We start from the raw sequence: 64,481 nt of genomic DNA, 5'->3' as shown, positions 1-64,481 counted from the left end.
ATTTAGACTGCTCATGTACGTGCATCGAAAAATCTCAGTCGCCAGCCATTTGACAGTCTACTTTGTTTGTGTGAGGAGTGTGTAGAGTTAGGAACCCTCACTCACCTTTCTTGGGGATAACTAAATATTCTTTTTTTCTCTTTTGGCAATTATTTGTTACTTCCAGCTTATTTTTTGCGTACTATGATATGGCAACTATGCTTCGAAAGAGTAGGATTTTTACTGGGAAGAAAGGTGTAAAGCTACTGCCCTTAAGGCTGATGCTGAGCATCCGCAGTTTGAACCCTGAAGAGGCTAATATTAAACTAGGAAGCTGCTATAAAATTGAAACCATACACAAGGCGCTTCTGCTGCCAAGTGTTTTATGAGCTGGGAGAAGTGAAAAGGCAGGTTAATGGATATTGATAATTTGATGGAATATAACTTGCTGTCTTTTATGTGCTGCAGTGTTATGGATGTACTTCTTTACTTTCATTACTGTGAAATTATGATATCATCTCAGAAGTTTCCTATTATTGATATTGTTGCTGATAAATTTGTGACGTCAAAAATTTGATATGTTAGACAAATTACTGTTGAGAAAGACCATAGATTTCTTTTAGATGTTCTCCAGATGAGTTATTGTTTATAAGAAGTTTTGGTATGCAATCTACTGTATTGTTGCAGTTTACAGAAGGTTTAGTGTGACATGAGTTTAGCAGTTTTTTATGACAGTTCCATTTGCACCAAGATGAGAGCTCCAAAAGTGACTGGAAACTATTCAGTTTTTCAGCAGTGTGACTATTGCAATAATACTTTCCCACTAAACTTTTTTTTTTTCTCCAGGAACTCTTGCCTTGTTTTAGTAGAATGGCAAAAGTGCTGATATTATATATTGTTCCAGATTGGATTACTAAATTTGAGTTAAGACTTCCATTTTTGTTCTGCAGGTAGGATTTATTTGGAAAAATGTGAGGAACAGAGCTGGAAAGGGCTGGGGAATGTTTTGTCTTGCAGGACGCTATGAGCTTGCAGCAGAGGTGTATGCCAAGGGCAATTTTTTGCCAGAAGTTGACTGTTTGCTCCAAGGAAAGCTTTTTGATGTTGGATTGCAATAATCCATAGGACAAAACATGCCAGTACAGATGTTGGTATTGTCCAAAGAAGTGAAGAAATAAACACAATTGACAAGACTTCTGGAGAGTGTGCTTTTCATCATCATGAGCTCAAAGATAGCAAATCATGATGAAATTTGTGAAAGCTTTTCATCTTAGTGGATTTAGACGTGAATTTTTGAAGTCGTTGAATTGCTTGATGAACTTCTATTGCGAGGAAGAGTGGGAAACTTCGTGGATGCTGCAAATATTGCAAAAATGAGAGGAGATATTCTTGTGAGTGATTTGCTACAGAAAGCTGGGAATTTCAAAGAAGCATCTGCATTTATACTTTATTACGTGTCCAACTCTTATGGTCACCTGTAGCATGGCTGGCCTTTGAAGCAGTTTGGACAAAAGGAGGGCTTTGGGAAAGGCCAAGTCATGGGCGGAGAATGACTCGAGCCAATTTTCTGAATTGTTCGAAATGAAGCTGACATTTTATCAAATGAGCAGTGCAAACTATGCTGGTCATCATTAAATGCTTCAAGAACATCAGATATAGAGGTGAATATATCTGTCGAAAGATTTTGGATTTCCATCTTCATTTAAGTAGCTCTAAATATGGTTGGGAAGAGAATTAGTTTCTGATGTAGCAATTCAGAAGACATAATTCATAGAAACCAGGTTTCTGTGAGACCCTGTTCTACTACTGGAATTACTGGAAGAATATGATTGTGAAGATACTTGAGTATCTTGAGCATTTGCAAACACAAGATGTTAACACTGCAGAAGTTATGGTGATTCTGCTTGAACTACCTTAGTGTATGGAAGCAAATAGCAATCTTGGTACACAGTATCTTTTGCTGAACCCAGATGCAGACTGGATTAGAAAGGTGGACAAAAGATGTGCTCAAATGAGCGAGAAGTTGGTTTCAATTGATGTCACAAACTTGTCTCTGCTGCTCGGTAGTTATGGAGTTCAGAGTACTTTTTTGTGTATGAAGGTGTTGGAAAATCTATGTGCCTTCCGATGCAGTCATTTAGAATTCATCATCTGTGTTCTGAAAATCAGAATTCTACTTACAGTATGAAGTTTCTAAATCTCTTTGAATTCTAAATATCTGCATCACACAGCATTATGATATAGGCACTACAAATTTTGTTGAACATCAAAGAAGGAATTCTTTGACTTCATATTCCTCCAGACTGGCGAGAATCATGAAAGGGAACTTGATTTTATGAGACAACGAGATTTGTAGGAATATAATAGAAGATTATTTTTCAAACTATTGACTGGAGAAGTCAGTTATTGGCAGATTGGAAGTTGTGTAGTTATGATTTGGGTCTGGTAAGCCGAATAATGAGGTATTTGAGAATGTTGCAAAAAGTTTATGAGAAAACACCCATGGAAGAATTTGAGAGAGCGCCTCTGGATATCGGATATGCAATAACATTGAACTTGTTTGGAAGTTCTTTGGAGCTCGAAACATACTATGATGCCAACTGGCGGAAGGATACATATCACCTTTAATTTTCTGTATCTTATTGAGCGGTTTTTGATTATGTTGTCTAGCATCAGGGCATGGGTATATTAACCACAAGTCATCTTTTGTGGATTGGCTTATTACGACGAGGAGAACACCCACACCAATCAAGCTTAAAGCCTGATGGGCAACATTCCTGAGACATGTACTTGACTTTGTTGTCCACATTGTTTCGCAGTTCCTTTACAAGAGAAGGACACAATGGAATGGATCAGAAACTCTCATACAAGTGTGAAACATTATCATTCATTCGTGTTTTAAGATTGGTTGTAATATGTGTGTTGTTATTGAATTTTGGGAAGTACGGTAATTTGCGCTGTGCAAATTGCTCTTGACTGCTTGGCAGGAACTATATTTTAACAAACCTTGGGAATTTTGTGATTCCCTTCGCAGAAGATGGAGGCCTATTATCAGAATGTTGATGTGATTGCGAAGCATTTAAAGGACAGGAATCCACTTGTAATTGTGAGTTGGGGGGAAATGTTCAAGATCAGGTGTCAAGATGCTGTTTGTGACATGAAAGCCAGCAAAGTAAGGACTATATTGTGTCATGTTTTCGACGTCTGAAGCTCTCAAGGCCATTCGGAGCTAAACCGGAAGCTACTAATTTGCACAAGAATATCTCTTTGTCAGACTGTCGTGGCCAAGAAAGAGTTCAACTCTTCCGTCTTCAAATTCTGCTATCCTTCAGATAAGGATTCAATTACCCAGACATAAATGAGGGAAAACTTCATGGACCCTCAAGTTTTCTCACAGAACACTGGAAGCGTTAGATTTGATAGAAAATGCAGGAGATCAAAAGAGCCTTTGTTGAATGCCCCAAGGGTCAAGGTAATTCCATTTCTTTTTCACACTGGGTTGAATGCAGGGTGAAGTATGATATAAGATGAGCTGGATTTATTTTGTGATTTTAAGTTGGTGGAGAAAAATGTATTCGCCTTTTAACTGCTGCAATGGAATGTGGGAAACGTTCAGAAGAACCCTTTAAAAAGCCAAATGGATGAAGAGTCAGCATGCTTAAAGAATTGAAGCAAATTTATGCTGGTTAGATGAAAGGTCAGTTTATAAATGGTGCTCAGTTTTTACAATATCATCCTAAATTTGGCATCTGCTTTCAAATTGCTGGTTATAACTCAAAGTTGTTGCATGGTTATTGCATTTGTATTTACTTAGATTATGTAGACCTTTTAAACACTGAATAATTAAAAAAAAAAAAAAAATTAATTTCAGTGGTCAGCAAGTAAAGAACAACATTTCAACAATAGAGAAGTTGCAAGAGGTGCAGTCAACAAGGCAAACAGTGGAGCCTCACTTGAATAGCTATTCTGGAGCAGAGTAGGAATGTTAAAGGTAAGGCAATAGAGATAGGCATGGGTCTGGGCGTGGGGTGGGCGTGGGCTGTGGCATCAGAAGGAAAATGTGATGAGGAAAACATTGACGGTAGATGGAGGGTTTGGCAATTCCTATAGCTTCGGTCCACATCCACACAAACCCAAGCCAGTTGTCAGGATCAGAAAATTGAAAACAAGGGAAAAGAAAGCCTAAGAAAAAGAACAAGGGAAAAGGTAAGGGAAACGTTAGTGACCAAATCTATTTCGAAATTGATATATCTTACTACAAGTTGTAGGTGTCATTGAAATGCCCAAGTTGTGAGTTTCTGGTTGTAAGAACAAAATAATTTCGGTTTTAAATTTCATGATAATGCTAGCCTTAGTTCTACATCAAAGGCTTATTTAGGTAAAGATACACATAGACCCTTCGATTCTAAATGGCAATATTATTAAAACAATAAGGTTTAGTCTCATGAGGCAAGGAAACATTAAAAACTTGTTTTATGTTCTTATTTTCTCCTATATCTTGGGGTGTAAAAGAGCTGAGCCAAATGGAGCTTGGGCTGTTCGACGCGGGCTATATCATGTTTGACAAGTTTCAAATAAAACTACAAAACTTACAAACAAATTTTTTATAAAAAAGACTCAAAACAAAAATCAATTACCATCATTTTCTTGTTAGCTCCAAAAACCTTCATCTCGACAAAGGGGTCTCAAAAACCCTCCACCTCAATATTCTTCGGTGAAAGTGCTATACTTTGCAAATTGTCTTTAGCCTCGGCATTTTCTCAAGCAAACTATATATCATTCCCTTACAAAAGTAAGGCCTGAAATCACTAGGACTCCTTTCTCAATTCTTCATAGCTCTTCAAAGCCTCTACAATTCTTTGCAAGAACTGAATTGCGCATTATAACCTCACATCTCTAGCTTCTTTCACTTTGTTTTCTCAGCCAAATCCAAAGCCTCTGCATCTTTAATAACGGCTTCTCCTTCTCCACATCGGTCCATTAACAAAGCGTTCTCGAACAACGCTCAAACGACAAGGGTTCTCACAGAATTTCTTCGAACACATTGCGGGCTTCTTGAGTCGACCCATCACCTAACAATCTTGCCATCAAGAATTTCCAATCACTCACTTCAGGCTGGCCGCCACTAAGCGTTGAAGATGGTGAGAGATTCTGGTCTTGGCCGTTTCAAGCTTTTGTTGCAGAAGGGATTTGAGAGATTCAATGCCTTGTTCAAAGGTATCTTCTTCTAATGTAAAGTTTTCAGTGAGAGTGACGGGAGGAGATTGAGCTTTGGCCGGGAAATTGGAGGTGATTGAGGAGAGTGTGCCCACTAATATGAGGGTTTTGGCGAAGGACTTGAGGGTATTGGTAATGGGGTGTGGTTAGTGAGCGAAAGTGATACAGATGATGATGATGGGTTTAAAGAGGGAGTTTTGTTGTTGTTGTTGAGATTGGGAACAGAGATGTTGAAGAAGATGAAGTTAAAAGTGAGGAAGACATGGTTGAAATAGAGAAGAGAGGTTTAGGGTTTTGTACAACAACAAAATGAAATGGATAGGTTTATGCCAAGTTTTTTATCACAACTTTTTTATAATCTTAATTGTTACGAGACTAGGTGCTTGAGGAGCCAATTGGGATTGAGCAAACAACTGTTTCCACCCAAAGATTGGCAAAATTCCAGTTTCCTCCCTGTTTCATTTATTGAGATTCCCACCCTTAAATTAACGGAAAAATTTGATCAAATGTTCAAAGAGTAAAATGATAATTTGAACTGCATTAAATCTTAAATAAAATAAAAAATTGAAAAACTTTTTACATCTCAAATTTCTTTCCAAGCACCTCTCCCTTGCACAGTCATAAAAATTAGATCTGGTCGGATTGTTGCTGTTGGACATCACCACACCACTAGCTTCCCCACTCATCTCCGAAAAAACCCATCCACCCTAGCCTCGTTCGCTCCATTTTGGCAAATCTGAGTCTTTTCTCGCAATTTTGTCCTTCTCATTAGTGTCGGAAAAACTAGATCTGGCCAGATCCGGTTTGACATCATCGCCACCACTACTAGCTTCCCCCATGCATCCCGATAGAACGAACCATCCCCAACCCTGTCTGCCTCCATTTTGGCTGGATCTGAGCCTTTTCTCTACGATTTTCCTTCCCTGGCTACCGAAAAAATAGATCCAGCTAGATCTGGCGTCGTTTGACATCATCATCACCACCACTAGCTTCCCCCACTCATCCGCAACAAATATCTATCGCCCAACCTCGTCGCCCTCATTTTGGGGATCTGAGCCTTTTATTCGCGATTTTCCTTCCCTCGGGCTATCAAAAAATCAAGATCTAACTGGATTCCGACGTGTTTGACATCACTGTCACCCCACTCACCTCCACTAGCCACAAAACCCATCCCATTCCAGCCTCTCCTCCCTCCATCTCTTGGTGGATCTGAGCATTTTCTCCCATTCCCCTCCCTTGCGACTATCGGAGAAATCCAAATCTATTTGGATTAAAATAATTTATATAATTATTTGTAAGGGTATTTTGGTAAAACACTCCATATTGTTTAGAACCTAAAACACTAACAATATTAATTAAGAATGAGAATATGGGATAGATGAAACTAGGGGTGGATCTTGGATTTTCGTAATCTTTGGTGGGAACATGTCATTACTCTTTGGATCTCAACAAACCTTCAAGAAATTGAATGAAGTTGAGCTGAGGGTGATAATGTTATCATTATGATATGATATATTGCATTTACCTTTACTTGCCATTGACCATGACAGATATAAATCTTGTTATATAAGTTATATCTGAATTATCTTATAGGTTCTTTAGTCTGTATTATTTTACTTTTAGATCTGTTCTTTTAGGAAAAATCTTGTTATTCTTCGTTAGATATAAATCTTTAGGGTCGTTTGGGAGTTTTATGGTAGCAATTATGAGGGTAAACCACCGTAGTGGTTTTGAGGGTAAACTACTGAACAGTTTTGAAAAGTTTTTAATAACAGTTTTTAAATTCCTAACTTGCGCTTAAAAGTTATTTTCCATCGGTTCTAACAGTTTAAAAATGATAAATTTATATAATGTCCATAAAAATACCCCAACGTTACCTTACATATAGGAAGGGTAATGTGGGTGTTTGTACCTCGAGGATTAGGTGGGCTTGACTAGCAATTATGGCCAAATACCTCGTTACCCCAAAAAAAAAAAAAAAAAAATACAGGAAACAGAGTAAACTATGCAAAAATGACAATCGAATCTAGCTTTACTCTGCCTGCAACAGGACAATGTTTTATAAGCACTAATTAGTCCTACAATCTACACTAATATAAATCTAGCTTTGCTCTCTCTAGTCTTTACCATCTCTTCATTTTATGGTCACCGCAGTTGTGGCTTGATTAGATTTGCTTCTATTTAGGTTAGTAGGATCCTGTACTCGAGGAAAGAAGGTTATATACATATAGTGGATATGTATGCATGTCTGCATGTGTGTGTGGGTGTGTGTGTGTGTGTGTGGGTGTGTGTGTGTGTGTGTGTGTGAGGGTAATGTTGTAATATAATACATTATCAGTTGGGTTTAAATTTATTTTTGAAATTAAAACATTAGGGGAGTCAATTGATTTTTCTTAGTAACTAATACAAGACTTGGAAAGTGGTAAGAAACTTGGATCAAGTCAACAAGAAGATGATATCCACACTTTTAGTGTAGGTCGAGTCTGAACAACCTTTTCTTTCCTTCTTTTCTTCTTTTTTAATAAATCAAAACTTGTTTCATATTTGTCTGAACAATATTTGAAAACATGAAAAATAAAAATACGTGTGACATTTTTATCTAAATATAAGATTAAATCTGAGAGTATCACTTATTTTTTTGATCTTGTCTTAATAACTCAATAGTTGTTTTCTAATTATAATTTCTCCCAGCATTTCATTGTTCTCAAAATAAAGTTGCCTATCATATACGAATGTGAATTTCACGTTTTTCTAGGCTAAAAAAACAAATAGACCCTTAGATATTTTCGCTACGCGTACTATAATGACAGTTGTTTGAGAAGGGGAGTACATAATATTTTATATGAAGAGCCATGCATAAAGCAAAGACTGTTTTTCTTGAGAGACCAAACGAGTGAATGGAAATCGATTAAATGAACATGTCATTAGGATGTTAGCCAAAATCAAGTTTTTGCTTGATTTTGGCCATTGCTCAAACGGCTTGAATCAAGCAAAGCTTGATTCCAATTACTTCATGATGCTTTAGATGATTCTAACATAAATTGAAAAGTATAAATAGAGACGCTTCATTGAAAATACATACTTGAATATACAATTTCATGCTTGCCTTTCTTTCTAGAATTCTTTGCCTTTCTCTCTAGAATTCTAACATGGTATGAAAGCTAGGTTTAGGCAATTAGTGTTATTTCTAGGTTATATGTATGTCTAGGAAAATCTATCACCAAGGTGATAATAGTCTAAGGAGTGTGGATTAAGATGACCATTTGTACCCCTCTAGTATCCTAGGAATTTTCCTAGTGCATATTAAATCATATGGATAACGTTACTACTATCTTGGGTTACTATTTACGCCATCTAGGCACTCTGCCTTTGCCATTACGGTCCTTGTCTTTGCCACACCTCACACACGTCTGTACACGACTTGCCTTGTCAGTTTTGCCATGTCATACATTGACTGGCCACGCCATTGTTGTCTTTTCCACGTCATCGTGACTTGCACACCATTGCTACAACTTTGTCTAGCTATTTGACTTCACTCATCATTTGACTTTTCGCATCAACGATTTGTGCCGAAATCAACTATTTTGTCTTATTCCAGCTACTTACATCAACTCATCATCTAGGACGATTCACTAAGTTAGTTTCCAATCTCAAGCTGGGTTCACTTACCCCGTTGAGCTTTGTTTTTTTTTTTTTTTTGGGGGGGGGGGGGGGGGGGGGGGTTGTGTCTGTGTCAAACGCCTTGAATCAAGCAAACTTGATTTCAGTCATACTTGAATCAAGTTTTCTTCTTTCCTTAACCATTATCATGATAGCATAAATTAAATGTATAATAGAGAGTCTTGTACATTGAAAATACACACTTGAATATAGTCAGAGTTTGAAGTGGAAGGCAAGAGAAGCAGATCAATGTGCCAAAGTATGCCTGAGAGAAGAAATGCAGAAATACTTTCTGTTTGTATTCAATTGTGTTTACAATGTTTGTACAATGTATGTTTATACAAGAAATGTATTGTAAAAATAGTAACACCATAATGTAATTATAGAAATCATGGGTGATTGATTGCTAGGATTGTAGTTGATTTTGTGAAGAAGATTGTTGTAATCAAGCCGTTATTCTAGGACATTCCTATTTCATCACTCCCATTCAAGCTTATGGTTTGTATTGTCATAGACCCCAAGTTTGTGAAGCAAATATGTGTGTGTGCGGATATAGGTTGTGAAGGTGTCGTCCGGTTGTTTGTAGTGGAATGTGCATGGTCTTGATTATCCTCTCTGGATTTTCTTCTAATGAAATGGTAGTCATATCTATGGTTTATTCTTTCCTGAATAGAATTTGCCACAATGTCTTGTAGCTTTGTTGTCAAAAATAATGAACCAACTTTCTTACTTATATCTCTAGATCTCTAATAGCCCATAAATCCAGGTGATTTCACATGTAGTTTTGGCCATGGCTATATACTAAGCTTTTGTTGATGATAGTGACACTATTCATTGTTTCTTTGTTTTAGGATATAAGGGCTCCCTAAGTTTGATGCAAACCAGTAAGAGATTTCCTTTCATGTGACATGTAGCCCAAACCGAGTCATAGTATGTGTGATGTGGATGCTCATCCGAGGCAAGGGGGATCCTAGGCCAAGACAACCTTTAAATACTAATCACTTTCATTGCTGCATTTATCTGAGATTATTGCTTTGTCTGCGTATGAATTGGCTAAGATGTGCACTGCAAACAATGTCAAGATGTGTCATGGTGAGAGATAAGGCAACCCACTAGCCTTGGATAATGAAGGATTTTCCAATGGTGGATTTATCTTTGAGGTGGCATCTCACTATCATATTTCTGATGAGTGAGTTTATTGTTTTGCTTGAAAGGATGGCATTTGGTCTGCATGTAACAACCCAAAACTATATATGAGTTCAAGAACATACTTTTGTTGGCTAAGAGATATTCGGTTGGAGATCTTGCAATTTCAATTCCCAAGTCTTTTATGCAAGGCTTGTTGAGGTGTTCCTTTAAACTTACTGTAAACCTTTTCTCATTTCTGTGATTAATATTATCGACATAAAGATGAGTACAAACAAAGTGTTACCTTTCGCCAGGAAAATGTGCTAATCATGTTTAGATTGGCAAAAGCCTAGCTATGAGTGCTTATGTGAATTTTGTTCCATGTAGAGATGCTGTTTTAGATTAGAAAGGGACTTTGGTAGATGACATACTGAGTTCTCCTCTGTCGGCAAAGTCTGGGAAAGATCCATATAAATTTCTTTGTGGAGTCACATGAAAAGACGTCCATTAATGTAAGGACCAATCATGAACAATAGTATAGAAATGCTGTACGATAACATGCTTGGCAATAGGAGAAAAAGTTTTTGGTAGTCAAGTCATTCGCGTTGAGTGAACCTTTGGCGACCAATCGGCTTTATATCGTTTGATTGATTTGTCTGAATGATGTTTGATTTTGTACACCCATTTGCATCCAATGGGTTTCCGATGAGGATGTCATGCATTAGTTCCCATGTACTATTTTGAGTTAGGCAGTGAGTCATTAGCTACGCTGACACCATGAGCATGTTGGACATGTCGGAATAACATGTAGGCTCTCAGTCACAAAAATCTGATTGACACTATTCTGTGGGCAGGAGAGAAATGTCATAAGTAACATAATTAATGTGGGCTAAGGTGTACCCAAATAGTTTGATATGGTGGAATAGACATAATCAACTGTCTAGATAAGAGGACGAGTTTTCGGTTAGATCGTCGTTGGTGGTGCAAGCGTAAGAGATTTGGAGGAGATGAAGTGGAGGTGTCTAGCAGTGACTTGGTGAAGAATCATTGGGTCAAGACTAGTGGATAGATCAGCATATATTATCTTCTAAGAAGCGCATAGGAAAGGAACTTGAGACTCATCATTGGTGGTGAATGGAAAAGTGTCTTCATGAAAGACAACATCATTGGAGATAAGAAACCATTTTGCGGCAGGACATATAAACATAACCCTCTGGAGCATGGGATAGCCCATAAAGATACAACGAGCGCCTAGGACCAATTTGTCAGCGGCCCAAAATTATAGAGTAGCAAAGACACAAAAGCATGGAGATGATCAATTGCTAGTGGCTTGCCAAACAAAACTTCATAGGCGTCTTACCATGCAGTACGAGTTGGCATCGATTGATAAGGTGAGTGGCTATGATCTACATTCGCCCCAAATGTACCAAGGATGCGGGCTTAGTGTTTGAGGGCATGGGCTACTTCTAGCAGGTGTTGATGTTTGCATTCAACAACCCTATTTGTTGTGGAGTATATGTGCATGAACTTTCATGAAGAATGCCAAGGGAATAAAAAGAGAAGAACAGTTATGGTTAAAGAAATCTTTGCATTAGAGTTAACACGTCGGACTGAGAGTGAAATTGAGTGTTGACCATGAACAAAAGTTCCTAATGTGGGTAAGGTTGGTCTTTTGAGTGCATAAGAAAAAGCATTCCCATGAGAGAAATCATTGACTACAATGAGGAAAATTGGCCCCCATGATTAGGAGTGTGGTATGGACCCCAGATATCAAGGTGGTAAGGCAAATGGATGAGATGTAGTGGAAGTGCTATTTGGAAAAGTGATGTGGGATTGCTTAGCAAAGGGCATATTGGGCATTTAGGTTGGGGAATGGATGCATTAGGACCTAACATTTGATGAAGAATTAATAAAAAATGTTTTATTAAGTTTGTATTACAACTAGAGATTTTATTATTTGTAATACAAGGAAATGAGCTATGACATTTATTAGAGGACTCACAGCTGCCCAATAATACATACCTCTATTGAGTTTACCCAAGCCCATCGGTTTCCCAGCGAAGGTATTGAAATTCACAGTATTAGACAAGAATTTTAATATGCAATGTTATTGGTGCATATTTTGGACACAGAAATGAGGTTGAATTGAAACGTAGGAACGTATAAAACATTTTAAGAACTAAAGTTTTACTTAGTTGGACAATTCCTATATGAGTGGCTGGGGCAATTTCCGTTTGGCATACACACATAAGGAATGATTTAGTGTAAATTTGGAAAAAAATTTTGGTGTGTAAAAATGTGATCACTAACCCTGAATCAATATTCATATATCAGTTGTGATAAGTTTAGGCAAAAAGATGTACCTACATATAAGTTGTAGGGGCGGCTAGGACGTTGTTCAACATGTGGAGAAGTTATTGTATGTTCTGTGTTGATCATGGTTGTTGTTTGCTGGTTTTAGAAGGAAGGGTGTCAACTTGATACACTGTTGGATTTTCAGATTTTTCTGGGATGCCCAAGTAATTTTAGCGATTATCCCGATTATGATTTACTGTTTGCAATACTCGCAAAATAAACCATCCTTGCTTGATTTTGAATTTCCTGACCTAGTTGACCGGTTTGACCCACTGGTTGACTTGGTTGACCACCTGTTTGACCTGTTGACCAGGTGCGTGATTGTGCATCTTGATGGCCGTTAGATGTGTTGAGAACGGCGATATAACTTCTGTTGTCAAATTGGAGGAAAGATCTGAGCCATTCAATTTCTCATATAATTTGCACCTTTTTTATTCCCTAGTCGTCATTTTCTTCTTGCCCATTCCATTCTTTCTCAACCCCGTAAAGGCACGGCTTCAGCGGCCTGAATCTAGTAGAGATTTTTCCGTTGGCCCTCGTCCTGAATGGCGAGTTGAAAAGTGCGACGAAGGATGGGTGGTGAAGAGTGGCAAAATCAGGGTCCTAAAGGCCAAAAAAGCTTTACTGAGGCTAAGCAAAACTTGGGATAAGCTGTACGATTGCGAATCCATGATACTAAAGGAGATCTGATGACCCATCAAGGGTTCTTCAGCCGTGTCGAGTTCGTTTTAAACGGCAGAGAGCCAATTGAAAGATGTGGTGACAGTGTTGTTAGCTTGTTTGAGATTTGAAAGCTTTTTTCGAGAGTTAAAGTTTAGCCAGATTGAGCTTCTTACATCTCTTAATTTGCGCAGATTTTGGCAGCCATCTAGTCAGTGAAGCTCCGCTACACTTCTGCTGATAAGCAGTTGCTGATCCATGAACGACCAGCATATTACAACGCTTCTAGTATCTTTGGAGCTTCATTTCTGGTTGTTGGGTTGCAGTTGATCATGATGGGCTTGTGAATTGGGTCTGTCGACCTTGGGTTGTGAATGTGTTTATTGGGTGATTTCCATTTTGAAAAAATATATATATATGCTAACCAAGTATTCTATGTGCTTGCTAGGACAAAAAAAAAAAAAAAAAAAAAAAAAGGGCCAGATTGGGTATGAGAAAAACAATACTGAACTAAAGGGTGGGTAGAACGTGGTCTTTTCTATCAGTCATGAAAACCGTAGACCTAGTGGATGTAAATGAGAATGAGAATGAGACTGATAGCATTTCTACCTATTTTAAAGTCAAGGCCTCAAGAAGCATCCAAGTCGATGATGGGGAGAAATCATTATTTGTAATTTTCTTGGTAAATATAACTCCTAACATAAGAATATGGAAATCATTGCATATGCCTCGAAATTTGAAGATTATCAATGAAATTCTATGCACTAATTCTGTGGTAAGTTTCCTGAAGATGATTTACTTCTTTTCTTGCTGACATAAATTGTGGTGTTTTTAATTGAAACCTGCATGTTGAATGACAGGAGGAAACTTGCCAAGTCTGTTCTGAGCAGAATGGGGGCATCTGGAATGAGAAATTTGGTCTCAGATCGATAATGAATGATTCTCAACTGAAGGCGGTTCTTGCCTGTCTTGATAGCGTGCATTGTGATCACAGATCGTCTGTGCAACTGATATGGGGTCCCCCTGGGACAGGCAAAACTAAAGCTGTTAGTATGCTTCTCTTTACACTGTTAAGAATGAAATGCAGAATCCTTACTTGTGCCCCAACAAATGTTGCAATTAAAGAAGTGGCCTCCCGTGTTCTAAAGCTGCTGAAAGAAACTGTTAAAACAGACAACCATGGGACAGGCACTCTGTTTTTTCCTGTTGGAGATATTCTCTTGTTTGGGAGTAAGGAGAGACTCAAAGTTGGTGAAGAAATGCAAGAAATATATTTGGATTATCGTGCTAAAAGGCTTTCAAAGTGTTTTGGGGTGCAAACTGGCTGGAGGTATTACTTTGCTTCCATGATTGATTTACTTGAAGATTGTGTTTCTCAGTATCACATTTTCTTGGAAAATGAATTGATAAAGAAAAGAGAAAACAGTAATGAAGATGAAATCAAAGAGGAGTCTAAAGAGGAGTTCAAGTCATTTCTTGAATATATGAGAGAAAGATTTAACTATACTGCCACTTCTCTTAGGAATTGTATATATATCCTCTGTACTCATATATCCAAAAGTTTCATTTTGGAAAATAATTTTCAAAACATGGTAGCTCTGATCACTTTACTTGATTCTTTTGGAACTTTATTGTTTCAAGACAGTGTAGCTTCTGAGGAACTAGAAGAGCTCTTTTCACATTCAGTAGCTGAAGATTTTTCTTCGTCATCTGGGCATAAAAACTACTTGTTGCACAAGAGGAGGGGTGAATGTCACACTGTTTTAAGAATTCTTCTGGATTCCTTAAGCGAACTTGAGCTCCCAAGTTATATGAACATAGAATCATTAAAAGATTTCTGTTTTAAAACAGCTTCAGTAATATTCTGCACTGCTTCTAGTTCATTTAAGCTGCATTCAGTGGCCATGGAACCACTGAACATTCTGGTCATTGATGAAGCGGCACAACTAAAAGAAAGTGAGTCAACAATACCGCTGCAACTCCTGGGCTTAAAGCATACTATTCTCATTGGGGATGAGTGCCAATTGCCAGCAATGGTTGCAAGCAATGTATGTTGATGTTGTTTCAAAAATTCTACCGATTTCTATGTATTTGGCATTTGCTTCTCTTTTTAGTTTTCCTGAATTTGTTTGTTTTGTGTTCAGGTTTTGATGAAGCTGGTTTCGGGAGAAGTTTATTTGAGGTTGAGCTCATTGGGTTACTCTAAACACCTGCAATATACAGTATCGAATGCACCCCTCAATCGCAACTTCCCAAATTCATATTTCTATGACAACCAGATTTTAGATTCCCCGATGTTAAAAGAAAAAAGCTATGAAAAAGTCTTTTTGCCAGGATCACCAATGTTTGGTCCATATTCTTTCATCATATATTTGATGGGAGAGAAGAGTTCATCAGCCGTAGCCGGAGAAAATAGGTTGAGGTAGCAGTTGTGATGAAATATTGCGGAACTGTACAAAGTATTATGTGTTTTTGGAGTCTAACATTTATATTACCATCTAAAAATTAATTGATTTCATTTGTCATATCACGTTATTTTCATAGCACATGATTCATTTAATTTCCAATGTTTCCATTTGAGAAACGCAATACTGGTTTCATATTGCTACATTATGGATTTATGTTGTGTGCCTAGCAACTGTTACCTGAATTAATTAATTAGTATTTATTCTTATTGTTTTGCTAGCTCACATGATGTACATGATGGAAGTATCGTATATAACTTCTAATAATGTAATTTATTGATAAGGGAAGAACCATTAATTGATAAATATGTTCGTACAAAATTGCTCTTTAGGAACTGTCATTTGTGACTAATGTTTATATGATATGGCCTTATTCAATTCTGCAAATGGAAATCACAAAACTGCTGATTTCCTGTACATGGCTAATGTGGAAATACTGTCCTATTCTTTCAACTTATTACCTGATTTCTCATGCATGTACTAATTTGTATTATATATTGCTTGTTAAAATATGATGAAGGAAAGAGTTTTGAAAACTCAAATAATGAATCACATCAATGAAATGAAGAATGTTTCAAATTGACCAAATGCCAAAACTGTTTCTATTGAACTCCTTTTATTAACTATAATATGCAGATGGAATGGCTCAAAACAGAAGCTGAGCATTGGCATAGTCTCACCGTACAGTGCTCAAGTAGTAGCAATTCAAGAAAAACTTGGAGGCAAGTATGAGAGCAGTGACGGCTTTACTGTCAAAGTGAATTCAATTGATGGGTTTCAAGGAGGAGAGGAGGACATTATTATAATTTCCACGTGAGAAGTAACAGAAGTGGATCCATTGGATTCTTGTCCAAGCCACAGAGAATCAACGTCGCCTTACAAGGGCTAGGTATATATGTAAATGTTGTTCATTGGTTGTTTAGTTCGTTTTACTAACGATGGTGAATAACTACTATCCCATGTATAGGCACGTGTATGGATTTTGGGGAATGAGAGAACCTTAACTTATGATGCTTGTTTGGGAAATCTTAATCTGTGATGCTAAGGACCGGTGTTGTTTCTTTAACGCTGATGAAGATAAGGATATGGCTAAGCTATATTAGAGGCACAAAAAGAGCTTGATGAGTTGGATGAATTGTTGAATGCTGATAGCATCTTTTCAGAAATCCAAAGTGAGGATATATGGTTTCCACAGTTACTTGCTTTGCCAATCAGTTTTTCTTCCATGGTATGCTGATATTTGTCAGTGATCATTCTTACTTATTTCTCAGGTTGTTTTTATGATAATTTCTTGAAATCTTTTAAAAAAATGACATCAGACCGCGACAAGAAGTCAGTTATCAACCTTCTACTGAAACTTCAAGTGGTGGCGGCCTAGAGGGGAACAAGATTCGTTTGTGAAAGCTCTTCACTATTATTAAGAATTCAAAGTTGAAGGTCTATAACAATTTGCACAATTGACGTAGTAAAGGAATCGAATTACATTCAAGTTTTGAAAGTGTGGGATATATTGCCTTTGGAGGATGTTCCAAAATTGGTAAACGTTTGGATGACATATTTGTAACTACACTGATGTTACATCAAACTGTGCAAGAGAATATATTGAAGGGTATGTCTACTTTTCAATTCTGTTGAAGAATATATATGTTCCTCTTATACTGCTGACAAGACATTTCATTTAGCTGTATTAATTATTTGTGTCTCGACTAGGAATTTGGAAGTTCCTAAGACTTGGGCACTTCTAGAAATTTGTTTCAAGAATTTGCTGACAGTAAGAGTGGAAGTGACTTAAGTGGAGTTCTTCAGAGAGTATGATTATGTTGAGAATCGAGGTGATTGATAGTTGTTGCTGATGAAATTCTACTCTTTATCATCTGGTGTAGTGAACCACCTGTTTGATCGTGATGGTAGAGAATTGGATCTTCCATTTGAAGTACAGATGAACAGTTGGAGATGATTCTTTTTCCTAGAAGCACTTTTATATGGGCGGTCAGGTACAGGGAAAACTACTGTGTTGACATGAAATTATTTCAGAAAGAACAACAACATCACATGGCAACTGAAGGATTTATGGAGTTGATTATCTAAGCATCCGCATGCTACCAGAAAAATGTGGTTGAGAAGGGTTGGAGGAGTAAACCAGATATCTTACGCCCACTTTGTGACAGTCAGTCCTAAACTGTGTTTTGCTGTAAAGCAACACATTTCTCACTTGAAAAGGTTTGTGGGTTTTCCATAAGAATAGTCTTGCAGTCTTTTTTGTCTTTCATTAATGTTGATTTTCATTTCAAAGCAAGTCATCTCTAATTTGATTGAAAACAACAAAATTTTAACCTTTGCAGCACGTTTTTTGTCACTCTTTTGTCTTGGTGATCTCTGAGATATTTTATCATTCAGAGTTTTATGAATAGGGAGGAGCTGTTTTAGCTCATAAGCTTAAATTGAATAGGCCGCATTGTGAGCAGCCGACGTTAATCTCGTTGCTATACACTTAAAAGTGAGCTATGTCATTTTTAGGTTTTCACTGTATTTGCAAATCGCTTCTTAATTATAAAATATGCTTCTTTGGATTTATTGTGTCGATGACGTTTAATAGCTAATGATAATATTGTAATGCATGCAGCTCCGCCTGGGTGAGAAGTTTCTAGCAGAAGACAAGTTTCTGATATTGATGATATTGATGATGCAGCGCAATTCAAAGATATCCAAATTCTTTTGTAGAACATCCCCTAGTCATACCTCTTTTTTTAACATTTCATAAGTTCTTGATGATGTGGATGGAACAATGGGCCATTCTATTTTGAGAGATTCCCTGACATAAGGAAACATTCTGATGTCCAAAGTCAGAGTTTAAGATCAGATTCTATACACAATTATGAGGACAAAGGAAGTTAGTTATGACAGGTTTAGTAGATTTTACTGGCACCATTTTAATGAACAACTGACAAAGAAGCTTGATTCTTCAAGGTCTTCACTGAGATTATATCTCACATAAAAGGAGCCTGCGATCCATGGGGGTTGGTGATGGTAAACTGAGTCAAGAAGACTATGTCCAATTATCAGAGGGTAGAGTTTACTTAAGTAGGCAAAAGAGAGACATGATATATGAGATATTTCAAAACTATGAGAGAGTGAAGATGGAAAATGGTGATTTTGATATTGCTGATCTAGTAATTGATCTTCATCATCGACTTAAAAAAGGAAATAGGGGAGATCAAATTCATTTTGTTTATGTTGACGAGGTGCAGGATCTTACAATGAGTCAATGCCTGTTCAAATAATTTGCAAAAATGTGGAGAGGGTTTTTTTTTCTGGTGATACAGCACAAACAATTGCCAGGGAATTGACTTCAGTTTGAAGATACGATCTCTGTTCTACAAAAATTTGTACTGGAATCAAGAAGCAATGAACATGATGGCAGAGAACGGAAAGGACAACTCTCAAAATTCTTAATTTGAGCCAAAACTTCCGTACCCATGCAGGTGTACTAAAGCTCAGAGCATCATTGATCTTCTTAACGTTTCTTCCGTCCCTAGTTGATGTTTTAAACCCTGAGACTACTATGATATATGGGGAATCTCCAATTTGCTTGAATCTGGAACAATGAAATGCAATCATAAATTTTTGGAAAGAGTGAAAAGTGTGGTGGGACGTAGGTGGTTTTGGAGCGGAGCAGGTGATATTAGTACGAGATGATTGTGCCGGAGGTTATTTCTGACATTGTTGGGAATCAAGCTCTGTTTTGACCATAGTAGAGAGCAAGGGCCTTGAATTTCAGGTGATTCATTTTTTTTTTTTTTTGAAAAGTCTTTTATTGGAGTAATAAACAAAGAGTTTTGCTTTAATATACATTCTTCATGCTATACCTGAGTACTCTTCTAATCCATTTTGATCTTATTACTGAAATGGTCAATTTGTGATCTAGTTAAAACTAAAACTTGTAGTTTCAGACATTTCCCTTAATTCATTTCATTTCATTCAGCGTGGTCAAGTAAGATAGGCATACGCAGGTAAAATATAAGATTGTGACTTCTAGCAACTATTCCTAGTGAATACAAGATTGAACTTATCTAGAATCAATACCCCTCAAAATTTATGAGGAGGGGATTTATTGCTAAATACTGCTAAATTGATTGGTTGGAAAGTTTTCACTTCATTTATCCAAGTCCTTATCTCTATTTTCAGTAATTTCTATGAATCCTAACTTTTTTTTCGTTAATGCTTGTATTATTTCTTTTGTAGGGGTACTGTTATACAACTTTTTTGGTTCATCACATCTTAAGAATCAATGAGAGTGATTTACGAGTATATGGAGGAGCAAAATTTGCTTGACTCCACGTCACTAGGTCCTTCCCAGCTTCAATGAAGCTAAACACAACATCTTGTGTGCTGAACTGAAGCAACTGTATGTCGCCATCACTGTACAAGCAAAGGTTATGGATCTGGGAGGATAGAGAGGATGTCTCCAAACCTATGTTTGACTATTGGAAGAAGAAGTTTCTTGTTGAAGTCAAACAGTGGATGATCCTTGGCACATGCAATGCAAGTTGCGAGTACACCAGAGGAGTGGAAATGCAGGGCATCAAGGTCTTTTCTTTTTTTTTTTTTCCTCCAATCATCGTAATGTCAACTGTTATGCCATGCTTTAATTGTGAAACCTTTTTATTTGACCTGTCATATTCGGAATACATTTTGTTTTTGCATACTGCAACAATATTATTTTCATCTTCATCTCTCCATTCCGGTACCCTTTTCCTAGCTGAGCCATTTCCATCATATTTAGACGCATCATGTACGCTGCATCGAAAAATTCAGTCATGAGCCATTGAGTTCATATTGTTTGTGGTAGGAGGGTGTACGAGTTAGGAACCACTTCACTTTTCTGGTGATAACTAAATATTCTTTTTTCTCTTTTGGAATTATTTGTACTTCCAGCTATTTCATTTGCGTAACTATGATGGCAACTATATGCTTCGAAAGAGCTAAGGATTTTTACTGGGAAGAAAGGTGTAAAGCTACTGCCCTTAAGGCTGATGCTGACCGCATCCGCGTTTGAACCCTGAAGAGGCTAATATTAAACTAAGGCAAGCTGCTATAAAATTTGAAACATACACAAGGCGATTCTGCTGCAAGTGTTTTTAGAGCTGGGAGAGTATGAAAGAGCAGGTATGAATTGGATATGATAATTTGATGAATATAACTTGCTGTTTATGTGCTGCAGTGTTATGGATGTACTTCTTACTTATATTTACTGTGAAAACTTAGATATCATCTCAGAAGTTCTTCTATTGATGATTTGTTGCTGATATATTTTGGACATCCAAAAATTTGATATGTTAAGCAAACTTACTGTTGAGAACAGACCAAGATTTCTTTTAGATGTTCCCGGCAGTTATTGTTTTATAAGAAGGTTTTGGTATGCAATCTACTGTATTGTTGCAGTTTATCAGAAGGTTTAGTGTGAAACTGAGTTAGCAGCTTTCTTTAGCAAGTTCCATTTCTGCACCAAGATGAGAGCTCCCAAAGTGATGGAAACTATTTTCAGTTTTTCAGAGTGTGACCTATTGCAATAATATCTTCCTTACTAAACTTTTTTTTTTCTCGGAACTTCTTGCCCTTGTTAGTAGTAATGGCAAAAGTGCTGATATTATATATATGTTCCACTTGAGGTTACTAAATTTGACGTTAAGACTTCATTTCTTGTTCCTGCAGGTGGATTTATTTGGAAAAATGTGAGGAACAGAGCTGGAAGGGCTGGGGATGTTTTTGTCTTGCAGGAGCTATGAGCTTGCAGCCGAGGTGTATGCCAAGGGAAATTTTGCCAGAATGTGACAGTTTGCTCCAAAGGAAAGCTTTTTGATTGTGGTTGCAGTACATCCATACTGGAAACAGATGTTAGTACTGTCCAGAAGTGAAGAAATAAACAAAATGAACAAGACTTTCTGGAGAGGTGCGCTTTTCATCATCATGAGCTCAAAGATAGGAAATCCATGATGAAATGTGTGAAAGGTTTCATCACGTGGATTTAAAGAATTTTGAAGTCGTTGAATTGCTTTGATGAACTTCTATTGCTCGAGGAAGAGTGGGAAACTTCTGGATGCTGTAAATATTGCAAAAATGAGAGGAGATATTCTCCGTGCAGCTGATTTGCTACAGAAAGCTGGGGATTCAAAGAAGCATTGCACTTATAATTGATTAGTTGTCCAACTCTTATGGTCTGGTAGCAATGGCTGGCCTTTGAAGCAGTTGGACAAAGGAGGAGCTTTGGGAAAGGCCAAGATGGGCGGAGAATGATCGAACCAATTTTCTGAATTTGTTCGAAATGAAGTGACATTTTATCAAATGAGCAGTGCAACCTATTTATGGAGTCATCAATTAAATGCTTCAAAGAACATCAAGTATTAGAGGTGAAATATTATCTGTTCGAAAGATTTTGGATTTCCATCTTCATTTAAGTACCCTAAATATGGTTGGGAAGACGAATTAGTTTCTGATTGTAGCATATTCAGAAGACATAATTCATAGAAACCAGGGTGTTGAGACCTTGTCTACTTTGGAATACTGGAAGAATATGATGTGAAGATACTTGAGTATCTGAGCATCTGCAAACACAGATGTTAACAACTGCAGAAGTTATGGTGACTTCTGCTTGAACTATCTCGGTGTATGGAAGCAATATAGCAATCTTGGTACCAAGTATTTGCTGAACCGATGCAGACTGGTAGAAAGGTGGAAAAGATGTGCTCAAATGAGCGAGAGTTGGTTTCAATTGATGTCAACAACTTGTCTCTGCTGCTCGTGTTATTGGAGTTCAGAGTACTTTTTGTGTGTATGAAGGTGTGGAAAATCTATATTGCCTTTTGTAAGATCATTTCGAATTCATCTCGTGTTTGCAAATCAGAAATTCTATTACATCTATGAAGTTCAAATCTCTTTTGAATTCCAAATTTCGATCAACAGCATTATATACTAGGACTACAAAATTTTGTTGAACATCAAAGAAGCAATTCTTTGACTCATATTTCCCTAGACTGGCGAGAATCTGAAAGGGAACTTGATTTTATGAGAGAACTGAGATTTGTAGGAATATAATAAAGATTTATTTTTCAAACTTTGGTGAGAAGTCAGTATCTTATGGCAGAGGAAGTGTGGTAGTTATGATTCTTGGTCTGGTAAGCGAATAATGAGGTATTTGAGAATGTTGCAAAAAGTTTATTGAAAAACACCATGGAAGGAATTTGTAGAGAGCCTTCTGGGAATATCGGATCATGCAATAACATTGCATGTGTAAAGTTCTTTGAGCTTTGAAAGATAACTTATGATGCCAACTGGTGGAAAGGATACATATCACCTTCTAATTTTCTGTATTATTGAGCGGTTTTTGATTTGTTGTCTAGCATCCAGGGCCATGGGTATATCTTAACACACAGTCATCTTTTGTGGATTGGCTATCTACGACGAGGAGAACACCAACCCAACTTCAAGCTTAAAGCCTGATTGGCAACAATTCCTGAGACATGTACTTGCTTGTTGTCCACATTGTTGCGTGTCCTTTACCATGAGAAGGAACAATGGAATGGATCAGAAACTCTCATACAAGTGTGAAACATTATCATTCATTCGTTGTTTTAAGATTGGTTGTAATAGTGTGTTTGCTTCATTTGAATTTGGGAAGTACGTAAATTTGCGCTGTGCAAATTTGCTCTTTGACTTGCTTGGCAGGAACTATATTCCAACAAACTGCCTTGGGAATTTGTGATTCCTTCGCAGAAGATGGAGGTAATTATCAGAATGTTGAGTGATTGCCGAAGCATTTAAAAGGATCAGGAATCCACTTGTAATTGTGAGTTTGGGGGGAAATTGTTCAAGATTCAGGTGTCAAGATGCAGTTTTTGTTGACATGAAAGCCAGCAAATGTAAGGACATATAGGTGTCATGTTTCCGACGTCTGAAGCTCTCAAGGCCATTCTGGAGCTAAACTGGAAGCTACTAATTTGCACAAGAATATCTCTTTGTCAGACTGTCGTGGCCAAGGAAAGAGTTCAACTCTTCCGTCTTCAAATTCTGCTATCCTTCCAGATAAGGATTCAAACCCAGACCATAAATGGGGATAAACTGCTCATGGACCCTCAAGTTTTCTCAAGACACTAGAAGCGTTAGATTTGATAGAAAATGCAGGGATCAAAAGAGCATTTTGTTGAATGCCCCAAGGGTCAAGGAATTCCATTTCTTTTTCACATGGGTTGAATGCGGGTGAAGTATAATAAGATGACCGTGGTATTATATTTTGTGATTTTACAGTTGGATGTAGACAAAGTATCGCCTTTTAACTGCTTGGAATGTGGAAACGTTCAGAAAGACCCTTAAAAAGCCAATGGATGAAGCAGTCAGCATGCTTAAAGAATTGAAGCAAATTATGCTGGATTAGATGAAAGGTCAGTTTATAAATGGGTCTAGTTTTTACCATATCATCCTAAATTTGGCATCTGCTTTCAAATTGTGGTTATAACTCAAAGTTGTTGCTGGTAATTTGCATTTGTATTTACTTAGATTATGTAGACCCTTTAAACCCTGAATAATAAAAAAAAAAAAAAAAAATTAATTTCAGTGGTCAGCAAGTGAAAGAACAACATTTCAACAATTAGAGAAGTTTGCAAGAGGGTGCAGTCAACAGGCAAACAGTGGAGCCTCACTTGAATCAGCTTCTTGCAGCAGAGTAGGAATGTTAAAGGTAAGGCAATAGAGAGGCATGGTCTGGGGTGGCGGGGGTGGGCGTGGGCAGGGTGTGGCATCAGAAGGAAAATGTGATGAGGAAAACATTGACGGTAAGATGGAGGGTTTGGCATTCCTATAGCTTCTGGTTCCAATCCCAATACCAAACCCAAGCCAGTTGTCAGGATCAGAAAATTGAAAACAAGGGAAAAAGAAAGCCTAAGAAAAAGAACAAGGGAAAAGGTAAGGGGAAACGTTAGTGACCAAATCTATTTCGAATTGATTATCATCTACTACAAGTTGTAGTGTCATGAAATGCCCAAGTTTGTGAGTCTTCTGGTTGTAAGAACAAATAATTTCGTGTTTTAAATATTTCATGATAATGCTAGCCTTAGTTCTACATCAAACGGCTTATTTAGGTAAATGATACACATAGACCCTTCGATTCTAATGGCAATTATTAAAACAATAAGGTTTAGTCTCATGAGGACAAGGAAACATCTAATATAACTTAGTTTTATTGGTCTTTATTTCTCCATATCTTGGGGTGTAAAAGAGCTGAGCCAAATGGAGCTTGGGCTGTTCGAGCTCGGGCTAATCATGTTGACAAGTTTCAAATAAAACTACAAAACTTAACAACAAATTTTTTATTAAAAAAGAACTCAAAACAATAAACAATTCCATCATTTTCTTGTTAGCTCCAAACCTTCATCCTCGACAAAGGGGTCCTCAAATAACCCTCCACCTCAAATTTCTTGGTGAAAGTTGTTCATACTTTGCAAATTGCTCTTTAGCCTCGGCATTTCTATCAAGCAAACTATATCATTCCTACAAAAGTAAGGCCTGAAATCACTAGGATCCTCTTTCTCCAATTCTTCATAGCTCTTCAAAGCTCTCTACATTCTTTTGCAAGAACTGAATTTGCGCCATATCAACCTCACATCTAGCTTCACTTTGTTTTCCTCTTCAGCAAATCCAAAGCCTCTTGCAATCTTTTAATAACGGCTTCTCCTTTCCACATCGGTCCATTAACAAAGCGTTCTCGAACAACGCCTCAAACGACAAGGGTTTTCACAAGAATTTCTTCGAACAATTGCGGGCTTCTTGAGTCGACCCATTTCACCTAACAATCTTGCCATCAAGAATTTCCAATCACTCAATTCAGGCTGCGGCCCACTAAGCGTTGAAGTATGGTGAGAGATTCTTGGTCTTGGCCGTTTCAAGCTTTTGTTGCAGAAGGGATTTGAGAGATTCAGCCTTGTTCAAAGGTATCCTTCTTCTAATGTAAAGTTTTCAGTGAGAGTGAGGGAGGAGATTGAGCTTTGGCCGGGAAATTGGAGGTGATTGAGAGAGTGGTGCCCACTAATATGAGGTTTGGCGAAGGACTTGGGGTTTGAGTTAATGGGTGTGGTTAGTGAGCGAAAGTGATACAGATGATGATGATGGGTTTAAAGAGGGAGTTTTGTTGTTGTTGTTGAGATTGGGAACAGAGAATGTGAAGAAGATGAAGTTAAAAGTGAGGAAGACATGGTTTGAAATAGAGAAGAGAGGTTTAGGGTTTTGTACAACAACAAAATGAAAGGATAGGTTTGCCAAGTATTTTTATCACAACTTTTTTATACATCTTAATGTGACGAGACTAGGTGCTTGAGGAGCCAATTGGGATTGAGCAAACAACTGTTTCACCCAAAGATTGGCAAAATCCCAGTTTCCCTCCCTAGTTTCATTTATTTGGATTCCACCCTTAAATTAACGGAAAATCATTTGATCAAATGTTCAAAGAGTAAAATGATAATTTGAACTGCATTAAATCTTAAATAAAAATAAAAATTGAAAAATAACTCTTTACATTCAAATTTCTTTCACAAGCACCTCTCCCTTGCACCGTCATAAAAATAGAGACTGGTCGAATTTCGTTGCTGTTGGACATCACACCACCACTAGCTTCCCCCACTCATCCTCGAAAAACCCATCCATCCCCTAGCCTCGTTCGCCTCCATTTTGGCAAATCTGAGTCTTTTCCGCAATTTGTCCTTCCTCATTAGTGTCGGAAAATCAGATCTGGCCAGATCCCGACGTCGTTTGACATCATCGCCACCACTACTAGCTTCCCCCATGCATCTCGATAGAACCGAACATCCCCCAACCTGTCTGCCTCCATTTTGGCGGATCTGACGTCTCCGATTTTCCTCTTCTCTCGGGCTAGAAAAAACCTAGATCCAGCTAGATTCTGGCGCGTTTGACATCATCATCACACCACTAGCTTCCCCCATCATCCGCAACAAAATCTATCTATGCCCAACCTCGTCCGCCTCCATTTTGGCGGATCTGAGCCTTTTATTCGCGATTTTCCTTCCCTCGGGCTATCGAAAAAATCAAGATCTAACTGGATTCCGACGCTGTTTGACATCACTGTCACCACCACTACCTCCCCCACTCATGCCCAACAAAACCCATCCATCTCCCAGCCTTATCCGCTTCCATTTTGGTTGGATGAGCATTTTCTCCCATTTTCCCCTCCCTTGCGACTATCGGAGAAATCCAAATCTATTTGGGATAATAATTTACTAATTTATTTGTAAGGGTATTTTGGTATACACTCTCCATATTGTTTTAGAACCCTAAAATCACTAACAATATTAATTTAGAGATGAGGATATGGGATAGATGAAACTAGGGGTGGGATCTTGGTTTTCGCTAATCTTTGGGTGGGAACATGTCATTTACTCTTTGGATCTCAACAAACCTTCAACTGAAAGAATGAAGTTGAGCTGAGGGTGATAATGTTAATCATTTGATATGATATATTGCATTACTCTTTACTTTGCCATTGACCATGACATGATATAAATCTTGTTTATATAAGAGTTATATCTGAATTATCTTATAGGTTCTTTAGTTTGTAATATTTACTTAGATCTGTTCTTTTAGGAAAAAATCTGTAATCTTCTGTTAGATATAAATCTTTAGGGTCTTTGGGAGTTTTATGGAGCAATTATGAGGGTAAACCACGTAGTGTTTTGAGGGTAAACTACTGTAACAGTTTTGAAAGTTTTAATAACAGTTTTTAAAATTCCTAACTTGCGCTTAGAAGTTATTTTCCATCGGTTCAACAGTTTTAAAATGAAAATTATATATATGTCCATAAAATACCCAACGTTACCTTACATATAGGTAAGGGTAATGTGGGTGTTTGACCTCGAGGATTAGGTGGCTTGACTAGCAATTATGGCCAAATACCTCGTTACCAAAAAAAAAAAAAAAAAAATTACAGGAACAGAGTAACTATGCAAAATGACAATCGAATCTAGCTTTACTCTGCTGCAACAGGACAATGTTTTATAATAGCACTAATTAGTCCTACAATTCTACAACTAATATCAAATCTAGCTTTGTCTCTCTAGTCTTTACCATCTCTTCATTTTATGGTCACCGATTGTGGTTGATTAGATTTGCTTCTATTTTAGGTTAGTAGTGAACTGTACTCGAGGAAAGAAGGTTATATACATATAGTGGATATGTATGCGTCTGCATGTGTGTGTGTGTGTGTGTGTGTGTGGTGGTGTGTGTGGTGTGTGTGTGTGTGTGTGGGTAATGTTGTAATATAATACATTATTTCAGTTGGGTTTAAAATTATTTTTGAAATTAAACATTAGGGGAGTCAATTGTTTTTCTTAGTAACTAATACAAAGACTTGGAAAGTGGCTAAGAAGAATTGGGTAAGTCAACAAGAAGATGATTATCCACACTTTTAGTGTAGGTCGAGTCTGAACAACCTTTTCTTCCTTCTTCTTCTTCTTTTTAATAAATCAAAACTTGTTTTCATATTTGTCTGAAAACAATATTTGAAAAATGAAAAATAAAAATACGTGACATTTTTATCTAAATATAAGATTAAATCTTGTTAGAGTATCACTTATTTTTTTGATCTTGTCTTAATAACTCATAGTTGTTTCTAATTATAATTTCTCCCAGCATTTTTCCAGTTTCTCAAAATAAAGTTTGCCATATCATACGAATGTGAATTTCACGTTTTTCTAGGCTAAAAAAACAAATAGACCCTTAGATATTTGCGTACGGCTACTGTAATGCAGCTTGTTTGAGAAGGGGAGTACATACATATTTTATATGAAGAGCCATGCATAAAGCAAAGACTGTTTTTCTTGAGAGACCAAACGATGGAATGGAAATCGATTAAATGAACATGTCATTAGGATGTTAGCCAAAATCAAGCTTTTTGCTTGATTTTGGCCATTGCTAAACGGCTTGATCAAGCAAAGCTTGATTCCAATACTATCATGATGCTTTAGCAGATTCTAAATAAATGAAAAGTTAAATAGAGAGCTTGTACATTGAAAATACATTATGAATATACAATTTATGCTTTGCTTTCTTTCTAGAATTCTTTGCCTTTCTCTCTAGAATTAACATGGTATGAAAGCTAGGTTAGGACAATTAGTGTTATTTTAGGTTATAGATGTCTAGGAAAATTCTATCACCAAGGTGATAATAGTCTAAGGAGTGTGGATTTTAAGTGAGACCATTTGTTACCCCTCTAGTTAGGAATTTTCCTAGTGCATATTAAATCATATCAGGATAGCTTCTACTATCTTGGGTTACTATTTTACGCCATCTAGGACCTCTGCCTTTGCCATTCGGTCCTTTGTCTTTGCACACCTCACACACGTCTGTACACGACTTGCCTTGTTAGTTTTGCCATGTCATCACATTGACTGGCCACGCCATTGTTGTCTTTTTCCGTCATCGTTGACTTGCCACACCATTGCTAACCTTTGTCATGTCATTGTTGACTTGCCACATCATCATTTGACTTTCTCATCAACGCTGACTTTGTGCCGAAATCAACTATTTGTCTTATTCCAGCTACTTACATCAACTCATCATCTAGGACGACACTAAGTTAGTTTCAATCTCAAGCTGGAATCTACATTACCCACGTTGAGCTTTGTTTTTTTTTTTTTTTTTGGGGGGGGGGGGGGGGGGGTGTTGCTGTTCAAATCGCTTGAATCAAGCAAACCTTGATTTCAGTCATTACTTGAATCAAGCTTTTCTTCTTTCCAACATTATCATGCATATCATGATTCTAGCATAAATTAAAATGATAAATAGAGAGCTCTTGTACATTGAAAATACACACTTGAATATACTGTTAGAGTTTGAAGTGGAAGGCAAGAGAAGCAGATCAATGTTGCCAAAGTATGCCTGAGAAGAAGAAATGCAGAAATACTTTTCTGTGTATTGTATTCAATTGTGTTTACAATGTTTGTACAATGCTATGTTTATACAAGAAATGTAATTGTAAAAGTAACACAATAATGAATTATAGAAATCATGGGTGATGATTGCTAGGATTGTAGCCTTGATTTTGTGAAGAAGATTGTTTGTAATCAAGCTGTAATCTAGCAGCATTCCATATTTCACACTCCCATTCAAGCTTATGGTTTGATATGCATAGACCCAGTTTGTGAAGCAAATATGGTGTTGTCTGCTGCATATGGTTTTGTGAAGGTGTCTCCCGGTTGTTTTGTAGTGCGATGTGCATGGTCTTGATTATCCCTTCTTGGATTTTTTCTCTAATGAAATGGTAGTCAATTCTATGTGTTTCATTCTTTCCTGGAATACTAGATTTGCCACAATGTCTTGAGCTTTGTTGTCACAAAATAATTGAACCAACTTTCTTACTTATATCTCTAGATCTCTAATAGCCCAATAATCCAGGTGATTTCACATGTAGTTTTGGCCATGGCTATATACTAAGCTTTTGTTGATGATAGTGACACTATTCATTGTTTCTTTGTTTTCTAGGATATAAGGGTCCCTAAGTTTGATGCAAAAACCAGTAAGAGATTTCCTGTCATGGACATGTAGCCCAACCGAGTCATAGTATGTTGTGATGTTGGATGCTCATCCCGAGGCAAGGGGAGTCCTAGGCCAAGACAACCTTTCAAAATACTCACTTTCATTGCTGCATTCATCTGAGATTATTGCTTGGTCTGCGTATGAATTGGCTAAGAATGTGCACTGCATAACTAATGTCAAGATGGTCATGGTGAGAAAGATAAGGCAACCCACTAGCCTTGGATAATGTGAAGGATTTTAATGGTGGATTTATCTTTGATGGTGGCATTCCACTATCATATTTCTGAGTAGTGAGTTTTTGTTTGCTTGACAAGGATGGCATTTGGTCTGATGCTAACAACCCAAATCTATTATGAGTTCAAGAACATACTTTGTTGGCTAAGAGATATTCGGTTGGAGATCTTGCAATTTCAATTCCCAAGTCTTTATGCAAAAGTGCTTGTTGAGGTGTCCTTTAACTTACTGATAACCTTTTCATCATTTCTTGTGATTAGAATATTATCGACATAAATGATGAGTACAACAAAAGTGTTACCTTTTCGCCAGGAAAATAGTGCATAATCATGTTTAGATTGGCAAAAGCCTATGCCTATGAGTGTTATGTGAATTTCTTGTTCCATTAGAGATGCCTGTTTAGATTAGAAAGGGACTTTGGAGATGACATACTGAGTTCTCCTTCTGTCGGCAAAGTTGGAGGAAGATCCAATAAATTTCTGTGGAGCACCATGTAAAAGACGTCCATTTAATGTAAGGACCAATCATGAACATAGTTATTAGAAATGCTTGTACGATAACATGCTTGGCAATAGGAGAAAAGTTCTGGTAGTCAAGTATTCGCGTTGAGTGAACCTTTGGCGACCAATCGGCTTTATACGTTTGATTGATTTGTCTGATGATGTTTGATTTTGTACACCCATTTGCATCCAATGGGTTTCCGATGAGGATGGATGCATTAGCTCATGTACTATTTTGAGTAGGGCAGTGAGCTCATTAGTCATAGCCTGACACCCATGAGCATGTTGGACTATGTCGGAATAACATGTGGCTCTCAGTCAACAAAAATCTGATTGACACATATTCTGTGGGCAGGAGAGAAATTGTCATAAGTAACATAATTTAATGTGGGCTAAGGTGTACCAAATAGTTTGATATGGTGGAATAGACATAATCAACTGTCTAGATAAGAGGAGAGTTTTCGGTTAGATCGTCGTTGTGGTGGTGCAAGCGTAAGAGATTTTGGAGGAGATGACGTGGGGTGTCACTCAAGTGACTCTGGTGAAGAATCATTAGGGTCAAGACTAGTGGATAGATCAGCATAATATTCTCTAAGAAGCGCATAGGAAAGGAACTTGAGACTTCATCATTGGTGGTGAATGGAAAAGTGTCTTCATGAAAGACAACATCTATGGAGATAAGAAACCATTTTCGGCGGATCATATAAACATAACCCTTCTGGAGCATGGGATAGCCCATAAAGATACAGAGCGGTAGGACCTAAATTTGTCAGCGGCCCAATAATTATAGAGTAGCAAAGACACCAAAAGCATGGAGATGAAAATTGTGGGCTTGCCAAACAAAACTCATAAGGCGTCTTACCATGCAGTACTCGAGTTGGCATGCGATTGAAGGTAAGTGGCTAGATCATACATTCGCCCCAAGGTACCAAGGTGCGGCTTAGTGTTGAGGGCATGGGCTATTCTAGCAGGGTTGAGTTATCAACAACCCTATTTTGTTGTGGGTATATGTGCATGAACTTTCATGAAGAATGCCAAGGGACATAAAAAGAGAAGAACAGTATGGTAAGAAAATCTTTAGCATTAGCAGTTCTAACACGTCGACTGATGAGGAAATTGAGTGTGACCATGAACAAATGTTCCTAATGTGGGTAGTGTTTGGTCTTTTGAGTGCATAAGAAAAAAGCATTCCATGAGAGAAATCATTGACTACAATGAGGAAAAATCGGCCCCATCATGATTAGGGTGTGGTATGGACCCAGATATCAAGGTGGATTAAGGCAAATGGATGAGATGTAGTGGAAGTGCTATTTGGAAAAGTGATGTGGGATTGCTGCAAGAGGGCATATTGGGCATTTAGGTTGGGGAATGGATGCATTAGGACCTACATTTGATGAAGAATTAATAAAAAATGTTTATTAATGTTTGTATTACAACTAGAAATTTATTATTTGTAATACAAGGAAATGAGCTATGACATTTAGAGGACTCATCAGCTGCCCAATAATACATACTCTATTGAGTTTACCCAAGCCCATCGGTTTCCAAGCGAAGGTATTGAAATTCACATGTATTAGACAAGAATTAATATGCAATGTTATGGTGCATATTTTGGACACAGAAATGAGGTTGAATTGAAACGTAGGAACGTATAAAACATTTAAGAACTAAAGTTTTACTTAGTTGGACAATTCCTATATGAGTGGCTGGGGCATTTTTCCGTTTGGCATACACACATAAGTGAATGATTTAGTGTAAATTTGGAAAGAATTTTGGGTTGTAAATAATGTGATCACTAACCCCTGAATCAATAATTCATATATCAGTTGTGATAAAGTTAGGCAAAAAGATGTACCTACATATAATGTTGTAGGGGCGGCTAGGACGTTGTTCAACATGTGGAGAAGTTGATTGTATTGTTCTGTGTTGATCATGGTTGTTGTTTGCTGGTTTCCAGAAGGAAGGGTGTCAACTTGATACACTGTGGATTTCAGATTTTTCTTTGGGATGCCCAAGTAATTTTAGCGATTATCGTTATGATTCTATGTTTGCAATACTCGCAAAATAACCATCCCTGCTTGTTTGAATTTCCTGACCTAGTTGACCTGTTTGACCCACGGTTGACTTGGTTGACCACCTGTTTGACCCGTTTGACCAGGTGCGTGATGTGGCATCTTGGGCCGTTAGATGTGTTGAGAACGGCGATCAACTTCTGGTTGTCAAATTGGAGTGAAAGATCTGAGCCATTCAATTTCTCATATAAATTTACCTTTTTTATCCCTAGTCGCTCATTTTCTTTTGCCATCCATCTTTCTCAACCCGTAAAGGCCACGGCTTCAGTCGGCCGTGAATCTTAGTAGAGATTTTTCCGTTGGCCCTCGTCCTGAATGGCGAGTTGAAAAGTGCGACGAAGGATGGGTGGTGAAGACGTGGCCAAAATCGGGTCCTAAAGGCCAAAAAAGCTTTACTGAGGCTAAGCAAAACTTGGGATAAGCTGTCACGATTGGAATCCTCTAGTACTAAGGAGAGTCTTTGATGCCCATCAAGGGTTTCTTCAGCCGTGTCGAGTTCGTTCTAAACGGCAGAGCCAATTGAAAGATGTGGTGACAGTGTTGTTAGCTTGTTTGAGATTTGAAAGCTTTTTTCGAAGAGTTAAAGTTTTAGCCAGATTGAGTTCCTGTACATCTCTTATATTTGCGCAGATTTTGGCAGCCATCTAGTCAGTGGAAGCTCCGTACCACTTCTGCTGATAAGCAGTTGCTGATCCATGAACGACCAGCATATTACAACGCTTCTAGTATCTTTGGAGCTTCATTTCTGGTTGTGGGTGACAGTTGAATCATGATGGGCTTGTGAATTTGGGTCTGTCGACCTTGGGTTGTGATATGTGTTTATTGGGTTGTTTCCATTTTGAAAAAATATTATATAATGCTAACCAAGTATTCTATGTGTTGCTAGGACAAAAAAAAAAAAAAAAAAAAAAAAATGGCCAGATTGGGTATAGAGAAAAAACAATACTAACCGAGTATTCTGTATGTTTGCAGGGACAAAAAAAGGGAGTGGCTAGATTGACTTGAGAAGTGGAAGCAGATTAATTGAATTGTTCGAAGTGTGAGCACTTTTTGGTAATTGAGAAGAAAAGACAAGCAAGAAGAAAAAGGCAAACAAGAAGAAAAAGAATTTAAGTTTAGGAAAATTTTAGTTTAGGAATTTGTAATTGAAAATATTGTTTTCCTTTTACTTAAGTTTATTAGGAAAGAGAATTGGTTTAGGATTTCATTTAGAGTTAAAATAGATAATGATTAAATTAGAGAGTCCTATTAGGATTAGAAATATGAATCCTAGTAGAAAAAGAAAGAAATGCAGAAATACTTATCTATATTGTATTCAATTGTGTTCACAGTGTTTGTACAATGCTGTATTTATACAAGAAATGTAACTGTAAAAATAATAACACAATAATGTAATTAGAGAAATCATGGGTAATTGATTTCCAGGATTGTAGCCTTGATTTGGTGAGAGAGATGTGTAATCAGCCATAATTCTAGCAACATTCATATTTCATCAAATTCATTCTTTGCTTTTTTCTCGGAATTCTAACAAGGAGACTTGGTCTCTTTAATTTGCTTTAAAAGTATTTTAAAGTAGGTACAAAGAAAAAGCAAAGTTGTATGTGCTAGTTTCTTTGAAGTGGAAATAATACAGAATCTTGTTTCCTTCATTGCATTTACATTTGCATCGGAGTTCTTCCTACTGAAGTAAGCTAGTTGCCTCCGTTATTAAGGTACTTCAAATTTAACTGCATGTGGAATTTCAGAGAAGAATTAATGAATATGATGATGGAAGGTGAAGGTTTAGCAGCAGCAAGAAGAGAGGAGCCCAATTATGACTATGGTTTCACTCATACTCTCTTTTCTTGGTTCTTGATGACATTTCTAATAAAAATCTTTTCAGTCATAAGGTTTGCTTTCCTTTTTCTTCTTCATTTTCTTAAACAAGTCATATTTTTTTGCCCGTAGATTCTAAGGGTAAGCAGTTAAAAATTTGTCATTTTATTATTAAATGCTAATATGGTGACAACTTTTGTTGATGAAAATGGAAAATGGGTATCTAGTATTGTTTAATGTATATTTGTTTGGTATCTTAATTGTTATGTTCAGCTTCTGGGTTTCCCTTGTATTATCGTAATGTTCAGTTGTCTATGAAAATGGACTAGCATTTGTGACACTTGTAATTAATGAGGTAGCTACATATATTGTAGTGAAGTTATTAACTGCTAGCATCGGTTAAAATTCCTTACCTGTTGCCTAGATTTTGCGTTAAGAGACAACTTAACATGCCGTCAAATGGAGTAGCTAGAGAGGGTAATACTGGTTTGCTATTTCAATTTTGGAAGAGGTTGAAGAAGATTACCTGTTACCAAAGTTTCTATAGGAAAAAAAATCAACGAATGAAGCTAATTATTTTCTTATTAGACTTTTATTGTAAACGGAAAAAAAAGGGATCAAGTGGATAGATGAAGATGACAAAATTATATAGTAAGCTGTCTTATGTGTTTTAAGGTTTGTAACTATGGCTTGTGCTTGTGTTTCCTAGCTTAAAGCAGAAGCTATAATAGTTGGTTAAAAGTCATCACTTATATTTATTACCTTAATTGACAAAGCTTTAGTTTTAACCCTGTCTATCTTTTGGGTTATCCTCAATTAGCGGGCACTGCAAGTTTACAATAGAATATTTTTAGGTCTTTTCCATCTTATTTCAATTGAGGTCTGACTGAATAACAATTTCAGATGAGGCTTCCTTTACCTTCAAGTGCTTTCGTCTTATAATCAAGTCCATACTGACTGAAAATGTTTATTTGATATTCTATTGGTAAACGATTATTGTTTTATCTTTTAGGTGAAAAAAATTCCTGAATCATTTGAGTCAGTCAAACAGTATTTGGGTCTTTGTTTATCTTTGTTGGAAGAAACACGAGCACAACTGTTTTCAAGAATGGAGATATTTCAGGAGCACCTTATGCGAAGTGGTCGCTTTTGATGATCCAGCCACATGAAGCAGAGATATATGACGTTAAGGTTGATTACTGGAGGAACAGAATTCAGTAACAGTGGTAAAGAGCCTTATAAAACTTTGCCGGGGGATATTTTGGTTTGGCTGATGCGAAACCCGAAACCATTTCTGACTTGGAAAGGGTGGGTAGAATGTGGTCTTTTCTATCAGTCATAAAAATCCCAGAGGATGAAAATGAGATAGACTGATAGCACTTCATCTATTTTAAAGTCAAGGCGTCAAGACGATCCAAGTTGTGATCGGCAGAAATCATTGTTGTATTTTCTTGGTAAATATAATTCCTAACATAAGAATATGGAAATCATTGCATATGTCTCGAAATTTGCAGATTATCAAGGAAGTTCTATGCACTGATTCTGTGGTAAGTTTCTAGGACGATTTACTTTTTTGCTTGCTGACATAAATTAAGGTGTTTTTGATTGAAACTTGCATGTTGAATGACAGTTGGAGGAAACGTGCCAATCTGTTCTGAGCAGAAGGGGCTCTGGAATGAGAAATTGGTCTCGTTTATCATCGACAATGAATGATTCTCAAGTGAAGGCAGTTTTGCCTGCCTTGATAGTGTGCATTGTGATCACAAGTCGTCTGTGCAACTGATTGGGGTCCCCCTGGGACAGGAAAAAATAGCTGTTAGTATGCTTCTCTTTTACATTGTTAAGGACAAAATGCAGAACCTTACTTGTTCCCCAACAAATGTTGCAATTAGGAAGTGGCCTCCCGTGTTCTAAAGCAGCTGAAAGAAACAATTAAAACGGATGAATAGGGAGAGGCACTCTGTTGTTTCCTCTTGGAGTATTCTGTTGTTTGGGAGTACAGAGAGACTCAAAGTTGGTGAAGAAATAAAAGAAATATATTTGGATTACCGTGTTAAAAGACTTTAGAGTGTTTTGGTATGCAAACTGGTTGGAGGCATTGCTTTACTTCCACGATCGATTTACTTGAAGATTGTGTTTCTCAGTACACATTTTCTTGGAAAATGAACTGATAAAGAACGAGAAAACAGTAGTGAAGATGAATCAAAGAGGCGTCTAAAGAGCAGTTCGTCATTTCTTGAATATGTGAGAGAGAGATTTAAGTCTACTGCCACTCCTCTAGGAATTGTCTATTTATCCTCTGTACTCATATACCCAAAAGTTTCTTTGGAAAATAATTTTCAAAACATGGTAGCTCTGATCACTTACTTGATTCTCTTGAAACTTTATGTTTCAAGACAGTGTAGTTTCTGAGGAGCTAGAAGAGCTTTTTTCACATTCAGTAGCTGAAGATTGTCTTCTTCATCTGGGCATAAAGTACTGTTTTGCACAAGAGGATGGTGAATGTCACACTGTTTTAGAATTCTTCAGGATTCCTTTAGCAAACTTGAGCTTCCAAGTGCTATGAGCGTAGACTCATTAAAAATTTCTGTTTTAAAACAGCTTCAGTAATATTCTGCACTGCTTCTAGTTCATTTAAGCTGCATTCAGTGGCCATGGAACCACTGAACATTCTGGTCGTTGATGAAGCAGCACAACTAAAAGAAAGTGAGTTGACAATACCGCTGCAACTCCCGGGCTTAAAACATACTATTCTCATTGGGGATGAGTGCCAATTGCCAGCAATGGTTGAAAGCAATGTATGTTGATGTTGTTTCAACAATTCTAGTGATTTCTATGTTTTTGGCATTTGCTTCTTTTTTCAGTTTTCCCTAATTTGTTTGTCTTCGTTTTCAGGTTTCTGATGAAGCTGGTTTCGGGAGAAGTTTATTTGAGAGGTTGAGCTCATTGGGTCACTCTAAACACCTGCTCAATGTACAGTATCGAATGCACCCCTCAATCAGCTACTTCCCAAATTCATATTTCTATGACAACCAGATTTTAGACTCCCCGGTTGTTAAAAGAAAAAGCTATGAAAAAGTCTTTATGTCAGGATCACCAATGTTTGGTCCATATTCTTTCATCAATATATTAGATGGGAGAGAAGAGTTAATCAGCCATAGCCGGAGAAATATGGTTGAGGTAGCAGTTGTGGTGAAAATATTGCAGAACCTGTACAAAGGTATGTGTATTGGGAGTCTAACATTTATATTACCATCTAAAAATTAATTGATTTTCATTTGTCATCTCATAGCTTATTCTATAGCACGTGATTCATTTAATTTCTAATGTTTCCCTTTGAGAAACGCAATATTGGTTTCATATTGTCTACATTTTATGGACTTATGATTGTGTTGCTCGGCAACTGTTATCCTGTAATTAATTCAATTCTGCAAATGGAAATCAAAAAGTGCCGATTTCCTGTCAATGGCTAATGTGGTAAATGCTGTCCTATTCTTTTCAACTTATTACCTAATTTCTCATGCATTTACTAATTTGTATTATATACTGCCTGTTAAAATATGATTGAAGAAAAAGAGTTTTAAAAACTTAAATAATGAATCATCCATAAATGAAATGAAGTGTTTCAAATTGACCAAATGCCAATACTCTTTCTATTGAATCTCCTTTCTATATTCATGGTGATTCATAATATGCAGATTGGAATGGCTCAAAACAGAAGCTGAGCATTGGCATAGTCTCACCTTACAGTGCTCAAGTAGTAGCAATTCAAGAAAAACTTGGAGGCAAGTATAAGAGCAGTGACGGCTTTACTGTCAAAGTGAAGTCAATTGATGGGTTTCAAGGAGGAGAGGAGGACATTATTATAATTTCCACTGTGAGAAGTAACAAAAGTGGATCCATTGGATTCTTGTCCAAGCCACAGAGAATCAATGTCGCACTTACAAGGGCTAGGTATATATGTAAATGTTGTTCATTGCATTTAGTTCGTTTTACTAACTATGGTGAATAACTACTGTCCCATGGTGTAGGCACTGTTTATGGATTTTGGGGAACGAGAGAACCTTAACTCATGGTGAATCTGTTTGGGAAATCTTAATCCGTGATGCGAAGGACCGGCATTGTTTCTTTAACGCTGATGAAGATAAGGATATGGCCAAAGCTATATTAGAAGCCAAAGAAAAGCTTGATGAGTTGGATGAATTGCTGAATGCTGATAGTATACTTTTCAGAAATCAAAAGTGGAAGGTATATGGTTTCCATAGGTTTACTTGCTTTGCCAATCAAATTTTCCTACAATGGTTAGTGCTGATATTTGTCAGTGATCATTTTCTTATTTCTCAGGTTGTTTTTAGTGATAGCTTCTTAAAATCTTTCAAAAAACTGACATCAGACCGCAATAGGAAGTCAGTTATCAACCTTCTACTGAAACTTTCAAGTGGCTGGCGACCCAAGGGGAGGAACATAGAATCTGTTTGTGAAAGATCTTTGCATATTATTAAGCAATTCAAAGTTCAAGGTCTTTATACAATTTGCACAATTGACATAGTAAGAGAATCGAATTACACCCAAGCTCTGAAAGTGTGGGATATATTGCCTTTGGAAGATGTTCCAAATTTGGTAAAACGTATGGATGATATATTTGTTAGGTACACTGATGATTACATAAACCGTTGCAAAGAGAAGTATATTGAAGGGTATGTCTACTTTTTTCGATTCTGTTGAAGAAATATATTTGTTTCCTCTTTTACTGACTTTAGCTTTATTTATTATTTTGTTTTTGACTAGGAATTTGGAAGTTCCCAAGACTTGGGCAGCCTCTTCAGAAATTGTTCGTTTCAAGAATCTTGCTGACAATAAGAGTGGAAGTGACTAAGTGAAGTTGTTTCAGACAGTAGGAGTTATGTTGAGAATTCAAAGGCGATTGATAGTTTGTTGCTGATGAAATTCTACTCTTTATCATCAAGTGTCGTGAACCATCTGCTTTCCGACCGTGATGGTAGAGAATTGGATCTTCCATTTGATGTAACAGATGAACAGTTGGAGATGATTCTGTAAGATTAATCACATAAATTTATTCATGCAAGCTCAATCATTGAATCACAATATATATATATACTTTCAAATCAATGATGACCTAGGATATACAATAGTTTACAAAATACTGAATAATTGAATTAGGGATATAACAAACCTGATTGTGCCATAATTCGATGCAGAAAGCCTTTTTTGAAATCAGGATTTAATCGATTGTCTACTTGTCTTCCTTTTCAGTAATGCACACAATGATGATATTTTTTAATGGGGTTAATATGTTGTATGTTTGGAAAGGGGACATAGCCTTTTTAATAATAATTTATTGGACACTTCCATTATAGACTCAATAAATTCTGTAGCTCACACTTACATCGTCATAACCCAGATTAATAAAATATGAAGTGAATAGGGCTTTCTAAAAATGATCACAAAGCCCTTTAGAAAATCTCATTGAACTATATATATGTATATATATTTACCTAATTTTATTAAAATTAAAACATATTTAATGTTAGCCCACATTTGGGAAATTTCCAACATTCTCTCACTTGGGCAACATTTTTTAATTTAAGAAATTCCATATTTGTTAATTATTTTTATTTTAATTTAAGAAAAGAAAACATTTTTTTTTTTTTTTAACTCCTAGGTGCATAAACATTTGATTTTGAAGTTTTCACAGTTTTAAGAAAACAACATAGTCCATAAATAACACTTCAACCAATAATCCTATCAATATGATTATCAATAATGAACTAAAGTAATTTATATATCTTAATTCGATATAAAATCAATCCATAATTATAATTACTAATAACCAAATCACATGAATTAGTATTATGGGGGTGTGGCAGGGATAGCACCCAAAAAAATGATCACGACATGTGCTATTCTCCTATTAGTCCTCATAATGATTTCTCTATAACCTTTATGCTCTAAAGAAAAACTAAAGAAATCCCACAGCTTCCAATGACACCTCACAGCTTCCAATAAGCCTCACAGCTTCCAATGAAGTTAATATTTTTCAACCAATTATCTTGAGATATACAAGTATGAAAGGAGATCAAATTCTTTTGTTTTGTTGACGAGGTGCAGGATCTTACAATGAGTCAATTGCTCTGTTCAAATATATGCAAAAATGTGGAAGAGGGTTTTGTTTTTTCTGGTGATACAGCACAAACAATTGCCAGGGGAATTGACTTCAAGTTTGAAGATATACGATCTCTGTTCTACACAAATTTGTACTGGAATCAAGAAGCAATGAACATGGCGAGAACGGAAAGGCAACTCTCAAAAATTCTTAATTTGAGCCAAAACTTCCGTACCCATGCAGGTGTACTAAAGTTAGCTCAGAGCATCATTGATCTCTTTACCGTTTCTTCCGTCCCTATGTTGATGTTTTAAACCCTGAGACTACTAGATATATGGGGAATCTCCAATTTTGCTTGAATCTGGGAACAATGAAAGCAATCATAAAAATTTTTGGAAAGAGTGAAAATGTTGTGGGGACGTAGTGGGTTTGGAGCGGAGCAGGTGATATTAGTACGAGATGATTGTGCTCGGAAGGTTATTTCTGACATTGTGGAATCAAGCTTCTGTTTTGACCATAGTAGAGCAGCAAGGCCTTGAATTTCAGGTGATTCATTTTTTTTTTTTTTTGAAAGTCTTATTATTGGAGTAAAACAAAGGTTTTGCTTTTATATACCTTCTTCATGCTATCCCTGAAGTACTTCTAATCCATTTTGATCTTATACTGAAATGGTCATATTTGTGATCTAGTAAAACTTAAAACTTGCTAGTTTCAGACTATTCCCTTAATTGTCATTTCATTTCATCTTCAGCGTGGTCAATGTAAGATAGGATACGCAGGTAATAATATAAGATTGCGACTTCTAGCAACTATTCCTAGTGAAATACAAGATTGAACTTTATCTAGAATCAAACCCCCTCAAAATTTATGAGGAGGGGATTTGATTGCTAAATACTGCTAAATTGATTGGTTGGAAGTTTTCACTTCATTTATCCAAGTCCTTACTCATTCTATTCTTCAGTAATTTCTATGAATCCTAACCTTTTTTTTCGTTAATGGACTTGTATTATTTTTTTGTAGGATGTATGTTATACAACTTTTTGGTTCATCACATCTTAGAAACAATGGAGAGTGATTTACGAGTATATGGAGGAGCAAAATTTGCTTGACTCCACGTTACTAGGTCTTCCCAGCTTCAATGAAGCTAAACACAACATCTTGTGTGCTGAACTGAAGCAACTGTATGTCGCCATCACTCGTACAAGGCAAAGGTTATGGTCTGGGAGGATAGAGAGGATGTCTCCAAACCTATGTTTGACTATTGGAAGAAGAAGTTTCTTGTTGAAGTCAAAACGTGGATGATTCCTTGGCACATGCAATGCAAGTTGCGAGTACACCAGAGGAGTGGAAATCGCAGGGCATCAAGGTTCTTTTTTTTTTTTTTCCTCCAATCATCATAGTTGTCTACTGTTATTGCCATGCTTTAAATTGTGAAACCTTTTTATTTGACGTATACTCGGAATACATTTGGTTTTGCATACTGCTAACAATATTTATTTCATCTTCATCTCTCCAATTCCGGTACCCTTTTCCTAGCTGAGCCATTTCACATTCATATTTAGACTGCATCATGTACGCTGCATCGAAAAATCTCAGTGCAGCCATTTGAAGTCATACTTTGTTTGTGGTAGGAGTGTGTACAGTGTAGGAACCCACTTCCCTTTCTTGGTGATAACTAAATATCTTTTTTTCTCTTTTGGCAATTATTTGTTACTTCCAGCATTTCATTTGCGTACAATATGATATGGCAACTATATGCTTCGAAAGAGCTAAGGATTTTTACTGGAAGAAAGGTGTAAAGCTACTGCCCTTAAGGCTGATGTGACCGCATCCGCAGTTTGAACCCTGAAAGGCTAATATTAAACTAAGGCAAGCTGCTATAAAATTGAAACCATAACAAGGCCGATTCTGCTGCCAAGTGTTTTTATGAGCTGGGAGAGTATGAAAGAGCAGGTATGAATTGGATATGATAATTTGATGGAATATAACTTGCTGTCTTTATGTGCTGCAGTGTTATGGATGTACTTCTTTACTTATATTTACTGTGAAAACTTAGATATCATCTCAGAAGTTTCTCCTATTTGATATTTGTTGCTGATAAATTTGTGACTCAAAAATTTGATGTTAAGCAAACTTACTGTTGAGAACAGACCATAGATTTCTTTTAGATGTTCTCCAGATGCAGTTATTGTTTTATAAGAAGGTTTTGGTATGCAATCTACTGTATTGTTGCAGTCTTATCAGAAGGTTTAGTGTGTGAAACTGAGTTTAGCAGCTTTCTTTATGCAGTTCCATTTCTGCACCAAGATGAGAGCTCCAAAAGTGACTGGATACATTTCAGTTTTCAGCGTGTGACCTATTGCAATAATACTCTTCCTACTAAACTTTTTTTTTTCTCCAGGGAACTTCTTGCCCTTGTTATAGTAGTAATGGCAAAAGTGCTGGATATTATATATTGTTCAGATTGAGTTACTAAATTTGACGTTAAGACTTCCATTTCTTGTTCCTGCAGGTGGATTTATTTGGAAAAATGTGAGGAACCAGAGCTGGAAAGGGCTGGGGAATGTTTTTTGTCTTGCAGGAGCTATGAGCTTGCAGCAGAGGTGTATGCCAAGGGAATTTTTTGCCAGAATGTTTGACGTTTGCTCCAAAGGAAAGCTTTTTGATGTTGGATTGCAACATCCATACTGGAAACAACATATACAGATGTGTCTGTCCAAAGAAGTGAAGAAATAAACACAATTGAACAAGACTTTCTGGAGAGGTGGCTTTTCATCATCATGAGCTCAAAGATAGAAATCTATGATGAAATTTGTGAAAGCTTTCATTCAGTGGATTTAACGTGAACTTTTTGAAGTCGTTGAATTGCTTGATAACTTCTATGTGGAGGAAGAGTGGGAAACTTCTGGATGCTGCAAATATTGCAAAAATGAGAGGAGATATTCTCCGTGCAGCTGATTTGCTACAGAAAGCTGGGAATTTCAAAGAAGCATCTGCATTTATACTTGATTACGTGTTTTCCAATCTATGGTCACCTGGTAGCAATGGCTGGCCTTTGAAGCAGTTTGGACAAAAGGAGGAGTTTGGGAAAGGCCAAGTCATGGGCGGAGAATGACTCGAAGCCAATTTTCGAATTTGTTCGAAATGAAGCTGACATTTATCAAAGAGCAGTGCAACCTATTTATGCTGAGTCATCAATTAAATGCTTCAAAGAGACATCAAGTATTAGAGGTGAATATTATCTGTCGAAAGATTTGGATTTCCATCTTCATTAAGTAGCTCTAAATATGGTTGGAGACGAATTAGTTTCTGATCTCGTAGCATATTCAGAAGACATAATTCATAGAAACCAGGTTTCTGTTGAGACCCTTGTCACACTGGAATTACTGGAAGAATATGATTGTGAAGATACTTGAGTATCTTGAGCATTTGCAAACACAAGATGTTAACAATGCAGAAGTTATGGTGACTTCTGCTTGAACTACCTTGTGTATGGAAGCAATATAGAATCTTGGTACCAAGTATCTTTTGCTGAACCCAGATGCAGACTGGATTAGAAAGGTGGACAAAGATGTGCTCAAATGAGCGAGAGTTGTTTCAATTGATGTCAGCAACTGTTCTCTGCTGCTCGGAGTTATTGGAGTTCAGAGTACTTTTTGTTGGTTAGAGGTGTTGGAAAATCTATGTGCTTCGTAAGCATCATTTCAGAATTCATCATCTGTGTTCTGCAAAATCAGAAATTCTACTTACATGTATGAAGTTCTAAATCTCTTTGAATTCTAAATATCTGCTAACCAGCATTATGATACTAGGCACTACAAAATTTTGTTGAACTACAAAGAAGGAATTCTTTGACTTCATATTTCCTCAGACTGCGAGAATCATGAAAGGGAACTTGACTTTCTATGAGACAACTGAGATTTGTAGGAATATAATGAGAGTTATTTTTCAAACTATTGACTGGAGAAGTCAGTTATCTTATGGGCAGATTGGAGTGTGGTAGTTATGATTCTTGGGTCTGGTAAGCCGAATAATGAGGTATTTGAGAATGTTGCAAAAAGTTTATGAGAAAACACCATGAAGGAATTTGTAGAGAGCGCTCTGGGAATATGGATCAGCAATAACATTGAACTTGTTTGGAAGTTCTTGGAGCTCTGAAACATACTTATGATGCCAACTGGCGGGAAAGGATACATATCACCTTCTAATTTTCGTATCTTATTGGCGGTTTTTGATTATGTTGTCTAGCATCCAGGGCCATGGGTATATCTTAACACACAGTCATCTTTGTGGATTGGCTTATCTACGACGAGGAGAACACCAACCCAACTTCAAGCTTAAAGCCTGATGGGCAACAATTCCTCGAGACAGTACTTGACTTTGTTGTCCACAATGTTTCGCGTTCCTTTACCATGAGAAGGACACAATGGAATGGATCAGAAACTCTCATACAAGTGTGAAAAATTATCATTCATTCGTTGTTTAAGATTGGTTGTAATAGTGTGTTGCTTCATTTGAATTTGGGAAGTACGTAAATTTGCGCTGTGCAAATTTGCTCTTTGATTGCTTGGCAGGAACTATATTTCCAACAAACTGCCTTGGAATTTTGTGATTCCCTTCGCAGAAGATGGAGGCCTAATTATCAGAATGTGATGTGATTGCCGAAGCATTTAAAAGGATCAGGAATCCACTTGTAATTGTGAGTTTGGGGGGAAATTGTTCAAGATTCAGGTGTCAAGATGCAGTTTTTGTTGACATGAAAGCCAGCAATGTAAGGACATATTAGGTGTCATGTCCGACGTCTGAAGCTTCTCAAGGCCATTCTGAGCTAAACTGGAAGCTACTAATTTGCACAAGAATACCTTTGTCAGACTGTGTGCCAAGGAAAGAGTTCAACTCTTCCGTCTTCAAATTCTGCTATCCTTCCAGATAAGGATTCAATTACCCAGACCATAAATGAGGAAAACTGCTCATGGACCCTCAAGTTTTCTCAGAACACTGAAGCGTTAGATTTGATAGAAAAAGCAGGAGATCAAAAGAGCATTTGTTGAATGCCCCAAGGGTCAAGGTAATTCCCTTTCTTTTTTCACATGGGTTGAATGCAGGGTGAAGTAGTAATAAGATGACCGTTGGATTATAATTTTGTGATTTTACAGTTGGATGTAGACAAATGTATTCGCCTTTTAACTGCTGCAATGGAATGTGGAAACGTTCAGAAGAACCCTTTAAAAAGCCAAATGGATGAAGCAGTCAGCATGCTTAAAGAATGATGAAGCAAATTTATGCTGGATTAGATGAAAGGTCAGTTTTAAATGGTGCTCTAGTTTTTACAATATCATCCAAATTTGGCATCTGCTTTCAAATTGCTGGTATAACTCAAAGTTGTTGCATGGTAATTTGCATTTGTATTTACTTAGATTATTGTAGAACCTTTTAAACACTGAATAATTAAAAAAAAAAAAAATTAATTTCAGTGGTCAGCAAGTAAAGAACAACATTTCAACAATTAGAGAAGTTTGCAAGAGGTTGCAGTCAACAAGGCAAACAGTGGAGCCTCACTTGAATAGCTATTCTTGCAGCAGAGTAGGAATGTAAAGGTAGGCAAATGAGATAGGCATGGGTCTGGGCGTGGGCGTGGGCGTGGGTGTGGCATCAGAAGGAAAATGTGATGAGGAAAACATTGACGGTGATGGAGGGTTTGGCAATTCCTTAGTTCTGGTTCCCAATCCCAATCCAACCCAAGCCAGTTGTCAGGATCAGAAAATTGAAACAGGGAAAAGAAAGCCTAAGAAAAGAACAAGGGAAAAGGTAAGGGGAAACGTTAGTGACCAAATCTATTTCGAAATTGATTATCATCTACTACAAGTTGAGTGTCATTGAAATGCCCAAGTTTGTGAGTCTTCTGGTTGTAAGAACAAATAATTTCGTGTTTTAAATATTTCATGATAATGCTAGCCTTAGTTCTACATCAAACGGCTTATTTAGGTAAATGATACACATAGACCCTTCGATTCTAAATGGCAATTATTAAAACATAAGGTTTAGTCTCCTGAGGACAAGGAAACATCTAATATAACTTAGTTTTATTGTTCTTATTTCTCCTATATCTGGGGTGTAAAAGAGCTGAGCCAAATGGAGCTTTGGGCTGTTCGAGCTCGGGCTTATCATGTTTGACAAGTTTCAAATAAAACTACAAAATAACAACAAATTTTTTATTAAAAAAGAACTCAAAACAATAAATCAATTACCATCATTTTCTTGATTAGCTCAAAAACCTTCATCCTCGACAAAGGGTCTCAAATAACCTCCACTCAAATTTCTTCGGTGAAAGTTGTCTATACTTGCAAATTGCTTTAGCCTCGGCATTTCTATCAAGCAAACTATATATCATTCCCTTACAAAAGTAAGGCCGAAATCACTAGGATCCTCTTTCTCCAATTCTTCATAGCTCTTCAAAGCCTCCTTACATTCTTTTGCAAGAACTGAATTTGCGCCATTATCAACCTCACATCTCTAGCTTCTTTCACTTGTTTTCCTCTTCAGCCAAATCCAAAGCCTCTTGCAATCTTATATAACGGCTTCTCCTTCTCCACATCGGTCCATTAACAAAGCGTTCTCGAACAACGCCTCAAACGACAAGGGATTTCTCACAGAATTTTTTCGAACACATTGCGGGCTTCTTGAGTCCGACCCATTTCACCTAAAATCTTGCATCAAGAATTTCCAATCACTCACTTCAGCTGCGCCGCCACTAAGCGTTGAAGTATTGTGAGAGATTCTTGGTCTTGGCCGTTTTCAAGCTTTTGTTGCAGAAGGGATTTGAGGAGCAATGCCTTGTTCAAAGGTATCTTCTTCTTCTAATGTAAAGTTTTCAGTGAGAGTGACGGGAGGAGATTGAGCTTTGGCCGGGAAATTGGAGGTGATTGAGAGAGTGGTGCCCACTAATGAGGGTTTTGGCGAAGGACTTGAGGGTTTGAGTTAATGGGGTGTGGTTAGTGAGCGAAAGTGATACAGAGATGATGATGGGGTAAAGAGGGAGTTTTGTGTTGTTGTTGAGATTGGGAACAGAGAATGTTGAAGAAGATGAAGTTAAAAGTGAGGAAGACATGGTTTGAAATAGAGAGAGAGGTTTGGGTTTTGTACAACAACAAATGAAATGAATGGATAGGTTTATGCAAGTTTTTATCACAACTTTTTTATACATCTTAATTGTACGAGACTAGGTGCTTGAGGAGCAATTGGGATTGAGCAAACAACTGTTTCCACCCAAAGATTGGCAAAATTCCAGTTTCCCTCCCTAGTTTCATTTATTTGAGATTCCCACCCTTAAATTAACGGAAAATCATTTGATCAATGTTCAAAGAGTAAAATGATAATTTGAACGCATTAAATCTTAAATAAAAATAAAATTGAAACATAACTTTTACATCTCAATTCTTTACAAGCACCTCCCTTGCACAGTCATAAAAAATTAGATCTGGTGGATTTCGTTGCTGTTGGACATCACCACCACCACTAGCTTCCCCCATCATCCTCGAAAAACCCATCCATCCCCTAGCCTCGTTCGCCTCCCTTTTGGCCAAATCTGAGTCTTTTCTCTGCAATTTTGTCCTTCCTCATTAGTGCGGAAAAATCTAGATCTGGCAGATCCCGACGTCGTTTGACATCATCGCCACCACTACTAGCTTCCCCCATGCATCCTCGATAGAACCGAACCATCCCCAACTTGCTGCCTCCATTTTGGCTGGATCTGAGCTTTTCTCTCGATTTTCCTCTTCCTCGTGGCTACCGAAAAAACCTAGATCCAGCTAGATTCTGGCGTCGTTTGACATCATCATCACCCCCACTAGCTTCCCCCACTCATCCGCAACAAAATCTATCTATCGCCAACCTCGTCCGCCTCCATTTTGGCCGGATCTGAGCCTTTTATCGCGATTTCCTTCCCTCGGGCTATCGAAAAAATCAAGATCTAACTGGATTCCGACGCTGTTTGACATCACTGTCACCACCACTACCTTCCCCCACTCATGCCCAACAAAACCCATCCATCTCCCAGCCTATCCGCTTCCATTTTGGTTGGATCTGAGCATTTTCTCCCAATTTTCCCCTCCCTTGCGACTATCGGAGAAACCAAATCTATTTGGGATTAAAATAATTTACATATTTGTAAGGGTATTTTGGTAATAACACTCTCCATATTGTTTTAGAACCCTAAAATCACTAACAATATTAATTTAAGAATGAGAATATGGGATAGATGAAACTAGGGGTGGATCTTGGATTTTCGCTAATCTTGGGTGGGAACATGTCATTTACTCTTTGGATCTCAACAAACCTTCAACTGAAATTGAATGAAGTTGAGCTGAGGGTGATAATGTTAATCATTATGATATGTATATTGCATTTACTCTTTACTTTGCCATTGACCATGACATGATATAATCTTGTTTATATAAGAGTTATTCTGAATTATCTTATAGGTTCTTTAGTCTTGTAATTATTTTACTTAGATCTGTTCTTTTAGGAAAAATCTTGTTACTCTCTGTTAGATATAATCTTTAGGGTCTTTTGGGAGTTTTAGGTAGCAATTATGAGGGTAAACCACCGTAGTGGTTTTGAGGGTAAACTACTGTAACAGTTTTGAAAGTTTTTAATAACAGTTTTTAAAATTCCTAACTTGCGCTTAAAAGTTATTTTCCATCGGTCTAACAGTTTAAAAATGATAAATTTATATAAGTCCATAAAAATACCCAACGTTACCTTACATATAGGTAAGGGTAATGTGGGTGTTTTGTAACCTCGAGGATAGGTGGGCTTGACTAGCAATATGGCCAAATACCTCGTTACCCAAAAAAAAAAAAAAAAAAAAAATTACAGGAAACAGAGTAAACTATGCAAAAATGACAATCGAATCTAGCTTTACTCTGCCTGCAACAGGACAATGTTTTATAATAGCACTAATTAGTCCTACAATTCTACAACTAATATCAAATCTAGCTTTGCTCTCTCTAGTCTTTACCACTCTTCATTTTATGGTCACCGCGTTGTGGCTTGATTAGATTTGCTTCTATTTAGGTTAGTAGGATCCTGTACTCGAGGAAAGAAGGTTATATACATATAGGATATGTATGCATGTCTGCAGTGTGTGTGGTGTGTGTGTGTGTGTGGTGTGTGTGTGTTGTGTGTGTGTGTGAGGGTAATGTTGTAATATTAATACATTATTTCAGTTGGGTTTAAAATTATTTTTGAAATTAAACATTAGGGGAGTCAATTGATTTTTCTTAGTAACTAATACAAAGACTTGGAAAGTGGCTAAGAAGACTTGGTCAAGTCAACAAGAGATGATTATCCACACTTTTAGTGTAGGTCGAGTCTGAACAACCCTTTTCTTTCCTTCTTCTTCTTCTTTTTTAATAAATCAAAACTTGTTTTCATATTGTCTGAAAACAATATTTGAAAACATGAAAAATAAAAATACGTGTGACATTTTTATCTAAATATAAGATAAATTTGTTAGAGTATCACTTATTTTTTTGATCTTGTCTTAAATAACTCAATAGTTGTTTTCTAATTAATTTCTCCCAGCATTTTCCATGTTTCTCAAAATAAAGTTTGCCATATTCATATACGAATGTGAATTTCACGTTTTTCTAGGCTAAAAAAACAAAAGACCCTTAGATATTTGCCTACGCGTACTATAATGACAGCTTGTTTGAGAAGGGGAGTACATAATATTTTATATGAAGAGCCATGCATAAAGCAAAGACTGTTTTTCCTTGGAGACCAAACGAGTGAATGGAAATCGATTAAATGAACATGCATTAGGATGTTAGCCAAAATCAAGCTTTTTGCTTGATTTTGGCCATTGCTCAAACGGCTTGAATCAAGCAAAGCTTGATTCCAATTACTATCATGATGCTTTAGCATGATTCTAACATAAATTGAAAAGTATAAATAGAGGCTCTTGTACATTGAAAATACATACTTGATATTACAATTTCATGCTTTGCCTTTCTTTCTAGAATTCTTTGCCTTTCTCTCTAGAATTCTAACATGGTATGAAGCCTAGGTTTAGGACAATTAGTGTTATTTCTATGGTTATATGTATGTCTAGGAAAATTCTATCACCAAGGTGATAATAGTCTAGGAGTGTGGATTTTAAGTGGACCATTTGTTACCCCTCTAGTATCCTAGGAATTTTCCTAGTGCATATTAAATCATATCAGGATAACGCTACTACATCTTGGGTTACTATTTTACGCCATCTAGGACCTCTGCCTTTGCCATTACGGTCCTTTGTCTTTGCCAACCTCACACACGTCTGTACACGACTTGCCTTGTAGTTTTGCCATGTCATCACATTGACTGGCCAGCCATTGTTGTCTTTTTCCACGTCATCGTTGACTTGCCACACCATTGCTAACTTTGTCATGTCATTGTTGACTTGCCACATCATCATTTGACTTTCTCATCAAACGCTGATTTGTGCCGAAATCAACTATTGTCTTATTCCAGCTACTTACATCAACTCATATCTAGGACGATTCACTAAGTTAGTTTCCAATCTCAAGCTGGAGTCTACATTACCCACGTTGAGCTTTGTTTTTTTTTTTTTTTTTGGGGGGGGGGGGGGGGGGTGTGTTGCTGTTAAATCGCTGAATCAAGCAAACCTTGATTTCAGTCATTACTTGAATCAAGCTTTTTCTTCTCCAACCATTATCATGATCTAGCATAAATTAAAAGTATAAATAGAGAGCTCTGTACATTGAAAATACACACTTGAATATACTGTAGAGTTTGAAGTGGAAGGCAAGAGAAGCAGATCAATGTTGCAAAGTATGCCTGAGAAGAAAGAAATGCAGAAATACTTTTCTGTGTATTGTATTCAATTGTGTTTACAATGTTTGAATGCTATGTTTATACAAGAAATGTAATTGTAAAAATAGTAACACATAATGTAATTATAGAAATCATGGGTGATTGATTGCTAGGATTGTAGCCTTGATTTTGTGAAGAAGATTGTTTGTAATCAAGCCGTAATTTCAGCAGATTCCATATTTCATCACTCCATTCAGTTATGGTTTGTATATGTCATAGACCCCAAGTTTGTGAAGCAAATATGTGTGTTGTCGCTGCATAATGGTTTTGTGAAGGTGTCTCCCGGTTGTTTTGTAGTGCGAATGTGCAGGTCTTGATTATCCCTTCTTGGTTTTTCCCTAATGAAATGGTAGTCAATCTCTATGTGTTTCATTCTTTCCTGGAATACTAGATTTGCCACAATGTCATTGTAGCTTTGTTGTCACAAAATAATTGAACCAACTTTCTTACTTATATCTCTAGATCTTTAATAGCCCAATAATCCAGGTGATTTCACATGTAGTTTTGGCCATGGCTATATACTAAGCTTTTGTTGATGTAGTGACACTATTCATTGTTTCTTTGTTTTCTAGGATATAAGGGCTCCCTAAGTTTGATGCAAAAACCAGTAAGAGATTTCCTTGTCATGGACATGTAGCCCAAACCGAGCATAGTATGTTGTGATGTTTGGATGTCATCCGAGGCAAGGGAGTCCTAGGCCAAGACAACCTTTCAAATACTTAATCACTTTCATTGCTGCATTCATCTGAGATTATTGCTTTGGTCTGCGTATGAATTGGCTAGAATGGCACTGCATAACTAATGTCAAGATGTGTCATGGTGAGATAGATAAGGCAACCCACTAGCCTTGGATAATGTGAAGGATTTTCCAATGGTGGATTTATTTTGATGGTGGCATTCCACATAATATTTGAGTAGTGAGTTTATTGTTTTGCTTGACAAGGATGGCATTTGGTCTGCATGCTAACAACCACAATCTATTATGAGTTCAAGAACATACTTTGTTGGTAGAGATATTCCGGTTGGAGATCTTGCAATTTCAATTCCCAAGTCTTTATGCAAGTGCTTGTTGAGGTGTTCCTTTAACTTACTGATAACCTTTTCATCATTTTGTGATTAGAATATTATCGACATAAATGATGAGTACAACAAAAGTGTTACCTTTTCGCCAGGAAAATAGTGCATAATCATGTTTAGATTGGCAAAAGCCTATGCCTATGATGCTTATGGAATTTCTTGTTCCATGTAGAGATGCCTGTTTTAGATTAGAAAGGGACTTTGGTAGATGACATACTGAGTTCTCCTTCTGTCGGCAAAGTCTTGGAGAAAGATCCATATAAATTTCTTGTGGATCACCATGTAAAAAGACGTCCATTAATGTAAGGACCAATCATGAACAATAGTTATTAGAAATGCTTGTACGATAACATGCTTGGCAATAGGAGAAAAGTTTTGGTAGTCAAGTCATTCGCGTTGAGTGAACCCTTTGGCGACCAATCGGGCTTTATATCGTTTGATTGATTTGTCTGAATGATGTTTGATTTTGTACACCCATTTGCATCCAAGGGTTTCCGATGAGGTGTCATTGCATTAGTTCCATGTACTATTTGAGTTAGGGCAGTGAGCTCAAGTCATAGCCTGACACCAATGAGCATGTTGGACTATGTCGGAATAACATGTAGGCTCTCAGTCAACAAAAATCTGATTGACACAATTCTGTGGGCAGGAGAGAAATTGTCATAAGTAACATAATTTAATGTGGGCTAAGGTGACCAAATAGTTTGATATGGTGGAATAGACATAATCAACTGTCTAGATAAGAGGACGAGTTTGGTTAGATCGTCGTTGTGGTGGTGCAAGCGTAAGAGATTTTGAGGAGATGACGTGGAGGTGTCACTAGCAGTGACTCTGGTGAAGAATCATTAGGGTCAAGACTAGGGATAGATCAGCATATATTATCTTCTAAGAAGCGCATAGGAAAGGAACTTGAGACTTCATCATTGGTGGTGAATGGAAAAGTGTCTTCATGAAAGACAACATCTATGGAGATAAGAAACCATTTTGCGGCAGGATCAATAAACAATAACCCTTCGGAGCATGGGATAGCCCATAAAGATACAACGAGTCGCCAGGACCTAAATTTGTCAGGCGCCCAATAATTATAGAGTAGCAAAGACACCCAAAAGCATGGAGATGATCATTGCTAGTGGCTTGCCAAACAAAACTTCATAGGCGTCTTACCATGCAGTACTCGAGTTGGCAGCGATTGATAAGGTGAGTGGCTATGATAACATTGCCCCAATGGTACCAAGGATGCGGGCTGTGTTTGAGGCATGGGCTACTTCTAGCAGGTGTTGATGTTTGCATTCAACAACCCTATTTTGTTGTGGAGTATATGTGCATGAACTTCATGAAGAATGCCAAGGGACATAAAAAGAGAAGAACAGTTATGGTTAAAGAAATCTTTAGCATTAGCAGTTCTAACAAGTCGGACGATGAGTGAAATTGAGTGTTGACCATGAACAAAATGTTCCTAAGTGGGTAAGTGTTTGGTCTTTTGAGTGCATAAGAAAAAAGCATTCCCATGAGAGAAATCATTGACTACAATGAGGAAAAATCTGGCCCATCATGATTAGGAGTGTGGTATGGACCCCAGATATCAAGGTGGATTAAGGCAAATGGATGAGATGTAGTGGAAGTGCTATTTGGAAAAGTGATGTGGGATTGCTTGCAAGAGGGCATATTGGGATTTAGGTTGGGGAATGGATGCATTAGGACCTAACATGATGAAGAATTAATAAAAAATGTTTTATTAATGTTTGTATTACAACTAGAGATTTTATTATTGTAATACAAGGAAAGAGCTATGACATTTATTAGAGGACTCATCAGCTGCCAATAATACATACCTCTATTGAGTTTACCCAAGCCCATCGGTTTCCCAGCGAAGGTATTGAAATTCACAGTATTAGACAAGAATTTTAATATGCAATGTTATTGGTGCATATTTGGACACAGAAATGAGGTTGAATTGAAACGTAGGAACGTATAAAACATTCTTAAGAACTAAAGTTTTACTTAGTTGGACAATTCCTATATGAGTGGTGGGGCAATTTTTCCGTTTGGCATACACAAATAGTAATGATTTAGTGTAAATTTTGGAAAAGAATTTTGGGTTGTAATAAGTGATCACTAACCCGAATCAATAATCCATATATCAGTTGTGATAAAGTTTAGGCAAAAAGATGTACCTACATATAATGTTGTAGGGGCGGCTAGGACGTTGTTCAACTGTGGAGAAGTTGATTGTATGTTCTGTGTGATCATGGTTGTTGTTTGCTGGTTTCCAGAAGGAAGGGTGTAACTTGATACACTGTTGGATTTCAGATTTTTCTTTGGGATCCCAAGTAATTTCTAGCGATTATCCCGATTATGATTCTACTGTTTGCAATACTCGCAAAATAACCATCCTTTGCTTGATTTTGAATTTCCTGACTAGTTGCCGGTTTGACCCACTGGTTGACTTGGTTGACCACCTGTTTGACCTGTTTGACCAGGTGCGTGATGTGGCATCTTGATGGCCGTTAGATGTGTTGAGAACGGCGATCAATTCTGGTTGTCAAATTGGAGCGAAAGATCTGAGCCATTCAATTTCTCATATAAATTTGCACCTTTTTTATTCCCTAGTCGCTCATTTTTTCTTTGCCCATTCCATCTTTCTCAACCCAGTAAGGCCACGGCTTCGTCGGCCTTGAATCTTAGTAGAGATTTTTCGTTGGCCCTCGTCCTGATGGCGAGTTGAAAAGTGCGACGAAGGATGGGTGGTGAAGACGTGGCCAAAATCAGGGTCTAAAGGCCAAAAAAGCTTTACTGAGGCTAAGCAAACTTGGAGGTAAGCGGTCACGATGCGAACCTCTAGTACTAAAGGAGAGTCTTGAGACCCATCAAGGGTTTCTTCAGCCGTGTCGAGTTCGTTCTAAACGGCAGAGAGCCAATTGAAAGATGTGGTGACAGTGTTGTTAGCTTGTTTGAGATTTGAAAGCTTTTTTCGAAGAGTTAAAGTTTTAGAGATTGGCTTCCTGTACATCTCTTATATTGCGCAGATTTGGCAGCCATCTTAGTCAGTGGAAGCTCCGCTACCACTTCTGCTGAAAGCAGTTGCTGATCCATGAACGTACCAGCATATTACAACGCTTCTAGTATCTTTGGAGCTTCATTTCTGGTTGTTGGGTTGACAGTTGAATCATGATGGGCTTGTGAATTTGGGTCTGTCGACCTGGGGTGTGATATGTGTTTATTGGGTTGATTTCCATTTTGAAAAAATATATATATAATGCTAACCAAGTATTCTATGTGCTTGCTAGGACAAAAAAAAAAAAAAAAAAAAAAAAAGGCCAGATTGGGTATAGAGAAAACAATACTAACCGAGTATTCTGTATGTTTGCAGGACAAAAAAAGGGAGTGGCTAGATTGACTTGAGAAGTGGAAGCAGATTAATTGAATTGTTCGAATGTGAGCACTTTTTGGTAATTGACGAAGAAAAGACAAGAAGAAGAAAAAGGCAAACAAGAAGAAAAAAGAATTAAGTTTTAGGAAAATTTTTAGTTTAGGAATTTGTAATTGAGAATATTTGTTTTCCTTTTACTTAAGTTTATTAGGAAAGAAGAATTGGTTTAGGATTTCATTTAGAGTTAAAATAGGATAATGAATTAAATTAGAGAAGTCCTATTAGGATTAGAAATATGAATCCTAGTAGAAAAAGAAAGAATGCAGAAATACTTATCTATATATTGTATTCAATTGTGTCACAGTGTTTGTACAATGCTGTATTTATACAGAAATGTAACTGTAAAAATAATAACACAATAATGTAATTAGAGAAATCATGGGTAATTGATTTCCAGGATTGTAGCCTTGATTTGGTGAAGAAGATTGTTTGTAATCTAGCCATAATTCTAGCAACATCCATTTTCATCATTCATCTTTGCTTTTCTCTCTGGAATTCTAACAAGGAGACTTTTGGTCTCTTTAATTTGCTTTAAAAAGTATTTTAAAGTAGTATCCAAAGAAAAGAAAAAGTTGTAGTGCTAGTTTCTTTTGAAGTGGAAATACTACAGATTCTTTGTTTCCTTCATTGCATTACATTTGCATCGGAGTTTCTTCCTATGAAGTAAGCTAGTTGCTCCGTTTATAAGGTTACTTCAAATTTAACTGCATGTGGAATTCTCAGAAGAAGAATTAATGAATATGATGAGGAAGGTGAAGGTTTTAGCAGCAGCAAGAAGAGAGGATTCCCAATTATGCTATGGTTTCACTCATACTCTCTTTTCTTGGTCTCTTGATGACATTTCTAAAAAATCTTTTCAGTCATAAGGTTTGCTTTCCTTTTTCTTCTCATTTTCTTAAACAAGTCATATTTTATATTTGCCCGTAGATTCAAGGGTAAGCCAGTTAAAAATTTGTCATATTTATTTATTTAAATGCTAATATGTGTACATAATTTTGTTTGATGAAAATGGAAAATGGGTATCTAGTATTGTTAATGTTTATATTTGTTTGGTATCTTAATTGTTATGTTCAGCTCTGGGTTTCCCTTGTAATTATCTGTAATGTTCAGTGTCTATGAAAATGGACTAGCATTGTGGCACTTGTAATTAATGAGTGTAGCTACATATATTGTTAGTGAAGTTATAACTGCTAGCATCGGTTAAAATTCCTTACCTGTTGCCTAGTTTTGCGTTAAGAGACAACTTAACATGCGTCAAATGGGTAGCTAGAGAGGGTAATACTGGTTTGCTTATTTCAATTTTGGAAGAGTGAAGAAGATTACCTGTTACCAAAGTTTCTATAGGAAAAAAAATCAACGAATGAAGCTAATTATTTTATTAGCATTTATTGTAAACGGAAAAAAAAGGGATCAAGTGGATAGAATTGAAGATGACAAAATATATGTAAGCATGTCTTATGTGTTTAATTAAGGTTTGTAACTATGGCTTGTGCTTGTGTTTCCTAGCTTAAAGAGAAGCTATAATAGTTGGTTAATAAGCATCACTTATATTTATTTACCTAATTGACAACATTTTAGTTTTAACCTGTCTAATCTTTTGGGTTATTCCTCAATTAGCAGGGCACTGCAAGTTTACAATAGAAATATTTTTAGGTCTTTTCCATCTTATTTCAATTGATGGTCTGGACTGAATAACAATTTCAGATGAGGTTCTCTTTACCTTCAAGTGCTTTCGTCTTATAATCAAGTCCATACTGACTGAAAATAGTTTTTTGATATTCTATTGCTAAATTGAGTAATGTTTTATTTCTTTTAGGTGAAAAAAATTCTGAATATTTGAGTCAGTCAAACAGTATTTTGGGTCATTGTGTATCCTTTGTTGGAAGAACACGAGCACAACTGTTTAAGAATGGAGACATTTAGGAGCACCTTATGCTGAAGTGGTCGCTTTTGATGAGTCCAAGCCACATGAAGCAGAGATATATGACGTTAAGGTTGATACTGGAGGAACAGATTCAGTAACAGTGGTAAAGAGCCTTATAAAACTTGCCGGGGATATTTTGGTTTTGGTGATGGAAACCCGAAACCATTTCTGACTTGGAAAGGGTGGTAGAATGTGGTCTTTTCTATCAGTCATAAAAATCCCAGAGGATGAAAATGAATAAGAACTGATAGCACTTCTATCTATTTTAAAGTCAGGCGTCAAGAAGCATCCAAGTTGATGATCGGCAGATCATTGTTTGTAATTTTCTTGGTAAATATAATTCCTAACATAAGAATATGGAAATCATTGCATAGTCTCGAAATTTGCAGATTATCAAGAAAGTTCTATGCACTGATTCTGTGGTAAGTTTCTAAGGACGATTTACTTTTTTGTTGCTGACATAAATTAAGGTGTTTTTGATTGAAACTTGCATGTTTAAGACAGTTGGAGGAAACGTGCCAAATCTGTTCTGAGCAGAACGGGGGCATCTGGAATGAGAAATTTGGTCTATTATCATCGACAATGAATGATTCTCAAGTGAAGGCAGTTCTTGCCTGCCTTGATAGTGTGCATTGTGATCACAAGTCGTCTGTGCAACTGATATGGGGTCCCCCTGGGACAGGCAAAACTAAGCTGTTAGTAGCTTCTTTTTACATTGTTAAGGACAAAATGCAGAACCCTTACTTGTTCCCCAACAAATGTTGCAATTATGGAGTGGCCTCCCGTGTTCTAAAGCAGCTGAAAGAACAATTAAAACGGATGACTGGGAGAGGCACTCTGTTGTTTCCTCTTGGAGATATTTTGTTGTTTGGGAGTACAGAGAGACCAAAGTTGGTGAAGAAATAAAGAAAATAATTTGGTTACCGTGTTAAAAGACTTTCAGAGTGTTTTGGTATGCAAGCTGGTTGGAGGCATTGCTTTACTTCCACGATCGATTTACTTGAAGATTGTGTTTCTCAGTATCACATTTTCTTGGAAAATGACTGATAAAGAAACGAGAAAACAGTAGTGAAGATGAAATCAAAGAGGGGTCTAAAGAGCAGTTCAAGTCATTTCTTGAATATGTGAGGAGAGATTTAAGTCTACTGTCCACTCTCTTAGGAATTGTCTATTTATCCTCTGTACTCATATACCCAAAAGTTTCATTTTGGAAAATAATTTTCAAAACATGGTAGCTCTGATCACTTTACTTGATTCTCTTGAAACTTTATTGTTTCAAGACAGTGTAGTTTCTGGGAGCTAGAAGAGCTTTTTTCACATTCAGTAGCTGAAGAGTTCTTCTTCATCTGGGCATAAAAAGTACTTGTTGCACAAGAGGGGGTAATGTCACACTGTTTTAAGAATTCTTCAGGATTCCTTTAGCAAACTTGAGCTTCAAGTGCTATGAGCGTAGACTCATTAAAAATTTCTGTTTTAAAACAGCTTCAGTATATTCTGCACTGTTCTAGTTCATTTAGCTGCATTCAGTGGCCATGGATCCACTGAACATTCTGGTGTTGATGAAGCAGCACAACTAAAGAAAGTGAGTTGACAATACCGCTGCAACCCGGGCTAAAACATACTATTCTCATTGGGGTGAGTGCCAGTTGCCAGCAATGGTTGAAAGCAATGTATGTTGATGTTGTTTCAACAATTCTAGTGATTTCTATGCTTTTGGCATTGCTCTCTTTTCAGTTTTCCCTATTTGTTTGTCTTCGTTTTCAGGTTTCTGATGAAGCTGGTTTCGGGAGAAGTTTATTTGAGAGGTTGAGCTCATTGGGTCACTCTAAACACTGCTCAATGTACAGTATCGAATGCACCCCTCAATCAGCTACTTCCAAATTCATATTTCTATGACAACCAGATTTTAGACTCCCCGGTGTTAAAGAAAAAGCTATGAAAAAGTTATGTCAGGATCACCAATGTTTGGTCATATTCTTCATCAATATATTAGATGGGAGAGAAGAGTAATCGCCATAGCCGGAGAAATATGGTTGAGGTAGCAGTTGTGGTGAAAATATTGCAGAACCTGTACAAAGGTATGTGTATTGGAGTCTAACATTTATATTACCATCTAAAAATTAATTGATTTTCATTTTGTCATCTCATAGCTTATTTATAGCCCGTGTCATTTAATTTTTTATGTTTCCCTTTGAGAAACGCAAATTGGTTCTCTATTGTCTACATTTATATGACTTATGATTGTGTTGCTCGGCAACTGTTATCCTGTAATTAATTCATTCTGCAAATGGAAATCAAAAAGTGCCGATTTCCTGTCAATGGCTAATGTGGTAATGCTGTCCTTCTTTTCAACTTATTACCTAATTTCTCTCATGCATTTACTAATTGTATTATATACTGCTGTTAAAATATGATTGAAGAAAAAAGAGTTTAAAAACTTAAATAATGAATCATCATAAATGAAATGAAGTGTAACTCATGATGAATCTGTTTGGGAAATCTTAATCTGTGATGCTAAGGACCGGCGTTGTTTCTTTAATGCTGATGAAGATAAGGATATGGCTAAAGCTATATTAGAGGCCAAAAAAGAGCTTGATGAGTTGGATGAATTGTTGAATGCTGATAGAATTCTTTTCAGAAATCAAAAGTGGAAGGTATATATGGTTTCCACAGCTTTACTTGCTTTGCCAATCAGTTTTTCCTTCCACGATTAGTGCTGATATTTGTCAGTGATCAGTTTCTTACTTATTTCTCAGGTTGTTTTTAGTGATAATTTCTTGAAATCTTTTAAAAAAATGACATCAGACCGCGACAAGAAGTCAGTTATCAACCTTCTACTGAAACTTGCAAGTGGTTGGCGGCCTAAGAGGAGGAACATAGATTCTGTTTGTGAAAGCTCTTCACATATTATTAAGCAATTCAAAGTTGAAGGTCTCTATACAATTTGCACAATTGACGTAGTAAAGGAATCGAATTACATTCAAGTTTTGAAAGTGTGGGATATATTGCCTTTGGAGGATGTTCCAAAATTGGTAAAACGTTTGGATGACATATTTGTTAACTACACTGATGATTACATCAACTGTTGCAAAGAGAAATATATTGAAGGGTATGTCTACTCTTTTCAATTCTGTTGAAGAAATATATATGTTCCTCTTATACTGATTGACAAGCATTTCATTTAGCTGTATTAATTATTTTGTTTCCGACTAGGAATTTGGAAGTTCCTAAGACTTGGGCAGTTTCTTCAGAAATTGTTCGTTTCAAGAATCTTGCTGACAGTAAGAGTGGAAGTGACTTAAGTGGAGTTACTTCAGAGAGTATGATTTATGTTGAGAATTCGAAGGTGATTGATAGTTTGTTGCTGATGAAATTCTACTCTTTATCATCTGGTGTAGTGAACCACCTGCTTTCCGACCGTGATGGTAGAGAATTGGATCTTCCATTTGAAGTAACAGATGAACAGTTGGAGATGATTCTTTTTCCTAGAAGCACTTTTATACTTGGTCGGTCAGGTACAGGGAAAACTACTGTGTTGACCATGAAATTATTTCAGAAAGAACAACAACATCACATGGCAACTGAAGGATTCTATGGAGTTGATTATCATAAGCATCCGCATACTACCCAGAAAAATGTGGTTGAGAAGGGTCTTGGAGAGAGTAAACCAGATATCTTACGCCAACTTTTTGTGACAGTCAGTCCTAAACTGTGTTTTGCTGTAAAGCAACACATTTCTCACTTGAAAAGGTTTGTGGGTTTTCCATAAGAATAGCTCTTGCAGTCTTTTTTTCTTGTTTCATTTAATGTTGATTTTCATTTCAAAGCAAGTCATCTCCTCAATTTGATTGAAAACAACAAAATTTTAACATTTGGCAGCACGTTTTTGTTCACCTTTTATGTCTTGGTGCATCTCTGAGATAATTTTATCATTCAGAGTTTTATGAATAGGGATGGAGCTGTATTTAGCTCATAAGCTTAAATTGAAATAGGCCGCATTGTTGAAGCAGCCGAGTTTAATCTCAGTTGCTTATACTACTTAAAAGTGAGCTATGTCATTTTTAGGTTTTCAACTGTATTTGCAAAATCGCTTCTTAATTATAAAATATGCTTCTTTGGATTTATTGTGTGGCTGACGTTTAATAGCTAATGATAATATTTGTAATGCATGCAGCTCCGCCCTGGGTGAGAAGTTTCTAGCAGAAGACAGTTTGCTTGATATTGATGATATTGATGATGCAGCGCAATTCAAAGATATCCCAAATTCTTTTGTAGACATTCCACCTAAGTCATACCCTCTTGTTTTAACATTTCATAAGTTCTTGATGATGCTGGATGGAACAATGGGCAATTCATATTTTGAGAGATTCCATGACATAAGGAAACATTCTGATGTCCAAAGTCAGAGTTTAAGATCAGATTCCTTATACACAATTATGAGGACAAAGGAAGTTAGTTATGACAGGTTTAGTAGATTTTACTGGCCACATTTTAATGAACAACTGACAAAGAAGCTTGATTCTTCAAGAGTCTTCACTGAGATTATATCTCACATAAAAGGAGGCCTGCGATCCATGGAGGTTGGTGACGGTAAACTGAGTCAAGAAGACTATGTCCAATTATCAGAGGGTAGAGTTTCTACTTTAAGTAGGCAAAAGAGAGACATGATATATGAGATATTTCAAAACTATGAGAGAGTGAAGATGGAAAATGGTGATTTTGATATTGCTGATCTAGTAATTGATCTTCATCATCGACTTAAAAAAGGAAAATATGGGGNTAGCTTAAGATTTACTGTAATTTAATGTTAATCCTTTATTTATTGGCTCAGCTCTTTTGTAATGAAGTTGTTAGTATTTTGAGTGGTTTAGCTGAGATTAAGGAAAAGTATTCTGATGGTTGTTGAAACAGTGAGGAGAAGTATGTTATATGCAGATTTTGTCTAATGAAATTGATGTCCAGTTTTAGTTTTTTATCTCTCTTCTTCTTTGAATAACTAGCATCACAAAAACAAACACTGCTTCAAACAGTATGAGTTATGTTGAGAATTCAAAGGTGATTGATAGTTTGTTGCAGATGAAATTCTACTCTTTATCATCAGGTGTAGTGAACCACCTACTTTCTGATTGTGATGGTAGAGAATTAGATCTTCCATTTGAAGTAACAGATGAATAGTTGGAGATGATTCTTTTTCCTAGAAGTACCTTCATACTTGCTCGGTCAGGTACAGGGAAAACTACTATGTTGACCATGAAATTATTTCAGAAAGCAAAACTACATCACATGGCAACTAAAGGATTCTATGGAGTTGATTCTCATAAGCATCTGCATACTACCTAGACAAATGAGTTTGAGAAGGGCCTTGGAGAGGAGAAACCGGATATCTTGCGCCAACTTTTTGTGACAGGCAGTCCTAAACTGTGTTTTGCTGTAAAGCAACACATTTCCCACTTGAAAAGGTTTGTGCGTTTTCCATAAGAATAGCTCTTGCAGTCTGCTTTTCTTATTTCATTTAAGGTTTGTGGCTAATGATAGTACTTGTAATGCGTGCAGCTCCGCCTTGGGTGAGAAGTTTCTAGCACAACACATTTCTCAAGTTAGAATGATCGTCATCGTAGGGGCTTCATCGTAAGTCTTCCAAAAGGTCACGATCGTCTTCTTCGAACTCTGAGGATTCTGAGCAAGTTGATTCTGTTGAGGGTGAGAGTGAAATGTCTTTTTCCTGTCAAGCATTTGATACAAGTTCAGAGGAGGGTAACGCCAGAGAGAAAGATAAGCCCCAGACCATACGAATGCATTCTCGGGTGAAACTTGATTTTCCACGATTTACAGGAGAAAACCCCATTGTTTGGCTTGATCGTACGAAGCATTATTTTTCTACTCAGGAGATTTTGGGTAAGAAGAAGGTGGTGTTATCTTGTTTTCATTTAGAAGGTGAGGCAAATCAATGGTGGCAATGGTATAATCGTTCCCACTATGGAAGACCATTTCATGGCGTCAATTTGAGGAAGGAATTCTCCGTCATTTTGGGCCAACAGATTTTGAAGATTATGATGAAGCACTCAGTAAGATTTCACAAATAGGTTCTTTTCGGGCGTATTTGTAGGAGTTTGAGAAATTGGCTAACCGAGTGACAGGGTGTCAAAAGAAAGCCCCTCTTGGTGCTTTTATGGGTGGACTAAAGGCAGAAATAGCAGTTAAGGTGCGAATGTTTTGACCAAAGAGTTTACAAAGGGCTATAGACTTGGCTAAATGTCAAGATGAGAAGTTGCAGAAAACGAAAAAGGTTGTGGGAAATTTTTGTAATACTAACCGTATTCTGAGTCCTACAATTCCAACTACGTCCAATCCTGCGCCAGTTAGTGTAAAGC

General features: G+C 37.0%; 2 protein-coding genes and 2 pseudogenes across 2 annotated transcripts in view; 2 read left to right on the top strand and 2 right to left on the bottom strand.

The window, feature by feature from the left end:
• Positions 1–4,664: 4,664 nt before the first annotated feature.
• Positions 4,665–5,336, bottom strand: LOC116114219 (annotated as a pseudogene).
• Positions 5,337–13,532: 8,196 nt separating this feature from the next.
• Positions 13,533–39,766, top strand: LOC116114218. Its single transcript, XM_031400373.1, has 7 exons — positions 13,533–13,774; positions 13,860–15,047; positions 37,573–37,897; positions 38,376–38,631; positions 38,709–38,925; positions 39,022–39,374; positions 39,466–39,766. Exons 1-7 carry the CDS (start codon positions 13,547–13,549, stop codon positions 39,551–39,553), a joined length of 2,655 nt encoding a protein of 884 aa, XP_031256233.1. The 5' UTR covers positions 13,533–13,546; the 3' UTR covers positions 39,554–39,766.
• Positions 39,767–47,078: 7,312 nt separating this feature from the next.
• Positions 47,079–47,909, bottom strand: LOC116114217 (annotated as a pseudogene).
• Positions 47,910–60,592: 12,683 nt separating this feature from the next.
• Positions 60,593–64,481, top strand: part of LOC116114239 — a 50,670-nt gene continuing 46,781 nt past the window's right edge. The window contains exons 1-4 of the mRNA XM_031400396.1: positions 60,593–60,764; positions 60,867–61,219; positions 61,324–61,860; positions 62,285–62,888. Of these exons, the coding sequence (XP_031256256.1) occupies positions 60,669–60,764; positions 60,867–61,219; positions 61,324–61,860; positions 62,285–62,888 (1,590 nt within the window). The 5' untranslated portion in view covers positions 60,593–60,668. The remainder of the gene's footprint in view (positions 60,765–60,866; positions 61,220–61,323; positions 61,861–62,284; positions 62,889–64,481) is intronic.

This window comes from Pistacia vera, unplaced genomic scaffold, assembly GCF_008641045.1.
Source record: "Pistacia vera cultivar Batoury unplaced genomic scaffold, PisVer_v2 Contig704, whole genome shotgun sequence".
NCBI lineage: Eukaryota > Viridiplantae > Streptophyta > Magnoliopsida > Sapindales > Anacardiaceae > Pistacia > Pistacia vera.
This window is presented reverse-complemented; position numbering and strand designations above follow the sequence as displayed.

Bases quoted from the DNA above. Each gene is read 5' to 3' on its own strand.
- LOC116114218 (XM_031400373.1), top strand. From the start codon at position 13,547: ATGAAAACCGTAGACCTAGTGGATGTAAATGAGAATGAGAATGAGACT. The intron at 15,048-37,572 runs GTATGTTGATGT...CTTCGTTTTCAG, and splicing joins CAGCAATGGTTGCAAGCAAT to GTTTCTGATGAAGCTGGTTT. The intron at 38,926-39,021 runs GTATATGGTTTC...CTTATTTCTCAG, and splicing joins TCAGAAATCAAAAGTGGAAG to GTTGTTTTTAGTGATAGCTT.